At 37.3% G+C, this 72089-nt stretch overlaps 1 protein-coding gene across 1 annotated transcript; it reads left to right on the forward strand.

Moving 5' to 3' along the window:
* The first annotated feature begins 3088 nt into the window (after positions 1–3088).
* NDUFS4 (NADH:ubiquinone oxidoreductase subunit S4) lies at positions 3089–50932 on the forward strand. Its single transcript, XM_066339755.1, has 5 exons — positions 3089–3242; positions 24027–24105; positions 42944–43116; positions 46455–46528; positions 50724–50932. The coding sequence occupies exons 1-5, from the start codon at positions 3157–3159 to the stop codon at positions 50825–50827; spliced, it is 516 nt and encodes a 171-aa protein (XP_066195852.1). The 5' UTR covers positions 3089–3156; the 3' UTR covers positions 50828–50932.
* Positions 50933–72089: the final 21157 nt, after the last annotated feature.

A 72089-nucleotide genomic window follows, 5' to 3' on the forward strand; every position in this document is an offset into this window, starting at 1 on the left:
CTATAGTTACATATAAATCAGTAAATAAATAGTCTAAGGATCCTTTTATACCCCTGATGCAGCTCAGTTTACACGGCACAGCTCACATCCATGGAGATAAACTCTTTCTCCACTTCTCCCCTCCTCAAAAACAACAACCTAAACCCAGAAAGGCCTCATCCACATGGCTTATTAGGAACAGTCCCAGGCCCATGCTCATTCCCAGACTGTGCTCAGACATTGTTTGGGATGGTGCTAATTAGTCAGGGTCAAAATAGTTCCAGGGGCTGTGCAAGCAATTAGCAGCACGTTCACTTGCACACATGCTCAAGCCCATCAGTCCAGATCTAACACAGGACCATCCTGTCCCTGCAGCTGCCAAAGGCAGCTCCTGAATTTGGCACCCTCCTTTGGCCAGTTAATAAGATCCAGTTAATAAGGCAGGAACTTCAAATTCCAGCTGCCATGTGCTACCTCTGTCCTTTCCCTACCCAAAGGAGAGGCAGCAGGGAGAGCAGGAGTTTGAAGAACTGGGTCACATGAAGCACAGGAGCCTTCACATGCTGCTCAAACCACTGGCTTCTTCTCTGGCAGGAAGAGAAGATACAAAGCTGGGTCTGCCCAAAAGATCTTCAGCTGAGCTATTATAATCTGTCAGCTGATAGACAGATTCAGAAAATTTACCTCAGCTCACAATGGAGCCCTCAAAGGCAACCAGCTTCACCAAACCACTGGGGCCTTTGAACAGCTACAGAACAGCAACAATTCCCCAGCTACATAAATGACAGAACACTCCTCTTACCTGAAGCACCACAAAAGAGAAAAGTTTGTATTAGATGAAGTAAATCTGAGTTGGTGTGAATGTTGTCATCACTCATGCACTTGTCAAAGAATTTGGAAGAGAGAAAAACTAATGAATTTTGTGAAATGCAGACATTTCTTGATATGTCTTATGCAGGTGACTGAAGCTTTGATATGAGAGATATGCATTATTAGGCTGATAACTAGTACAGCTGAGAAAAAAAAAAAATCCCCAAAAGATGTCGGAAGCAGTTTTTCAAGACTTTCCCTCAAACTTACTGGACAAAAACTGCTCAGTTCAAAAGTTTGGGGTATTCTCCTACATGCATTTAACAAAAGACACCACTACCCGATATAAATCGTTCCAAATCATCATTGCTACAAAATGACTCTTGTTATCTGTCTTACTACATCTGACTTTGAACATACTCATTAACAATTAAAAAATTAATTTTAAATACTCAGATCTCTAAACCCACTAAATTTGCAAATTGTTGTTGTTTCTGTGTCTCTATTATGCTGCTCAAACTGGTTTTCCTTATCTCCTTTTTCTACAGCATTGTTTCTGTTTTGAAACGGAAAAACAGGATACACTTTCATTTCCCCACAAATCAGAAATATTCAGTGGGAAGAAAGAATAGAAAAATACATATTTTACAGTGGAAAGTTTGGATAGGATGACTTTCAAGTGCCTAATACAAAGACCATGAAATAATGGCTCTAGGTCTGACATTTCATTAGGACGATATAATATATGGCTGTTGCTTTGAAAATTAATGTTCTGTTGATTTGATACTGCAGAATACATTTGTTGAACGTTTGTTTAGCTTTTCATTACAACTATTTTCAGTCTTCCTTCACTTAGGGCAAGAAAATGTTGAATTTACTCACCTCACTCATATAGAATTTTTCTATCTGACCCTGTCAAACTCTGCTGTCAAAATCAAGCACAAAGCTTGCTTCTCTTGGAGCAAAGCAGAAACAGTTTCAAACAAAACCAACATCCCCTCCAGTAAGAATTTATTAGCATTTTTTTAAAATATTCTAAATATTTTCTAATTTTCTAAGTAAAATTAAAGCTAAAACTTCATTTAAGCTTTTTTTTTCCCAAAAAATATATAATCACATTCTTAATGCCAAAAGCATGAGAGTAATTTCAAGAATACCATCTATTTTCACCATCAGAACCAAAAACTTTTCAGTTCTTCACAATGTTGCAGATCCTAATCTAGCACTGCTTTTGTACCATGTGGTTTTGGAAACTTTATGTCACCTGAGCTTTTGGCACTGAACAGAATCATACTTGACTTCTGATTTATAGCAATCCGTCTTTAACCACGTACACAGCACCCTAATTATTGTAGGGTGTGAGTACTGTTATTTACCTTCGGTTTACAGTTCTTGGAGTTACAACTCCAAGAGACTAGGGGTCGTGTTAGTCTTCCTTGCTTGAATATAGGAGGCAAGGCTGAAATTGGTTTAAAAACAGAACAGAATGGAAAGTGCCAAGGTATGATAGACGCTTCCTCATCTCAGCGAGCTAAGAATGTGGATCCATTTCAGACAGCGAAACTAAGACGTATGCTAAAAAACAAGCGCAAGAACATGTACCAACTATTTTATACAGAGTGCACCATTTTGTCTGCGAAACATAATGGGAAACAACGGGGCCAAAAACACGCGTCCCCACAGCTTCTGTGCCCAGGAAAGAGGTCTCCAGCGCACGGGGACCGGCCAGCCCAGACACCTGCCCTCCCTGCTGCTTGTCCCCTGCCATTTGGAGTCACACCATCAGCAAGTGTTAAGGGTTGAAACAGATCTCAAATATCACCTAGTCCCAATACCCCTGACATGGGGCAGGGACACATCCCTGTAGTCCAGGTTTCTCAAAGCTTTATCAAACCCGGCTTTGAACACCGCAACCTGCTTTTGAGCACTGATTGATGAATCCACGACCTTCCAAACTAGGCAAACTGTTCCACTGCCTCACCACCCTCACGGTAAACAATTTCCTTCTCACAGCTAAGCTAAATTTCCTCTCTCTCAGTTCGTGCCCATAAAGAAGATGGCGTCACAACCAACGCTGCCGGAAAACGTTTCTGGACCAAACACGTAACTGGGGAAAAGGAGCGCCTGCACTCCAAACACGGGAATGGCTTCTCTACAGAGCTCCGGGCATCAGATCTGCCTTCCCTCCGAGCAATGCCTTTCGCTCATGTCTTTACGGAGTCCTCTCGCCACCGCTCCCTACCCCCGCGCCCTTCCCCGCCCGTCCTTCCCGCCGCCTCTTCCCGCCCTCGCCTTCGCGTTTCCTGTGCGGGCGGAGGAGGTTTGGCCCCGTGGCGCCGCCGTCTCCCAGCAGCTGCGCTGAGCATCATGGCGGCGTGTCTCTCAATGTCAGCGGCGCTGAGGGGCCTCGTCGCTAGGAGCGGTGCGGCCGCGGTCCGCCCGCCTCCGCCCAGGTAACGGCACCGCGGGCTCTCCGCCGGCCGTCCGGGGGGCACCGCCGCACCCCGGCGCCCGCGGGGGCCCGAGGAGGCTGTCCCGGGCCTGGGCCTCCGCCGAGGCCTCCCCAGGAGCTGGGCCGGGGGAGCCGCGTAGTGCCCCAGCGCGGGTGCGGGGCGGCCAGACTGGCAGCAGGCGCCGGGCCGAGGCTTCCTCCGTTTCGTTCCGTGCGTGTCCTTGCCCGTCCCCGTCTGTCCGTTCGTGTCCTTGTCCGTCGTTGCTGTCTGCCTGGCGGTGACCGCCCGCCCGATGTCCTTGCGGTGCCTGGAGGTCGAGTTCTGGTCGTCATGGCCTCGCTGCCGGAGAGCGTAATCGCGGCAGGAGTCTTCCCAGAGATTTGCACCCCAGTACATTCTTTTGTATCGTGTTGCCTTTCTTTTCCATTCCTTTTTTGAAACACGTTACTTTTTTTCAGAGGATGAATGCTGCTTTTTCGTTGATTTCGTAAAAATAGTGTTGGAAATAGCTTTGTAATGTTTGGTGGCACTTTGTCATTTGCTTCTTTAATACAGAGACCTGTGTTAGGTGTCATGACCCAACCGCGAGTTGAAGATGCGTGCATATGTTTATTTTTGTGCCTCTCACAGGCCTGAAGCTTATGTAAGACCCCACTGTAGTCAGGAGAAATAACGTGGCTAAATACCTTTAGTTGTGATTTGGAGGGTTTGCTATTTGTGTTCCTTAAGTCTTTACTTAATAACAGATATAGGTTAGTTCCAGTAATTTTTTTAAAATATGTGGGGCGTTTTAGATGAGTATGTGTATATAAATACGTGTGCCTGCATCTAGGAAAGAACTATAGCTCTGCTGTTTTTTCACATTTTTATTCTTTGATTGTCACGTTGGCTACTGCTGCCTCCTCCCTCCTGAAATGGCACCTGTTTTATTCTGTTGAAGGTTAATTGTCTGTCTCCTAAAAATGCTTTGAAATATGTGAGTGCGGATTTAGGAGTTCCTCTACACTGATCCAGAAACTCACTCTTCATGTTCGGCTGTGCCTTTCTGCCCTTCTTCTGCTCTTCTGTGGTGCTGACAGAACTGTTGCCTGTCCTGTGTGGTAAATTGGGTCAGTCAAGTGATTCAGGCTAAAAATAATTTTGTTTGTCTTAAATTCTTACCATTCTACATTTCAAGTAATTATTTCAGAATAAACAGTTGGATGTAGCAGGGCTGGGTATGACAAGCATGGAAGTGTGAGGTAGGTACACTTCAGTTGGCATTTCTTCTTTGAAACAGTGCATTAGGTTCCTTGCTTACCACTGAAGGTGAGGAAAAATTAGTGTCCATTAACATTTTCAGTAAGAGGAAGGTTGGGGAGATGTGCTTAAGTGGGACTGAAACTTATATTTCACATTTTGTAGGACAGTGACCTAATCATAGGTCAGCAAGTTTTCTTGGAGAAGAGGGAGAGCATTTTCAGTTTCGCTTAAAGTTCATTCACAGCTTTGTAATCGCTGCTTGTTGTTAGAATGAGAGTAAAATTTTCTATGGATTAAGGAAAAGGTGCTTCAGAATAAGATCGTTTTGGCAGTATTAGGGAATGCATAAGACTCATTCATTGTGTAAGTTTTGCAAAGTAATTATTTCCTGGTTAAGTAGGCAATGAAGCAAATATTTTCTTAAATACTCGTTTATATAAAAATATCTATATATGAAAAATATGTATATGAAGTTTTATTCTTAACCATCCTCTGCAGTCTCCCTACTTGCTAGTGAGAATCAACATACATAATTGCAGAAGAGGATTTAGGGCTCTATGTTTTAAATTCAAGATGTCTTCCTTGCAGCTCACATTGAGGTGATAAATCAGATAGAAGTAGACAGGAAGAAAGTGTATTTGTTGCTTTTTTACTTTGTAATGCTTCTTGTATGCAGCTGTTTCTTTTTCTTTGTTACATACCATATAGTCTTTGTTACAGAGCATGGAATCATTTGTGTTTCATCAGAAACCTAGATAAATTTTACTATATAGATAGATGCCTCAAAGTTGACAGTGTACAAGTCCCATTTTCAGCTTTAGTGTCTCACATCTCCCGACCTCACAGATGAGCAGCTATCCAAAAGACTGCTTCTTTGAGAAGCCAGTAGTTTGCTGCATATCTTGCAATTGGATATAAAAATCCTGCAATACTGGTTTCCTTTCGGAAAAGTATTTTGACAGATACAATTTGATACAAGTAGTCTCTTTGTTTTGAAGCATATTTGATGTATTTGTCTGTCTAATTTATTGGTGGACTAATCTCTGTCATTGTCAAACTGTAGAAAGAATGTTTTATACTAGTATGCTAGATGTGTGTCCTTAAGTAAATACAGGTGATAGAATTACTAACAATAAAAATTATTGGTGTTCTTAGGAGATGACTGAAGAAGATTCTGCAACTGTCAACTGTGAGGGCATTTGAATGACTCATATCGCTCCAGCACTATGCTTTGTTTACTTAGATTCAGAGTCAAGTTTGGTTGTTTGGTAAAACTTAAGGCAAGTTTCATGTTACTTGCCGAAATTTGGTTATGAGAGTAATGTAGCTTATTGTTTAGACACTGTAGGATTAAATTTTAAGCATTCAAAGTGTAGTTTTATTTGCAGTGCATTTTAATGCAGATTTTTGCGTGTGACACTTCTTACAGTGCTCCAGTTTTCAGAACTTCAATTAAATAGTAATATGGTCACTTTCCAAGAGTTACAGGAGAAATTCTGTATGGATTTCTCATAGTGATATTTGGTTCTTAGAAATCTCATTTCATCATCTAGTGCAAATACTGCTTCTATGGGGACACGTTTAGACGCTTTAACATACACATGCCCATGCTGCCAATGATTCTGAACTGGTTATTTCCACAATATGGGCATAAGTGTTCAGTCTGAAATTAAGAGAACGTGCAGCAACATTCATCATATCTTCATGAAATTCTGAGTGCTTGTTTTGAATCACTTAAGCAGTGGTTACTGAGTCCCTCATTATTTTATCTGGTGATGAGCCTAATAGATATCAGCAGGTACTTGAGTTGGTTCAGAAAATAGAAGTGTCTGCTTTGCATAGATCATATTTTGAAGCTTTCATGCTTGTAAGTTCTGTCAAGTTTTCAGGAGGCTTGAAATTATGTTGAACGTCTTCTCCCTAATTTAACCTAAAAGATTGCAGTTTCCTTCCATTAGAAATATGGGCAATTGAAGCTTTCAAAAGAAAGAGAAATATGGGCAATTGAAGCTTTCAAAAGAAAGCTTCAAATTCCTGCTGAATTGAGAATCAGATATTTATTTCAAAACTACTTCAGGGTGTTTCTGAGAAACCCTTTCTATCACAATTTTTTTGAGTCAGAGTTAATTTTTGTTGCTGTAGCAGAATGTTGTATGGCCACACACTATACATTTCATGATAATGAATTTTTCATGTCACTTTTCAGTGATTTTTCAAAATGTGTTACCTTGCTCTTGTAATGCTGTTGTAAAGACTGAATACCACAACAAATGTTTTGCTGGTTCATCGTTGTTGCAGGTTCAGGAGGATGCCCATGCACAGAAAACTCAAGATGCAGTAGGAATTGCAAAGCAAGTCGATTTTAGTGGTCACTTTTGCATAAATACATACCAACCTCTGGATGTTGGAGAAGCCAGTGAGCAGGAGAAGGAGATGGAGCATGGTGCTCAGGTGGGAGGGGTGGGTGGGCTGTGCACTTTCCGGGCACCCCTAGAAGAAAACGGTGTGTATCATGTCCCCCTCTCCCCTCCACCCCAGAACCACACCTTGTATCACCTCCTCAGGAGTGGCCAGTTTCAGCATCACCTCACGCAGGGCTGGCGCATGAGATGAGATTCTAATGGCCAAGATGACAGCTCTGTGCCAGCAAGGGCTTATTCCCCTTTCACAGGATGAATTCCACTCAGTGACTGATAGCTAATTTCATTGCTGAAGGGCAGTCTTACCAGCTAACAACAACGTCTTTTACATTATCCTGTACATGTGTACAACAGCAGGCCAAATATGGCAGGCCTTAGACCTGTCTTCTGTCCCTGACACAGTCATAAATGGATCTGAGGTTATGAAAGTAAAGAATTATGAACACTTGTATAGTACGAATTCACTGATACTCAATTCATACTCAAGAAATTGAGGAAATCTGGGATGTTTCAGTTTTCAGTTACTGTCTTTATAAGCAGGCTTTCCCCTCAGGAAGATAAGAGAGTAGCCATTTTTGTGGCAAAATAAAGGATTTCTTAAAAAAAAAAAAAATAATCCTTCTGTCTTAATTTTTTATCCTGTCCTTGCATGGAAAATACAGAAAATGCTTACTAACTTGAAAAACAAAAATCTGCAAGGTAATTAGCTTACTCTCTTGTGTTATTGTTTTATTGGGTTTGGTTTTTCTTCTTTCATGAAGTAATATTGCTCTTTTTTGCATGTGAATACCAACGCATGTGTTAAAATATGGCTTAGTAGACTTCCCAGAGCTAGGTCTGGGTAAAGCAGAGAGCTATTTAAAGATGCACAAAGCCCTGACTGAATCTGGTTAATAGAAGCACTATTTGGGCATTGTTAGTGCTAGCCAGTGTGAGATTTTTGTCAAGTCTGGAATAGGTGGCATGCTGTGGAAGTTGTATTACTTATTATTTCATCCACCTGTTGTATGTGTCTGCTGTATGCTTTATTCCATACAATATATAAATGTATGTGTGGTGTTGTCAGGCTCAGACACATCAGAGGCTTTGGTTTTCATTAATAAAAAAGATAGTTCTGTAGCATTTATCTTTGTTAAAATTATTTCTGGTGGCTGATATAATCTGCATAGAGAACCTGGAATAAAATTTAAAGATAAGACCAGGAGAAAAAGCAGTCTTTTTGCAGTCTTGCCCTAGCTGCAGAAGAGATGTTTATAGATAGTTTTATTTTGGTTATTCACCAGAAAAAAAGATATATTTGGTTTTTAAAACACCTATTTTTTTTTTTAATTTTACAGTTTTATGTTAAGTATGTATTTTGGTTTTAATATGTATCAGAGTAAGTACAGTGAGTCACAGTATCTTACAACATAATAGCACTAAGGTAAACTTAAATCTGGAATAAAATTCCTGCAGTTTTTTTGCTCGTGAAATTGTGATTACATGGAGTGTTGCAGAAGACTTAAGGTGAAAGGTAAGGAGAGACAAATGGACATTGACAAGGGGAGAAAAAGGTTAAATCCACTACGGTTCATATATGTAATGAGGATGAGTTTAAAAACAAAACTCCAGGCAGCAGTGAGTGTTTGTCTGACCTTGCAGACATCCTGAAGCAGTAGTTTGGGAATAGGTAGGTATTTCGTATGTTTGGAGTGCATAATTAGTTTGAAAACAACTGCTTTTGACTCTGTCCATACTGTTCAGATAGTGATCGTGTTGTTAAGTGAGAGTCTAGGATCCAAATCTTGCCTGTTCACTGTGACTGAATGCAGTATCAGTAGTTATTTGTTGTAGTCACAGGTCCTTTGAAAACAGCCTGTGTCTGGCTCTTTTGAAGGACTGCTCTCTTTCTGCAACAATTTTGCATGCCTTGAGAAAGAGAAGAGGAAATTTCTGAAAAGTAGTATGACTTCATACCCTTTGCAGTATTTTATGTAGTGTCTCAAAACTGCTAATCCATCATTACTTGAGTAGTTGCAGTACGATAACGTACTCATGTCTGTTGTTCATGTTCATGGGTGTGCACCATTATTAAGATATCAAAGTGATTGATGTGAACCATAATTGTATCTTAGATTTCCTGCTTTTTTCCTGCTCTTTTTTGGCATTATTGGAAGTAGGGTGCAGGAGTGCTCCTTGTTTCCTTAGGAGTGGAAAGAGTAAGCTTTTGGAAAGCCCCCATGGGCTAATGGAGGTGTTGGATGTAGTGAAACATGGGAGCAGTAGAATGTTGCTGTCAATGTGAACAATTCCATCATACTGAAAAAGTGAAAAATATTGTGTATCATGTAGTTTAGTGTAAGCTCAGATCAAGCTCAGTTGAGTTCTTAAAGTGTATGGGATTCTTGTAGTGTTTGTGGAAGTTCACATACTTTCATATGAGCTACTAGTACACGCTAGTATACATACTACAGTAGTCCTGTAGAAGAGGAAGAGATGGATAGAAGGATGTGCAAGTAAGAGGGGTAGATAGGAAAAAAAAAGTTCGGGAGAACCAAAGTTTGATAATGGGGCAAGGAAGAGATGTGTTGTTCCGGAAATGGCTGTTTTTATAATGTATTTACAGAGAAGTAAGTAGAGCCAGCATCATGACAGCAAAGTGTTCCTAATAAGGCTTCTTAGATTGCTCTTTCTTGTTGGTCCTATAACTTGGGGTGACTTAATTGAATTACATTCAGTTCTTTCACTTTTGGAATTGGAAACCCAGAGGGGAGGAATGACACTTTTCAGAAAGTAAGGGTTGAACAGAGACAAGTAGGCAGATTTTCAAGATACATTTGTGTTGAAAGCTAACTAGTAAATAAGCAGCGTGCTTTCTTCTCCACTAAAACTGCTGAATGTTCTAACCAATTGTGTGGCAACTAACCATTGTGGGCTCAGAACTGTAGGTTGCTTACATGAAGTTTGGCTTGCTTTTAAAAAAACGTTGTTGCATGTGATAACTTTCTGAAAAAACTTACTGATTTGAGAACCTAATAATCTTCTCTCTACTTAGAAGATTTGAAGAGGAGTGGAGACATGAATAAAACCTCAAAACTACGCCAAAATTGAAAAACCAAACAACCTCTCAAAAAAGCTTTTGAGGGTAGAGGTGAAGTTTGTTGGCAGTAGTATCCTAAAACAGAAGGACATAATACTTTCCTTTAGGGAGTAAAGAATTTAAAACAGAATCCTAAGACTGCATTTGAAAAATTACCCTTTGTTTTCAAAACAATCCCCCAAACATTCTTATGGAAAAGACTTTCATGTTGATATATCCTAATACTGAATATTTTATATCTCAGAGTTTGAGAAATATATTTGTAGAACTTGTTGCACTAAGTCGAAACACTCTTTTTTTCAAATAAATTAGTCAATTGTACAGTTATGAAGTGCCAAATGGATACATGGGGAAGGGGAATAATTATGCCAGCTGTCAATGGACAATGTTTCAAATTTGTGTTAGCAAAATAATAAAATTTGCTTTATTGCTGTAGGTTTAGTATACCATGTTCAACAGATTTAACTCATACTGGAAAAATACTGCTATTTGGATTTTAAAAATGACCTTAATTTTTCCTTAGTGTAAGTTTGAGTGTTTTGACTCAATTTACCTTGTTACTGCCTGTCTTAGATGAGAGAGACTGTTTTAAGGGACTGAAGTGCCAAGAGGCTTCTATAGTTAGCAGGGAAACATGAACCTACTCGCAAATAGTTTTTAAAAACCCCAAGTTTAAAGACTCTTATTTTATACTAATAATTACAGTAAATGTCTATGATCCCTAGTAGCTAAGTGTTGTATATCTTGTGTCCATGTGCAAGTTTTCATTCTTAAAATAATACAGTGGATTTTGCTAAGTTTTTGAAATTCTTTTGTAAGCATTTGATTTTGAGCGTGTTAAAAAATATACCTCCAAACTGTCTTAAGATCTTACCCATTTTTGTTTCTAATAAAAGAAATCTCTAAATTAGCGGGAGGCAAGCTGAACGGTTTATATTACCTTCTTTATAATGGATTAGGAAATATGAAAGCCTTCTTTTTCATATTTTCTAAGAAATTAATAGTGTTATTTCTGTCTGAGTTTCAAAGGGCAGTTGTTCTCTCCTGATGGTGTAATAGTGTATTTAAGTATTATTTAGTTAGCTCTATCTAGCTGCAGTAGTTTCTGTCTGAATCTTCCCTTGACCCATAACTGATGTTGAAGAAGTAAAGTAACTTTTTCCTCAACAAGGCAGACTGTAGGCAGCTCCAGAATGTGTGTGGGCAAACAGTTCTTGCAGCTGCTTATTTCTGGGGTCTTAACATGAAAGAGTTCATAAACAAGTTCTATTCATTTTTTTAAAGGCAGACGTTATGTATTTGATATAAATATTTTCAGACCTTTTATGAATGTATCTTTTATATATGATGCCTCTGACATTGTCATTTGTGATCTGTCAAAGTAATCTTCTGCTAAATGTTAATGAAGTAATCTGCTAAGTGTTAGTGATGCCATTTATTTTGAAGTCCAAACTAAAATTTTGTTACAGATAATGTTGAGTTTTTAATATTTTTTTACAGATTTCAGTACTTTAAGTTAAGATTTTTATGGATATTGCATGTTCAAAAGTTACCATGTATCAATTATCTTTCTACTATATTTTGAATGAAGGAAAAAGGCAGAAAGCTCTTCGTGCAGTAGCTTTGACTATTCTGTCACATATTTGGGGAATATTTGCATCTGCTGCATAAGTTATTGGACAGAAAATTCTGCAAGAGTGATGTTTTGTCATATGCCAGTGTTTTTGACTACCAGAAAAAGAGACAAATAATCCGCATGTTGTCTGAACTGGTATTCAAGAATAAGGTTAGCATTTAAAACAACAGTGTTGCCTTAAGGCTTTAGAAAACCGTGAGTAATATCAATACTTCCAGGCTTCTTTCAAAGGGAGAGCTAACAGCTGCTCGGATAGTATGAGTATAAAAAGCAAGAGAGAATAATACTTGCAGAGGAGGAGAGGATCAGTGTACAAGGAAGAGTAAAAGCGAGCACACAGGGTAGCTGGTGAGGTTATTTTTATTCTCAAAGGTGAGTTCTCAGAAATGCTTTTGAGATGTACGTAAATTCATAAATAATGACAGATGGAAATAAAATTAAAACAGATAATTATGTAAAAACAGAGCACTCAGGCTTTCTTCAAATGTAGGCTTCTTTCATGTAGCTTGGTAGTTTCATAATATTTCTCTTGTAGCAGACAATAAATTGTCCTTCATCAGTTTAAAGAATTGTTCCGAGACTGCTGATTCAGTATGCAAAAAAAGGAAGGGGTATTTTTTTCCTAGCTAGTGCCATGTAATTGTTGCTTGCACTTGTGTGCAGAATAGGTGTTAAAATTTTGGTGTGGTAATTTATTATAAAACTCCCGTGGGAGACACTTACATAGGTTGCTTACATTGCAGCCAAGCATTTGTTTTCATCTCAAGATGGATGTGTATTGTAGAAGGTATTTAATCATGCTGGTACCCACAACTAAAAGCTTGTGTGGTTAGTATCTTTTGAAAACAAGATAAGATTTAAAATCAGTCATTATAGAGAGACTACATAAAAATTAAGTCCTTTGCTTTGGTTGCAATATGAGGCTGAAAACCAAGTGCAGATAAATTGCATTGCACTGGAAAAAAAATCCACGGTGTGTATTTGATAGGAATTAAAGACAAGCAAAGTGTTGGGGAGAATCAAGGGCTGTCTAGTCCAGAAAGTAAGGCAAGCTGGAAAGTAAGGGTGACCCCAGCAGAGGCGGTGCCCTTATGACCAAGACAGAAACCAGAACCAGGGCTGGCGGTGGGTACACCTAATGATTCAAGCAAGGGCTAAAGACCCAGAGTCGAGCTTTTCAATGGAACACAGGGCCACAGGCAGGGGATATTTATGGGGGTCCTGTGTGAGGCTGGTCATGGCCATTAAGACCTGCTAGCACCCTTAAGTGTCCTGATGCATGGTCCAAGAGAGTTTGTCTTTTAGACTGTCATTATTAGAGCACTTGAAAACTCAGACTATATTCTTGCATGTAAGGTGGCAGCATTGGTGTCTCTCCTCTGCGTGTAACTTGTAGTCAAAAATTTATTGAAGTATCATGGAGGTTGTTCTCCTCAGAGGTGTGTAAGAACCATGTGGGCAGACAGATCAAATGGTGCAATTAAGGTGTGTGACATGGAGGGTAGCTAAAGGTACATGATAACTGAGGAGTGGTAACAGTTCAAAGGGGAATTGAGGACAAAATTAGTGTCAGAAAGGAAATTGAAAAGAAAGGTAGCTGAGACGAGGCGTAGTTCACAAAGCAAGTGTGAAATTAAATCATATAAAATAATAATACCTAGATTATCCCATTCTCATCTAGAATAACAGCTAAGCACAGAGTTTTGAAAAGAAACCTGTATGTCATGTTCCATTTGTAAAGCATTTTGCTTTCTCTAAGTGGCTTGTACTACAAACATTAATATATAGCTCTTAAATACAGTTTGTCATAGCTGCCCAACAGCCAAGGCTTACTAGCCGAATAGGTTATGTGACTTCCATGGACTTTCATGTTCCCCCAAATCCTATTTCCCAAAATAGTCACTCAAACCATGACACTAAATTTGGCAAAACAGAAATTCAGCGAACATGAAACCACTACACTATTATAAATCAAGATGTAGTTTTCCAGTAACATTTTAAAGGATTCTTTTTTGTGTTGTAGTTTACAATTCAAGTGTTTGAGAGCATTAAATAAGAAAGAAGTTGTCTTTTACATATATATATTTATATGGATATACACACATATATATACTGTGTTTTACAGGCCTTTGATTATTAGACTAAGAATAAATTAAGCCAGTAAGTGCTGTCAGATTGAAGGACTAAATTAATAGCAGTGGAAAGGGGTGAAATACAAGACCATGTTATACCATAAATCAGTTTGCAAACACAGAGGAATCTTTACTCTTTTTTTTTCTGTTTAATGTTGTATGATTCAAAGGCTCTTTTTAAAAATGCAGAGAATAAGACAGAGGTGGGTTGTGGAACATTAGTTTCATTCCTTACAGTTTTGAAATGAAACCCTTTGACTTTTGTTGTTCTTTCTATAAAGAGAGCACAGTTTTTAGTTTTGTCAAGTTGTATGGATTCCTGAATGTGTATGTGTGGGGAATTTGACATTTAGAAAGCACAAACAAAGCAAATGTGTCACCTGGGTATTTTATCTTTACACCCTACACAACTTTTCTGTCTTCTTTTTTAACTTTACTAGGATTTCTAACTAATGTGAATGTAAATTCTGTTGATAATTGTTATGGGTTGTGCAGCATTTCTAATATTTGTCTTTTAACTAACTTGCCTGTATGAGGTTTCTGGTTCTTGGCAGCCTGCTGCTTTCAGTTTGTCAATTGAGGTTAATTCCGAAGATTAGATGTTCCAGTTTTGAGAGTAGTGTATAATGAAATGGTTTATTAGCAGCTGTACAGGTGGCAGTAATTCAGAGATCCTGTGACCTGATAGCAGTTGGACAAATTACTGTTATAATGTTATAAATGTAGTATACCAAGTCTCCTTTCATAATTAGTTCTTTGATTTCTAGAACAAAAATATTTAAATAATTCTGAGTAATTTTATTTTTAACATGTTAAGCCCCTCTCAGAAGTGTTTCTAATCTGTTTCCTGTAATCTGTCAGAGACCACTGGTATGCCCTGAGTCATGTGCATGTGATGGTCAAGGAACACTGACATGACTTTTTTTAGAAGTTTAATATCAAATAATGACTTGCTTTGAATTCAATCCAAGAACTTGAAGAAATGTTTCGATACCAGCCTGAGATTTGCAAAAAACTGTTTCAGGATGTGCAGCTTGTTGCTTGCCAGTGTGCTGACTTGAACCTCCAGGCTAGCTCAGTGGATTTTTGGCTGAACTCTTCCTTGACTTCCTTGACACAATGCTGTTTGCATTGTGCGTATGCTTATACTCAAAAGTTTAAAAGACACCTGTACAGCTCTGCAGGAGTAGGTTGGGGATGCTGTCTACCTGAGGTGGAGCCTTCTGAAGGACTGGTCTTTGTCATGCACCCAGTCATGTCGTCTCATTTAGGTGGCTGCTCAACTGGGCCCTTGTTTGAGTCAGGGAAAGTGCAAGCTTGGTACTAGGTCAGAGCTGACCTTCTTTGTTATGTCTTGACTGCAAGAAAGCTGATTAAATTAAGAAAACTGGTGGTGGGCAACTCATGTCTTCACAGAACTGACTTGTATCCTGAGGAATGCACTGGGATGCCGGGGTGGATATAGCACTCTGGTCCTGGGGTAGTTATGGGACCATTGTGCAGTGGTTCATCTGATACTTGTTTGAATGTAGTAGGTAAACATCATATTCTCACCTGTGGGATAATTAAAGTGTAATCTAAAATAGCTAAAATTTGATTTTTTCCTACTTAATGAAGTATTCACTACTTGAAAATTTAACTAATTTAAAAGAATAATAGAATATTCTGAGTTGGCAAGGATCCACAAGTAAGCCCAGCTTCTGGCCTTGCACAGGAGGGGTCCCACCAGGTGTCTGAGTGCACTGTGCAAACACTTGTTGAGCTCTGTCTGGCTTGGTTCTGTGACCACTTCTGTGTGGAGCCTATTCCAGTGCCCAGCCACCCTCTGGGTGAAGGTCCTTTTCCTAATATCCAACTTGAACCTCCGCTGACACAGCTTCATGTTGTTCCTTCAAGTACTGTCATCACAGGTAAGACATCAGTGCCTGCCCTCCACATCCCCTCGCAAGGAAGTTGCAGACTGCAATGTCATCTCTCTTCAGTCTTCCCCAGGCTGAACAGACCAAGCTGCTTCTTATGTGGCTTCCCCTCAAACCCACCCTTCAACACCTCCATGGCCCCCCTGTGGGTGTTAGCTAATGGCTTTGTGACCTTCTTGTATGGAAGTGTCCCCAGCCCTGGAGGTGAGGCTGCCCCAGCTCAGAGCAGAGGGGACAATCCCCTCCCTTGCCCAGCTGGCCGTGCTGTCCCTGATGTCCCCAGGACACGCCTGGCCCTCCTGGCTGCCAGGGCACTGCTGGCTCATGTTCAACTTGCCCTGGCCCAGGAGCCCAGGGCCCTTTCCATGGCACTGCTCTCCAGCCTCTCATTCCCCAGTCTGTCTGTACAGCCAGGGCTGCCCCAGCCCAGGGGCAGAATCTGGCACTTGCCCATGTTAAATTTCATCTGGTTGATGATTGTCAGCCCTTCTGATTATTAAGATCTCTCTGTGCAGCTTCTCTGCCTTCAGCAGCTCCTCTGCCTTCAGCAGCTCCTCCCAATTTAGTATCATTGTCAATCTTGCTTAGTATCCTTCCCAGTTCTGCATCCAGGTTGTTAATGAAGATGGTGAAGATCTCAGGGCCTAAGATGAAGTTCTGTGGAACCCTCCTGGTGACAAATCCCCAGTCTGATGTCACCCCATTCACTGTAACCCTTTGTGCCCAAAGCATGAGCCAGTTCTCACCCATCCCATCATGTGTTTGTCCAGTATTCAGCTGGACATTTTGTCCAGGAGAATCCTGTGGGAAAGAGTACTGAAAGCTTTGCTGAAGTCCAGAAAGATCACATCAACTGCCTTCCCTTGAACAACTAGGTGTGTGACCTTGTCATAAAAGGAAATTGACAAGCAGGGCTGTTCCCTCATGAAGCTGTGCTGGCTGTGACTGATGGCTGCATTGTCCTTCAGGTGTTTTTCAGCAATTCTCAGAATGGTTTTCTCCAAAACTTTACCAGGCAGTGAAGTGGGACTAACAGGCTGGTAGTTAAATATTTGTAAAGGCAGGTTAACTTAACATTTAGCTTCAAAGATGCATACTTTAAGTTCCAAACCACAAGTCAAATGCTTATTTCAGTGCTAATTTAATACATTTATATAACCATTGCTTCTTTTCATAAGTTTTGCCTGTCAGAAAAGCATAGTCAGTTCTTGCCCTGTTTTCCAAACATAAAACTGGAAAAAAAGATTTATTACATCTGAATTTATTAGCAAGTAGAAGCAGTGTCTATGTATTTATGTTTTACTTTTGATCACTTCAGCAACTTATTACAGAAATTTCAGTTGTTAGGATAAATAAATCAATACTGCTTTAATCCATTTAGAAACACAGTTTCCTCTGTTTAACATCATTTTGTAGGCAAAGGAAAAACTTCAAAGCCAACTTCATCAGGGTGTGAAAGTATTATGTATTAACGAGGAACTTAGTTTTCCTCCAAACACAAAAGTTAATCCTGCTGTTCATACTACAAAACAGAACTACATGTCACCAAAAGCAGCGTTTGGCACTATATTATGTTTGCTTCTGTTGGAAAGTAGTAAGACTAGTAAGTGAAACTGAGCAAAAATAAGATACCATTGACTCTGTTAAGTCATTATCACTTCAACTACAGTAGTGAGTTTAATACCAGGGAAACATTATCTTCTGTGTTTAAATTAATCTCTCACAAGTTAAACTTTGCAAGCTGTCTTTATTAAAATGCATTATGTTGGGGCTAAATAAAAATACATTATATTGGGCTGAATTCTGATCTGTATTACATTTGACATTATATCGTTATTGCCTGTGTTTGATGTGCGAGAACTTCATGTTGATTTGTGTTTAGTCTGTTTCACAGTGTATGGCTAGGCTTGATGCTGTGGAAGTTGTTAGCTGGTATTGTTTCTTTCTGTTATTTTTGTTTTGTATTTAGTGGTTTTGTGGTGGCTGTACATTTTGAAGCTTATATTATTAGAAATGCAATAATATTAAATGCAACAATATTACAAAGATTGGTTTTCTAAGAATTAACAATATTCAGTGTCTTGAGTGGTTCATCATGGCTTCTGCATATATACGTAAATTTACATCCGCTGGTGCCCTGGTCTTTCAGTTGGAATACTTAAAACATCCTTTCGATTTACTTCTTGATGACTGTCTTCATTTTTCATGTGGCACATGGATCTTTCTTCAGGGCTTGGTTTTACCTGTACATTATGATCGGATTACCTGTTTTGTAAAACCTGTTTTTTTAACCATCTCTCCAACGGTTGACCAAAAGGGGGTGCTAATAGATCAAACAGTCAGGTGTGTTGCCTAAAGAGGTTAAGGAAAAGTTTTTGTGCAATGGTTTAAGTCCCAACTACTGATTTGTGTCAGGTAAATACAAGTTTTCACATCTGGATGTTGTGTAACATTCCGATCACATCACTGCTCTCTGCGGAAGGCAAATTCATGCCATGTAAATATGGCAGCATCTTACAATGTAGCGGTTAAGCATGGGTTACTCAGCAGATATTTACAGTGGTCGAATTTGTTGGGTTTTAGCAGATGAATACAAATACCCAGAACTGACTGCCAAGTAATATGTTTAAGTCAGATGCCTTAATTCAGATACCACAAAAGACATCCACTGGCCGTTTTTTTTGCTGTTTGGTTTCTCCTGTTGAACAAAGGTGATGGCTTCATCAGAGCAGGGGCCTTTAATTTAAAGAGGGAAGTGAAGACCTAAGAATCTTCTCTGCAACAAGGAACTGCTATGCCGTTATCCCATAGTGGGAAAAGGTTGAGAGATGGTTGTGACACCTGATACTGTTATCAATATTGTGGTTTTCCAGTAGACTGAAGAACTTCAGTGTCTTCTCACTGGACTTCTTCATTTATGTAGCAGGGATGTGGAAAGCATTTGTGACTTTGCTGTAACTGCGGATTATGGTGGAAGGGGAAGGGGAATACACATTTATCATAGAAGATGTAGATAGATAATCACAGTATTCATATTTTCAGGACACATGGTACCTACAGAAAGTTTTAAATTCTAAAAACGTGTATTTTTTGCTGGTAGTCCTCGTTAATTCATTCTGTGTTACTGAGCTGATGTAAGAGTTACAAATATTTAATAAAACCATGTAGTTTAGTCTTTGCCAAATACCTATTCATGTCTTTGATATACAGTAAAAGACGTTTTACATAATCTAGATTTATTGTGAGAACCTAAAATAACAAGTAGAAGTTGTAATTATTTCTGGATGCAATGTTCAGTTCTGTAATGCCTCTAAAGAGCTATGCACAGTGGAAGAAAAAGTTACTTTAACCTTTTTTAGAATTCCTAACACTGAAACCCAGAAATATCATTAAAGTATTGTTTTGTAGCATATATATAACAAAGTCTGTGCGGAAGTAATCAGATTGGTGGTAAAGACAAAATTTTAGTATGCAGTGTTACAGTTAAATGAACTGTAGCAATTGGAATAGTGAAATTATCATAAACTATAGAAAATCTTAACTTATAGTAGTGTCAGTTATGGTGTAAGATCATATAAATCAAGATTAAGGAATTGAGATTCTCAACACAATGGCATGGGGCAGGGAGAAAATCCTTCTGCGAATATAAATTATATGGCCTTTAAATGCTGGACTCAGAAGATAAAGGAGCTGCTATGGGAGTGGGAACGTATATGAAAAAATCATAAGGGAGAGACGTGACATCTTTTAGTAAACCCTAATTTTTGTTTTACTGATTTTGAAGAATTTTATTTTAAAAAGTGGGCTTTTACAATAAACCTAGGTTTTTACATTCAAATGCCTGTTCATCACTAATAAGCTCACTGTAAGGAAAACATCTGGGTAGATTCACACAGAGCTGTGGCCAGCTTGGAGCCTTGTCGCACTTTATTAGATAGTAACCACACTTGTTTATTAGATAGTAACCATGAAGGAAGTTCATTTGGTACATGTTTTGAATTGATCATTAATGAGCTTAGAAAATAGCAAGGTTTATTGCTGTTGCTAGGTATGTGTAAATCTTTCTCTACAGTTTCTGAAATTCTGAATTATTTTAACAGTCTATTTGTGATGATTCTAAGTATTCAATTTCTAGTAATACTGAATCAGAGTTAATTACACTTAGAACCGGGTAGAAGTAGAACCTCCTGCTCTTAAGGCCTCATCCCAAGATATTTCAACAGGAAAAAAAAACCAAAAAAGCATAAGCAGTTGAAAAGAAGCAACATGGGGGTAATGTATACCCATATTGCTTACAAAGAGGAAGGAAGGGAGCATATTACCTTTCCAGAGGTTAGTAATAGAAAAAAGCATAGATCTTGTGAGAATGGAACTGTAAAATCCGTGTTCTGCAGTTCTGCAAGATTAACTGTCAGAAAAGCTCCCCAAAAGTCAAGGCAGATATGGGCAAATATTGATGGGGAGTTTCATGAGAATTACTGTGCTGTTGAGAGTGAAATAAAAGGCTTAAATCTAGTTTTCACCCAAGTGATTGAGATTGCAAATTCATTTAACCTGAAGGTAGAACAGATATTATAAAGTTTATACAATTTCTAAGGTAAAGCTCAAATGAGGGAATAAGACTTTCCATTGTAGGAGTTTGAGAAGAGAGGGTTGTGTGAAAGAGGTGCATTTCCTGGTTCTGTCCTCAGATTAGTTCCTGACATTAGCTACAAACTTGCAATGAAGACTGTTGAAAATTAAACAGAAGTTCTAGGAATCAAACTACACTTCCTATTAACTTTCAAATAGAAGTATTTCAGTTCAAATGACATTTCAGAGTTGCTGGTTTTTCCAAACTTCAGATTATTTTCCTATGAGAGATGCAACAAGTGGAAATATCGTCAGCCTGTCATCTTGAAAGCACAGCTGTAGAAAGTATTTTTACATGGAGGTGTCTCCTCCACTGACTTGAGATTCACTTTCCTAGTCTAGTCCAAAAGCCAGTTTTTAACTACTCTTCATTTAGGAAGTTCTTAGAGAAAGTGTGTTCTTTCCAACTCACTGCAGTCCAGGGATGGACAGAAGGCAGCTCGTTTAAGGTTGCAAATTCCAGTTACAGTTGTGTGTTTTCCAGAATCGTGTTGTCAGGGGAAGTGTCTGAAAAATGATGAAGAGGAAAAATTGACTTAGGTTTGTAAGCTGTCCATCCACTTTTGAAGAATAGCTAAAATATCATGGAGAGCTATAAGGTATGATGCCTTGGAAGTTATCCTATTTCTCTGGTGCAAAAAATCCAGCTCTCTCTGTAAAATGTGGAGGCATCTCAGAAGGAGATTCTGCCCACCTTTAGTCTGGTGATGTTTTGCCCGGCTCTTTATCATGGCATTAGTAAAAACAATGTCAAATGATGTAATGCTGAGTGGAAATAATTTTCAAGGGCATGACATTTTTACTTTTCAAAACTGATTAATGCTTTTTCAGTTTAATAGGAAACAACCCACTTTCAACACTATTCAAACTAAATTGTGCTAAATTTTGTTCGTAAGCGAATCTATACTACAAGAAAAAGTATCATCCTGATCAGCCTTTTAAGAGCCCTAGTATACATGAATCTTTACATACCAATCGGACCTCTCCACAGAGCAGGCTTCAGAAAAATTCTTGATTTGTAGTCTAGGTGAATTTTCTTTAGAGAATGAAAGAATTAAATTGCATAATCTACTGTGATTCATTGGACATACGTTAAGTAATGTAGTGAACACTGTTTCTATCACGTGAAGTTGCAGAATGCCTGCAGAATATCACTTTTGATATTAAAGTTACTGTAGTGGGGGAGAAACCTAATTTTCCTGTTTCAATGCTTTTTTCCATATTTAAGGTTGGATATTTTGTGGCTTTAGGTACTTAGGACTGAACACAAATGTAATGCTGCTGTTCAGGACTCTCTTGGGATAACTTCTCTCTTGGTGTGTAATTGAATAAGGACCAAGTATCTCTCTATTCTGTTTTTATGATGTATTATTTTACATGTACAAATTAAAAAATAGCAGCTGTGTTGAGCCAGAAACACTCTGTCTGGTACAGAGATTTTGAGCTAACAAAGTAGCTACCTTGAATTTTTCTGGAATTACTGTGCTTTCTTGTGCTTGAAAACTTTGGAGTTTTGGAACAAAGTAACTTTCCTGACAGATTTTGTCACTTTAAATAGGAATAGATCTGTCCATGCCATTCTATAAACTTTGTGCTTTGGAGATGTTTTGAAGTTGTTAATGGCAGAGGGAAGATAATTAAGTAGAATGTAATCTGTGTTGAAAGTATGGATTTATATTAAATATTTCTGAACTGAACCTTGTTGCAGTTGCTTAGTTTCAGAAGTATGTTGTAGAGAAAACTGAATTCCTGCATTTTTGTTCCTCATTTCTTTAAAATGGCCTTAATTAAATATGTAGCACACTATTGTCTACCTGGATTTCTCCAAGGGTTTTTATATGCTTTGTCAAAGCCTCTTTCCAGAAGAACTGGTGTGTTACAGTCTAGTGAATGGTCCATGCAGTGGGTGGGGAACTGGCTGACAGGCAGCACTCAGAGGGGGTGGTGGTGCCTCAATCCTTTTCACAGTTGCAACCTGTCACAAGTGGGGGTTCCCAGGGGTCAGCTTTGGGCCCAGCACTGTTTGGTTTCTTCGTAAGTGATCTGTGGTGGGATCCTAATGAACCCTGATAAAAGTTTGCTGATGATACCAGGCTGAGTGGGGAAGTGGACACTTTGGAAAGGAAAATCACCCTGCCAGGATGATGTAGACAAGCTGGAAGAGTGGGCTAACAAGATCCTTATGACATTCAACAAGAACAAGTTGCTGTTGTTCAACCAGGGAAATCATAATCCTGAACTGCAGTTTGGTCTGGGATTTACCTCACTGGGGACTAGCTCTGGGGTAAGAGACTGGAGGTCTTGGAGGAAGACAGTCTCAGTCTGTGTGGACTGTTGCTTCTGAGCAAAGACGGGCAGCAGATTACTGGGTTGCATCAACAAAAGCATAATCAGTATAGGTGAAGAAGTTGTGGTCCCACTGTTCTCAACATTTCTCAGGCTGTACCTGTAATAGTACATGGACAGTAGACTACATAGACTGGAGAGGGTTGAAAGGCCACAAATATTGTCAAAGGACAGGGAAGCCTGCCATGGGAGAACAGGCTGAAAGAACTGGGTTGGTTTAGTCTTGAGAAGACTTCGAGGAGACTTATCACCGTGTTCCAGTATTTTAAAAGGTGGTTACACAGAAGGTGGACACTCCTTTTTTACAGTGAGGAGAGTTTTACAGGTTTACTCCTGTGGAGATTTTGGTTAGACACAAGGAAAATTTTTCACAATGTAATTAAGTCAGTCAGCTATTGGAACAGTCCCCCGGGAAGTGTGGTGGGTTCCTCAGTGTTGGACAATTCAGAGATTCAGCTGGACAGGGTGCTGGGCCATCTTGTCTAGACCGTGCTTTTGCCAAGAAAGGTTGGAACAGATGGTCTTTGAGGTTCTCTTCCAACCTGGTATTCTATCATGAGGTCAGAGAATTAGGTTTCTTGGCTTGTTTCACCTGCTGCTGCATTATTTTGCCAAAAGATGATTTGCACTCAAAGGGCCGAATCCTGTCATTAGTGACATAATGTAAGCTACGGGCAAATTTAATTTGTTAATTCAGTGATGTGCAGTTGGATTCTCTGTTTCAATATGTATCTTACAGATTTAGCAATTATGCAAGAGGATGAATTGTGTTTCTTGAAAATGAATGGGCTGGCCCAGAATTATTAAGAATTGAAGCTAAATAGTTGTGAGTTTTGCCCACTCACAACCAGAAAAAACTGTGTTTGCAGTATCAGCTTAGAGTTTGTTTAGTCATTTTTTTGGCTTTGGTTTGGGTTTTTTTGAATTTGTTAATGTCCTGTTAGTGAAGTGTAGAACTGGAGCTTTACCATTACAAATAGATTTTGGATTTTTTTTTTTCCTCTGATGCCATCAGTTTAAGGATCAGAATTCCAGAATGCTTCTAGCAGCCTTGTATTTTTCTGTCTGTTCGTGACAAACTAGCTACTGTACATTCATATAGAGCAGTACAGTCCTTGCCACTGGCAGTCTCTCTGTGACAGAGAGCCTGTAGGCTGACATAAAGTGCAGCCTGTTGTGAACTGCTAAGTGGGAGTCTGCCAAAAACTCAGCAGACAGAACTAATTGGGGAGAAAAAGGATTTTTGTGCCCTCATCTCTCCCTCTTCATTTTTTTTTACAAGACGGATATTGTTAAAGTAACTTGTTTATGTAAGATTTGTCTGCCTCTATTTTCTCATTGCATGAATCATTTTTTAACTTCAAGTCTTGCACTGCAGGTCACTGAGCACTTCCACATGGCGGCTGGCGCGGGACCAAACTCGAGACACGCAACTCATCACAGTTGATGAAAAATTGGTAAGGGTTTTTTACTGAATACTATGATACAGCCTTCAGGGTTATTTCTACACAATAGGCATTCAGTATGGTATTCTGCCTTCTTCTAGGAAAGCCACATAAATGTGAACTACAAAGCAACAGTCCTTTATACACTTTTATAAGTGGAACATCAGTAAAACATAAGTATGTGAATGAATATGGCATTCTAAGTGTTAAGCAATGTATAATGATGAGTGCCTTATTTATTATTGTTGTTTTAGTCCAAGACCAGTGTGAGCTGTAATTAATAACAAGTTTGTTCTTTTTGAAATTTATGTGTATTTTTCTGTGTGGTGAAATGATACGGAATTTGCCAGCTTCCTGAAATTTTCTTCATTGGTACCCATATTACTAAAGATACCATGTAAAAAAATATCATGGAAGATTATTTGTTTCTATCCACATACACTCTAGCTTTTGAATATGCATGAAGGTTAGATTACAACTGGAAACAAATGCATAACATTCTTCTGCTAATCAGCAGCAGATCAGAAATTTGGCAATCTTTTCTTGTAACTTTTTCCATAATGTGTGGTCTGTTACTCTAGATGCAACCTGACACTTATGTTTACATTATTCAATAGTATCATTTTTGTAAGACTTCTGGGGGGGAATGCATCACAGCAGGAGCACGCCTTTCATTGGTTTTCATATCACTTTCGAATCTCCAGGAAAACAATGTTCCTATCATATGTACCAGACAGTTCACATTGTATGTGTCCTTTTTATATCCCTGAAGCTATACTAACTACCTAAGTAGTATTTGGAATTTATATTTATAAATTGTACATTTGTAATGATATGTGCAAGTTGAGACAGCTGAGGTTTAACAGGCTTTTGGAAAAAAAATGCTCTTAGTTTAACAGCTCTTTAGGGCTTTTTTCTCTGATGATTTGTATATAGATGTAACAATGATAATCTACATACGAGTGAAAAAAATAATCAGTTACTTCATAAACTTCTTTCTGAATTTAAGAAATAACAGTATAATCTTAGATTTAAAAATTAAGGGAAGAAATAGTACTTTATTCTCACAAATATGATTATCCCCCTAGTCTAGTTGCATAACTTGGTAGAGATAGTGAGTAACTATATAAATAAGATTGAACAAGGCAGTCGCAGACCTACATTTTCCTAAATGAATTCTAGATGCACCGTTCTTTAATGTTAAAATACACATATGCATATATATTTAAATACAGCTTTTATAATGCCTGAAAAGTATCAGGTTTCCCTGTTATGGCTTTAGGTGATGGATACATATGTTTGAAAAGACTACAATGTGAAGACAGCCACAAAAAATACTCTCTGTCTTCCATATTGAATTTAAATGTTCGTTATCCAAAGTTACTGTTGTACATTACCCTGTCTATATATGAGAGTTTATACTTCCAGTTGAGTTAAAGTGAAACTAGTTTTAAATACAGCTATTCAGTTCCCTTAGTGTTATTGTAAATACACTGTACATGGAGTGCATGTTTCTAATGTCATAGTATGTTGGTCATCAAGTTGAAAACTCCCATGTCATATTTGCTGAGGTTTTTTGAGTTCTTGTATTAGCAACTGTTAAGTATCTTTATTTTGTCACATATAATGTATCAAAAAATGTGTTTTATCTTTATTTCTTGAAGTATTGGGTTGAATGTCAGACTGAATAGTGTTTTCTTACAATGTTGTGCATGTAGGCCCACATTCTATATGCAAAGATCTTTTTTTTTTCTTTTTTTTTAGGTTATTATGGGATAGGAAACAAAATGACAGAAAATTAGAAACTTCATTTGTACATTTCATTAAATTTTTGGGAATAGTTTCCATAATGTTGTAAATTCATGTTCTTTTAATGGGCAAGAATTATATCTTATTAGCAAGGAAAATTGTCACAGGGTTTGATGTGGTTTTCAACTCTTTCAGCATTAGGAGAAGTTATCTAGACACCTCTTAAATCTCATGTTAAAGTACTATCTTATCCTTTTTAGACTGATGCAATATGTTCCCTAATTTTATAATTTATTCTCCCAATTGAGATCAATTTAACATATTACAGGAGTTTTCTGCTAAGTTACAAAGCATAAAACCATTATTTCCTATTGTTGTATTTAAACTATATTCTGGAAATAGATGCGTAACATTTAATTGACAAAGATCTTTTCAACTAGTTTGTTAGGAGTCATTAAATCATGTTTTGATGGATCTATCATCTTTGTCATATTTATAATTTTTTTAAAGCTACACATTATCATATAGGTGCTTTTACTTGCATTTCAGAAGGAGCAAGAACAGGTGGAGGAGGGGATATGGTTATCCTTGTTTGCCACGCTCATCTTGTAACTTATTTTGGAACTGAACTCTTCTGACTTGATGTTTACAAGGCTGGTAGAGTAATGCTAAGGTTGTTGAAAACTTTGTACTGCATATTGTAGTGGAATTAATCTGTATTTCCAGTGTTCTTGAAAAGCTTGTATTCCTATGTGTACATGCCTATACTAGAACTTGTTCAACAGAATGATTTGGTTCTAGCAGTGATAAATATTCCTTGTGTTTGGAAATACTAATTAAATAGAAGGGGCATGAGCATCTTGACATTGAATAATTATGCAGTAATTGGCCACTTCCTTACTGCAGCCTAGACTCTACTCTGTTGAATACAACAGGAAAATGAGTTCTAATGAAATAGTAGGAAAACCAGTAGTTTAAACCACTTTCGTCACACTAAGAAAAAATTGTATCTCTTTAATGTAAAAGGAGTTAAATGCTTAGCTTGTATAGAACATATCCAAGAAATTATATCTTTGTCTCAGTTATTAGCTGTTGTCAGTGAATACCAAATAAAATAACTTCTAATGAACAGTAAGACCTGAAGAAAACAACGTACATGATGAACAAAACTCAAGAGAAATCTGGTTCTTGCATCACATTTTGGTTCTCTGGCCACCAGTTAGGTCATATTCCAAGAGTCTGGACTGTGTGAAATAGCAATCTCTCAAGACTCTGCTGGCATTAGGAAGTTCGGGCTATAGAGGGCAAAGGCTGTCAGCAGCACATCTCACTTAGGTAATGTTCCAAATTATTTAACTGTTTGTGTGTATGGTGTAACATACATCACATAATTGTCATTATAAAAAGTTGAAGTGGTTTTGCCTGAAATGGGGATTTAAGCTGTTCTATTTCCTGCAGTTTGTTTCAGTTGTTGTGCGTAGGGTGCACCAATACTGTATGTAGCCAGAAGTCATCCAGTTCGGTATGTGTGCTTTAAGCAGGCTTCCCAGTCAGGAGGCTGCATTGTGGATGTTTAGCCTGAAGTTAGGCACTTTGGTGGAGGTTGCTATTTGCAGCTGAAAGGTTCCCACAAATATTTATCAATAAAAGGACTTTTTTATCGATTAAATGGTGATACTTCAAGAATGTTTCAAAATTAGAGCTAATGTCAGAAATTATCCATTGCAGTGCAAAAGCCGAATATTCAAGTAATAATATATATTCTGTAGCTCAATGCAAAAATTATTGCAAAATCAGTTACACGACTTGGTCACTGGGCAGTTGTAGTTACCTCACAGATGTTTTTATTTTATATCACGCCAAGATAAAATGAGTTGATGCAAAGGGTTAAGCATTCCAGGCCAGTGCTACACAGTGAAGCTTAAATGGTAATAAAATAGTTTTTTCGGCATGGTGAGAACATCTAGGGGCAGACTATTACAAGCATGAAAGGTTAAACAAAATGATGCCATTAACATTTCATCACATATCCTGAAGTTGTTTTGTCCACACTGCTAGTTATCCTCTTCTAAGTAATAGTTCAGAAGTCTGAGTACTGAACCTTAGTAAAGGACCATTTTCTGTAAGACTGTAGACAATCTCTGTAATTCACTGAAAAAAAGTTGTATAAATGAAACTAGGCACAGAAAACCTGAACTTATATTTGGGGGTCAGTAGTTCATACTTTTGAAAGGAAACTCGAGATGAAAATGTCATATACTGCAGCAGCCTAGGCTGGTGATGCAAGTCAATGTGGATGAAGGAAAGGCTATGATGTTGTCTATCTGAATTTTAATAAATCCTTTCCCTCATCTTCCTCCTGAAAAAAAATACCTGCTCATGGCCTAGATGGGCATACTTTTCACTGAGGGGAAGCCTGGATGGCCGAGAATAAATGCCGAAAGGCCAGAGAGGGATGGTGGATGAAGTTAAATCTATAAATAGTTTAAATAGTTAACTCTATAAATAGTTGGTACTGATCATAAATGGTATTCCCCAGGGCTCAGTATCAGAGGAAGTCTTTTTGATATTTGTATTGATGACCTGGTCAAGGGGATCATGTGCACCCTCAGTCAGTTTGTAGACACCACCAGCTTGGACAGGAGTATTGACCTGCTGGAAGGCAGGAGAATTCTGTAGTGGCATCTATAGTGGAGAGGCTGATTGGTGCGTTGAGGCCAGTGGTCTGAAGTTCAACAAGACCTTAGTTCTGCTCTTGGTTCACAACCTCAGGCAGTGCCACAAGCTGAGGAAGAGTGACTGAAAAAGGACCTGGGGGTGCTGGTGACAGTGACTGAACATGAGCCAGGCTGTGCCCAGGGGGCCAAGAAGGCCAATGGCATCCTGGCCTGGGTCAGCAATGGTGTGGGCAGCAGGAGCAGGGCAGGGATTGTCCCCCTGTGCTGGGCACTGCTGAGGCCACACCTCGAGTGCTGTGTCCAGTTCTGGGCCCTCACTGCAAGACAGACACTGAGGGGCTGGAGAGAGTCCAGAGAAGGGCAATGGAGCTGGGGAAAGGTGAGGAGCAGCTGAAGGAGCTGGGGGGTACTTGGCTTGGAGAAAAGGAAGCTCAGGGCATACATCATTGTTCTCTACAACTACTTAAAAGGACGACATAGCCAAGTTGGCCTCCTCTCCTGATAGGAGAAGAGGAAATGGGTTGGATATTAGGGAAAATTTCTTCTCAGGAAAGGGTATAAAGCATTGGAACAGGCTGCCTCAGGATGTGGTTGAGTCACCATTCCTGGATATGTATAAAAGATGTGTAGATGTGGCACTTAAGGACATAGTTTAGTGATGGACTTAGCTGTGCTGAGTTAACAATTGGATTCAATTATCTTATGGGCCTTTGCAGTGATTTCTGTGATCCGTATAACTATTGTGAAATCTGTGTCAAGGGTCTTACCAGCTTCCTTTTGGCTTTGTAGGGGTATAAATTAGTGTCTGTTTTAAATCTTTTAAATCTAGATAATCCAGGAATAACAGTGTATTAATGGGATTCTGAAAATATGAACCTTTCCTGCAAAAGTTTGTGGAAACACTCCAGTCCATTTTTTCGAGAAGACTGTGTTATTAGCAACCATCACACGGTGTTTTCAGGATTGAGTCATAGTTTGTTCACCATCCAAATCCCAATTTTGGCTAGGATTAAAAATTAGTGAAATCGTATAATCTTTGTTTGATTTAAAGAACCGTAGACTTTACTATAATAAACAGTGATAATACTGCAGCTCAAAGTAAAATATACAAACAAGTGAAAAATAGTCTGGAATGATGAAACTTCTTCAAAACTCAATCTCATAGTCTACAGTGCTATGAAACAAAGGACATAGCAGATCACACTTTAACATGCATTATAAAGTGTAATCATTGCCTTCCCAAGAACTGAGAGTATGTAATACACTTACTCTGAAAACCAAAGTAGTAATGTGTCATAAAGTCATGTGTGAGACAGTGCGACATTGCACTGAGGACTGTGTAGGAGCTGTTTTTGCAGTGCTGTGAAAAGAAACACTTGGCAAAGTATGCATTTAGTAAGGACAAGCTTACTAGATTTTCTTTTATTGAAACTACTATTTCAGCCAAGAATTCTCCAAGCACTGTGTTAAATAATAAGGATATAGTGGATGTTCTGTGTTTTGGTTTTCAAAATGGTATTAACCCGTTGTGGGTTAATTCCTTAAGGGTGAGTTGAAACTGTTCCTGAATTACCTTAATGGGATAAAAGATTTTTCAATAATCTTTCATTTAATCCACTCTAGCTGCAGTATTTATTCAAGTGGCTATCATAAAGGATTCAGTTCAGGACAGTGTTCCTCTGTAGATGAGGAATCTGATTTACAAGTTTTTCTTTACTTTTCATGTATACTTCTGATAAGGACTCATCACATTCAAAGCATAAGCAGGACTAGGATGTTAATTTCTCTGGGTGGGGGTATAGAGTTACTGATTCCTAGCCTCAAATTTTCCTCTTGAGGCTTGTCTTCCTTCTATATTTTTTTTCTCTAAAACTAGATCAGAAGCTTGTATTTTGCTTCAGAATAGTGAAAAATGAATAAAAAGTAAAAAAGCTGTTATGTTAAGTTGGCTAATAAAGATTTTTTTCCCATCCTTTACTTTGCAGATGTTTTGAGAAACAGTTTCTAGTTTTGCACAAAGGGGCTTTGCTTATGAAGCCTGTGATTTGGATTACTTTCTTCGATCGTGGTTTTGTCGAGTAAGCAGGTGATTAGCTTATTTGAACTGTGTTGTATTTGAGAGTCAAGATTTTAAAAAGCATTTTGTTTGCCTTTGGTCGTCTGCAGTTCTGTGTTTAACTGCTCTGATGTTTGAATGATGGTAGAGGCTGATTAAGATATAAAACTACATTCTAGAATTACTTCAAAATTAATTTAATTATTTCAATAAAAGAAAAATGTTCAAAAGAGAAGACCATTAGAAAGTAAAAACACATTCACATCTGCTTTAATAAAACTGTCTAATCTGAGAGCAGACTTGCATAGGGTTAAATGCTTAAAGGCCTTTACTCTGAGGTCTCTAATCGTTTATGTGTGAAACTGAATTTTTGCTGCAAAACATAATCTGTTAAGAAGTTGTTTTTCTGTTTCTCTGTTTTACCCTGCCCACACTCCCTCATTTCCCTCCCCCCTGTTTCCCCCCAGTAAAGACTAAGAAATACTACTTTGCAGGAAAAAAACCCTTGTTTAACTTAAAAAGCAGATTAAGTGAAATGTAATATTTCAAGGGTTTAATGACTCTGGAGATGGTAATAACCTTTCTTGCTTCATGTACACCATTCTAGTCTGCCAGAGTATGTATTTTTTTCTAAGCATTAGGTTTTTTGTGTTTCTAATTGAAATAATTTAACATATTCTTCTTTATAGTTATGGTTGGTAGTTGCATTTGGGCTTAATTACAGTACAAGCTCAGGTGTATCTAGTATCAGTTACGTACATTCTTTTGGTCCTGCATATTTACTATATTTTGCTGTTTGGCAATTAATTCCCTCCTCAGTTGGAATATCTTAGCTGAATTCAGTCTATAGTATTTGCCACAACTTGTTTTCATAAGCAGCTGTGGTTCAATGAAGCGTGCAGTAGTTTAGAAAGCTCAGTTTGGCTGATAAAATAAAAAATTTTGTAGGCAAAAGTTCTGTAAGAATGTCTGTAGGCAATAAGTTACTCCCTTTGATAAAGAAGCTTTCTATAACTCCGACAGTCCAAGTAACAAAATTGGCATTACCTTTATCTGTCTTCTAAGACAAATAAATACTGCTATATTACTGAAGTTCTGTTGAAAATACTTCTGGTCTTCATTTTAGAAAACTGTACATTTTGCAGGTAGCTCAAAACCCTGTATAAAGTGATACATCATTGTATCCATGAGGACATTTTTCTTCTCATCCCTGTGTAGGTTTATTTTGGGTTTAGGCTGGGGTAAAGGGTTTGGATTTCTTTGGTCTGAGGGTCTTTTCTTTTGGTGCATAGTAGTGCTCTCTCTGCTGGCTATTAGAAGGAGGAGTGTCTGCGATTGAGATTACACAACCCTTCTGAGTGTCTGTTTTGTCTGGGCTTCCTTCATACAGCATTATTGTGCAAAAACTTGAAGGCTTCAATCTAGACCACTTGATCAAAATATGTCTTTTTGAAAAGTATGTAGGTGTGGGGTTTTTTGGGGGTTTTTTGGAGTTTTTTGGGGGTGTTTTTTTTATTTCATTGCCTAGTATTTAATTTCATTTTGTAGTATTTAATTTACATAAAGAATAATGCTTTTGAAGTGCCTGCTGTGAAGGCTGCTCAAAACAAATTAAAAGGGTGTCATTGTGCTGTGTTTAGTTTGGATTCCAAAGGGTTACTCAACCTGCAAATACTTACTTGATTTTGGAAGACTAGATATGCAAACCATGTTTATAATCTGCTAGAAAGAATAAAAGTAAGTAATTGATACAACTAAGTAATCAACAGGAGTAAGAAGTAACTTCAGTTTTTGGAGCTGTTTTGTTCAATAGTTCTTCTTTTAAAAGGATAGTATTTCTATGTTCTCATAAAATAGTTCTATTATCTGAGATAATAGATACTAAAACACCCAAGTTAGTATCCCATGTTATGAAATACTTCTGTAGATGGTATGAATTCTTTTTGCCTTATCAGGAATAGTGAATAAATTCCCTGAACAGTGCTCGTTTTTCTGTGCATTCAGGTGTGTCTTTCTGCTTTTCTAAGTTGTAGACTTAAACCACAAATCCTAGCCTAAGAAAGGCTAGAAAACCATAAATCCTAAGGAAGTTCCTTGTACTTGAGAGCTGTTTCTAATCATGAAGTTCTAGCTGAATCATTTTATCAAGTCAGAAAAGAAAAGCTTACCTTGTCTGAAAAGCCTGGTAATTTCATAGGAATCCTTGAACATCTTGGTCATGCTGCAAGACAGCTTGGGGCTTCTTCAGTGCTGTCTGACTACTCAGATCATCAACGTGGAATCAGATGCTTTTCTAATTCTTCATGACATGTTTGTGAGGTATCTTCGAAGAATTTTCATGTCTTTTTTCTCAAACTGGCAAAGTTAACCTGTGGTAAGTGGAGACATGGACCATGGAGAGAATATCTGATGTTCATATCTAGAATTTTAGTATGCATTATTGTGTTGTGAAGCACGCGCTGTAGGGAAATTGCTTAGTGTCTTACATATCTTTTATGGTATACTCAGTTCTACTCACTCCAAGTTTAAAGCAAAAGAAAGTCTTTCCTAGTCGGAAATAACTTTCACTCTATTATTCGTTACCCTGAAAACTTGGTTAACAAGTGAGAAGAAGCTGAGCTGTAAGGAATTTCCAGAAAATGCTGGTAAGACATACCAAAGATAGTATTTTTTAAAAGATGTTTAAATTATGTTGCAAATGTTTCTGAAAAATTATGACTGGTAATTAGTAATCAGGATTAAAATTTCTGCAGAAGCTGCTGGTTTTACTTGTCAGTTCATTTTCTGGATATGCACATAAATCCACATATAAAAATAAATAACTGTTTTCATATGTAGGCCAACATCACCTGTATAAATCATGTATTTGAAGTTTTTACTGAGTATCATATTAACCAGGCAGAAGCTGTTTTAAGGTAAATACTGTAGCTTGCACTAGTATTTTTTTTTTATTCTTCTGGTTTGTATTTTTTCTTAGGACCGCATTTTTGTTCTTGCATTGACTCTATTTGAAAGCATTCTTGAGTCAACTTATTCTGCATCTGTTGAGTCAGAAATTGAATATCTTCTCTCTAATGTCTGGTTCCAATACAAATTCTTACTTTTTTATCACCATTTAGTAAACAAAATTGTACGTTGTACTGTCCTTTGATTTTTTTCCTCCACAGCAGTAGAAAACCTGAGAGGAAACGTGTATCAAGTCGAATTTGTTTGATGATGGATTTCTATTTATTAGAAAGTATAAGACCATGATTTCTGTCCAGCAGGTAAAGGCCAAGCATATAAAGGCCAAAGCACTAATTACAGGAATGGACTTCTAAAGATAAGCTGAAATCAGTTGTGAAGTAATACTAATATGTTCTAGTTATGATTCAGCTTTTTTAGAGAGAGATTTTTGAGAGATTTTAGAGAGAGATTTTTAATTTTAACCAGCTACATGGATAAACGTAAAGAAACCCATTTTGTCCCATGTATTTTATTGATAACATAGAAATAGTTGAAGCCTTCCTCAGCTCTTTCCATCCTCACCAGGAAGTAATGACTGTGCTACTGTTAGGAAAGAACCTCCTAAAAGAGAGTTAAGGTTTAAAAGCTATATGCCCTAATTAACAAAATACAGTGAACATTTAAGCTGTTAATAGCCGCAACATCCCTGATGCAGACCTTCAATATGCTAACACTGCATAACAGTTCTCTATTGTGCATCTCTTTAATGAGGGTAACTGTGTCAGTTCTTTTCTTGCTTCACTACCTGCTGTGTATGGAAATTATGTACACTATTTAGCACTTTCTTTCAGCTTCTAAAGTGCATGCATATTACGTAGAAGCATTACATCCTGCATTAGGGTAAGGGCCAGCTTTTAACAGGTCTGATTTCCTTGTAGTTTCTTAAGTGCAACTTTTCTTCTTCTAAAAAGCATGCACTAGCAGGGATTTTGCTCTAAATTTGCATTTCTTGATTAGGGATTTGCTTCTGTTTCTCTCCTGTGTCTCACACCACTTGTAACTGTATGGGCAAAGATCTGTTACAGAAATCATTTTCTCTGTAAAGGAGATGTGAAGAATAGAGAACATGCATCACAATGAAGGCAGGCATTGGTGGAATTTCTTGGTACTGTTTTTAGTAGCAGACCATACAGCAGTGTGACAGAACTGTCAAGCTAAACTTTAAAACCCTACTTTTTGCCTTTTTTTTCACCCTCACTTTGATGACTACCTTTTTTTTAATAGAATAGTTTGCTAAATTTTAAACCTTAAAGTTAAATGCTGCTGCATAGCTACCATTCAACAAGGAATTAATTAATTGGTAGTTGTGAGGTGAAAGGAAAAGAACACTGGAAAATGCATGATAATGGGATTTAAATTTTAGTATTCTTTGCTCTAGCTTCCAGCCCTGGGACATTGTTAGTTAGTTAAAACTGAATTCACAGTTAATGTTTCATATACTGTAGTGATAGTCTTCATTATGATTTCATCATAGAAAATCTTACCAGAGTTATCAGTTGCGGTGCATCCAAATGGGTACTCAACAGCTCACACCTTAGAATATTTGCTGTCCAGGTTAGATTAGGAATTTACCAAGATGCTCCTGCCTCACTAAGTAGTTTCCTAGTTCCCGGCAGATTCTGAATGTTTTGCTCCCTTTGGTCTTTTGCAGCTTCAATGGATAAGGGAGCTTTGAGAAAAAGCCACATATTTAACATCAATTGAAACCCTTTCCATAAGATGAAGAGTATGAAACAAGCGGTACCTGAATTTGGGAACTCTACTGGAGCCTTATTTGGAAATGTTCATAATTGATACTTAAAAGGAAGCTTTGTAAGGTTTTCAGATGGGCATAAAATACATAATAATTTTTAATTTTCTTATTATTGAAAAACACTAACCTTAAAAAAATTCATTTAAGTCATATGCTTACGTTTTATTTTGTAAATACACATAATTTTTAGTGGATGTTAAAAATAAGTACTTTATTGAAATGGCATCAGAAACACAGAAAAATACAGAAATTGCTTCCAGTGCATGAGAGTAGCCTGAATTTTGGCTTTCACTTCAGATATAAAAACCTCATCCTGAACTGCTGGTTAACACTCTTGGTGTCCATGATCAAAACTGCATTTTGTAGACTATAAATCATCACTAATGAATAATTCACCAAGATATTATTGATATACTGTGTTTAGCTTTGCAACACAATCTGCTTTACTGTGACTTATGCTAGGATTGTATTATAAATAATCAGAACTGCAAACTGAATAAATTATGTTTGAAAAACATGCCATTACTGAACTACAAGTAAACTACAATATGCTATTTATTTAATACCATATACAAAATTGAACTAACTAGGGAAATAGTTACAAAGTTCTTTATCCTAGGTAGTCTCTCTCTGCTAGTACTTCCATCTGCTTTCTTTCAAAGCTTTTTCCTGCCTGTTCTCTTGTTTTCCATTGAAAAATAGTGTCTGTAAGAGCAGTTGCTTATGGTAGTACAGCAGGGAAGTGTTGCCATAATGTAGATTACTCTTAAGATAAATCAGATTTTTTCAATTGTGTGGTTACCTCTTTCATTTTATAAATGCAAGTAAACTGAGACTGCCTCTTCTTTGATTTGAAAGTCTGTCATGTAAAACTGTGGCTATAGTCTTATTCTTCACTAATTGATTTTCTTGCATGTTTTTTTAGTCAGAGCATTGTGGATTTCTAATAGAGTGCTTGAAATATATGTTCTCTAGTAAACTGTTTTTAAAAGGCCTCACAAAAAGACACACTTGCCTGTGTGTGCAGGCAAAAGATCTGCATACATATGTTTTGGATGAGTTCTTGAAAGTATACTTTCTCTAAATATTGTTGGGTTAGAAGAAAAAGTAATTTGCAAGATCTTCTGTAATTCAGACATTTTTTCCAGCTTGTTCATGATAATCATGCTGTTTGTCATTTTGTCAGTTTGAAGAACGTCCCATCTACACTGAAGTCTTTTATGAGTACTAGCAACAACATCAGTTCTTACGAAATACACTCTTTGTCCCTGACTGCCCCAGCTTTCCTCTATTTAATAATGATTTTCTTAATATAGATCTATGGAGAAACCAAAGTGTAAGCCCAGCTATTTTATTTCCTTTCTTTTTAACATCTTTTTATTTGCATAGATGACATCTACATAGCTAAGACATACAGTTACAGGAAAAAAAATACAATATTAATAAATAATACCTTTTTGTTTCTTGCAGTTGTTTCTTGGGAGAAAAATGATACTGAACAAGAAATAGTCTATCTGTGCTGCAAGTGGGACTTAGGTGTTTCAACTGTTTCATTTTTAAGTTTGTAAAATGTTGCACCAGAATGCAGGCTAAGTGGTTGATATGTTTGCAAGTTTGTCAAGAAAAATGCCTCTCAGTTTTGATACTTGTCAGGGTACTGAGAAGTGCAAATCATAGATTTTTGTTTTTCTTTTCAGTGTTGTAGTTTAAACTAACAAAAGCACAGCTTAGGAGCTTTTCCTCTAACTTGCCAGTAATCACTTTTATAAATACCAATTTTCTGTGACTTTTGGAAGAGATATGACTAGAAAATTTGGGGATGTATTGCAGACTTCAAGCGAAGTGTTCTAAAGACATGAAAGAAGGCTGTGAGAAAGATGTTACTTCACTCACTACTGTGAAGTCATGTTTCAGTCATTATTCCTGTTTTGCTCTTTCTTAACGTTTTTTCCAAATCACAGATTCAAAGAGATGCTGGTTTAATGGTGCGTGGAATGTGTTATGCCATTTTATTTGTAGTATCTCTTACTCTGTAAGCAAATATAGAGTAATATTAAGCATGTAAAATATTGGGAAAGTGTAGTGAGCCTTTGAAGGAGGACAACAGGGAAGTTCTCGAGTTTTTGCAACTGCAGTGAATGCTCAGACAACGTGGTTGCTTTAGTGTTGCCTCAGCTGTGAAATACAAACTGTTGAATAGAAATGCTGAAGCTACCAATGCTTGTTTTGGATGCTGACACTTCCTTTGCATAGTGGCAGTCCGCAATCTGAAAAAAAAATTAGAATGAACGTAGCGCAATTCCAGTAATGTGATGGTTTCTGCTTCTGTTATACCTGCTTTTCTCCATTTTCAGTTTATCTTTAGTTTTTTACAAAGCTGCTTGTGAAGAGAGATTTTCTTTAAAATGGAGGCTTTCATGAAATCTTTGTTATTACCAAATCCTATTTCCTGTTTACAATGTTTGGTTTTCTTTTAGAAAATGCAGGGTTTTAGGTGCTTTTTTCAGCTTCTTTATTAATCATTCTGCAGGATGGCTACATGGGAGAATATGAGTAATACCACGTTGTTCACCGTTTACTGTGATAATGCAAAATAATTGTGAAGCCTGAAAGAAAACTGTATCCTGTGTGATACATAGTTTCCTAAGGGCAAATATGCTTTTTCCCCTTGTTTTGTCTCTAGCTGTTAGATAAATGTTGTCTGACCATGTTTAGTTCATTCTACTCCATTTTTCCATTTGCAGTTTACATAGCAGATTCTGTTCTCTTGCATTTCCTTTAAAAATGCTATATTGAAATGTAGAAACATAAATGTTCTAATCCTGACTTACAGTTAACAGCTGAGCACATACAATAAAAAGTTTTTGCGCAGCGCTACTTTGTGGGTATTATGCAAGATGTTCAGTGCTTTGATATAACAACTTCTAAATAAAGTGAATTGCAACATGAATTTATAGCAAAACTTTACGTAGTTAGTCTGGGAAAACATGCTGGAGGTGGAGAAGAGAGCAAGCTGTTGTAAACTCTTATAAAGTACAGAAAACTTCTACTTTCTCTCCATTCTAACAAGTGTAAAACTATTGAGGTTAAGTAGGTGGGGCAACCGGAAGTAATTGCTAAGGCCAGTGGCATTTTTGTGGTTTAATAAAGGCAGAAGCTAATTATTCAGTTTTTATTTAAGTGAAATGATGCCAAAAAGGAGGTTCCTGCAGAGCAGCTGCACTCCTTCAGTGTTACCCTAATTTACCACAGACACAACTGTCACAAATAGAACTTTTAAACTTGATATATAGCCACGAAAGTAAGGAGCCCTTTGTCTGGAATGCATGCAGAAGAACTCCTTTATACAAATCAACCGGCAGATGACGGACAATGATGAAAATTTGATTCTTTGAAGTCATAATGGTCATTGAAATGTGTGAAATTCTGGTATTGAAAAGAGAGCGGCTAGCAAGACTCTAAATCCTGGGTGGTTGCTGGAAGCTTGCTGGGAGGTTTTTCTGTGTTTTGACATCAACTTCCCATTGCTTGTTCCCTGTTTCCTTTATTAAAAAAAAAAAAAAAGGGGGAGTGCTAAACTGTAGGTACTTAATAGTGGTTATGTACAGTTTCTGTCTTCATGGTGAAAGAAATGCCATAGAAGAAACATGACACCTTTATGGACACCTGACCCATCTATTCAAAACCATTTGTTTTCAGAGCTACTTTCAATCATTTTGTCTCTCTCCTTTAATTAGAGAGTTCCATTTTTTGTCCCCTTTGGAATTTCTGCTATTAGTGGAGTACTTAAAAGAAGGAAATTCTCGTTTCCTTTTAAAGTCATCTTCATTACTGAATAGTGCTTTCATTGACATTGCCTCTGTGAATCAGTTTTTCTTATTGCTGCATAGCACATTTCGGTTTTTACTACCCTTTCCAGAACAGCTTCCGCAGGCTTCCACCATGACAAACATTCTTAAATAATATAAGTTGTAATAAAGAAAAAACCCTATGTTTGCTTGAAATTTTATGTGGTTTCTGCTGGTTAAAAAAGAAGTGTTTTGTCCCTTTGAGCTTATTCCAAGATGAAACAAAATGCCTCAAAATTAGTATTAAAGTTTTCTTGAGTTACAAAAAAAAAATCACAGTTTACAATTCAAATAATATATGTGTTAAGAAAAACAGGATGTCAGAGTGCACCTTTTAGGTGGCAGTCTGTTTTAAAAATGTGAAATGGGTATTAATTTTTAGTAAACCTATACAGTTCAAATCTCAAGTCTTTTGTATTGTCATCTATTATCTTTAAGATTTTGAATGCTGAACACCTCACTAGTATCTTAATATGCTAATACAGCAAAATTCATTAAGGAGCACTTAAAAAAAAAGATAGTCATGTGAAACCAGCTGTCAAAAACATCTTTGTTTTGGAAAGTTGGTTCACAGGTAGTTTCAATGAGAACTTAAACTCAGAACAAAGCACTGAAGACCCAGTAAAGAGTTCAACCCAATGCAGCATAGTTCTTTTCAAGTATTATATTGTTTTAATGGCATCTTGGAGCGGGAGCTTTAGCCCATTGAAATGTCGCTTAAAGGACAGGTTCTTCTGTCACTAGCTGGAGCTGTGTGGATGAAATGATCACAATAGAGTGTTGTAATGCATTTTAAAAGTGTGAGAAATCAGTTTGTCTAGACTAAGAGTGCGCCTACAGGGAATAGGAATCTTAGAGCTTCTGTGCTCTTTAGGTGTCAAGTATGTGATAGATGCCAAGCCTTTTTATTCCATATCTTTGGCAACAGCTCAGCTATGCTACAGTACCTTACATGTCTACAGCAAGCAAAACCAGTGATTTTATGTCAGGACAACTTGAGCTTCAGCAACCAGAAACTCATTGTCCTAACAACTGTCTGTTCAATTGCCAGCTTTTAAAATGGGGAAGATATCAATAAATGATTGCTAGATTCCCAGAAGGCATGGAAACTCTAGCTATAACAAATGTAAGTATAGAGAGTTAGCAACACCATGTAGATATTTCAGATTTGGAAAGCAGGCAGGTTTTAATTTTCAGTTTGAAAATATTTTTAAGGGATTAATCCTTTATTACTAGTGAAATAACCTTGATTTAGAGCCAACTGAGTGCCCAAAAAAACATGGCTTGAAGGGTTTGTCTGGGGTTTTGGTTTTACTTTCATCCAGATAAACAAGTCTAGGCATTTTTTTACTATGGTTATCTCATAAATGTAGCATTTGCTGATTTTAACGCTCTGTTTAAATTGCATTCTGTATGCACTGTGTAATGTTTTTATGATTTTTCTGGTGTTAAGTCTTCAAAAGAGAAAATAGTATACATCCATAATGTTATTTAACATAATGTCTTTATTTTAGTAATGCCAGATGATTCTGGAAGAATTCAAAAACTTCTAAATCTGAAGCAAAAAATTCATCATGGACTTATGAGTTGCTGAGAGTAATAATAGTAAAAAAAAAAAAATTGAGCTATTTTGAAGTTTACATGTCTGAAAGTATTTGATGATAACAACCTCAGCATTTTTGCACATACTATATTTTAAAAACTGAAAAAGAATTTTTTTTGTGAATGTTACTACATTTTCTCATGTTTGTTTAATACAGAAAGGCTGATATTTCAGCCTATTTGTATAAATAAGCAAACTGAAACATTGAATCCCCACCAAAGTTAAATGCATGTAAAAACTCCTTTTTGTTAAACAAAGCACTTTGCCAATTCAAATCAGACAAATTTAAGCAAATTCCTTCCTAAACTGTAGTTTAAGCTTGAGAAGTGAGAAATGCCACTCTCTCAGTAGGTATTTTTATGTAGGTGTTGCAAAATTGCAGTAGCTGGTACTGCTTCTCTTTCATATCGCTGCTAGACTCATATTAAAAATAAGCATGCTTCGGTCCTAATGAAAGCATCTATAATGGAATTGTTAAGGTACTTTCTTGTGGTAGTTTGGGTAGAAATGTCAGAATCTGGAAAGCTAGTGTGGATGCTTGTTTGTTGCCCCTGCTGTCCTAATTGCAAATACAAGTCAAATGCTTTAAACTTATTCCTTTTATAGTTTTAAGGGATTGATCTCCCAAATTTTCTGAAGTAAAATTGAAAATGAGAACTACTGCTTTTCAAAGGATGATCTGGTGACTGCATCAGGAAGTTTCAAGTTTGCCACAAAGCAAAATCCCATAAAGTTTGTAGGTATTTATGTAAAACAACGGTGTTCTATTTAAACTTCTTTTTTCATTCGAGTTGTGGTAATACTGTCAAGGTGAGTTCAGTGTGCCCAAAGTTTTGCTGCAGTTTTCTGGACTCTTACTGGTTTACTGCTTGTTCCTGGAGAGAGAGAAGGGGAGGGCAGGGGAAGGCAGGGAGGGAGACTGAGGAGCTCCCACTGGCCTTTTAAGTATGTAAGGAACAGGAGTAGTTCAATATATCCTCCTTAGAGATGGATTTGATGTTTGATTTCAGTCTTTACTAGGGTGAACTGACAGGTTAATTTTGCATAATTACTGTTTAGTTTTTAGCAAGAATGTTCACTTTAATTATATCAGATGCTGCTGAGGGTAATTTTTCACAGCAATTCTTTTCAGTTTTTTCCCTATCTTATGCTTTGTTAAAGTCAGTTAATATTTTTAGGCTGGTTTGAACGATTTATCTTTGTCAGGTTTATTTGGAAGACTCATCCCTCCCTAGCAAGGAGGGCATCCTACTATTGATTATATTCAGTATTACAAAATCTTCTTCTTTTCTCTGAAGGTTGGAATCTCTTAAATCATTTTGTCCTTCACAAATACACCGAAGAATGTTACCAGTATCAAGTGTCCCTTTCTTGATCTTGAACATCAACAGAAGAACTGATTGTCAAATGCTGAGTCATTACTTGAAATATGAAGAGGGAGTCAGCTTTATTTGATAACTAATTGTTATTAATTAACAGTAATTATGAAGATAAGAGAAGAATTCTAGTACCTCCTCTGCAGTTTCAAACCATGAGTAGCATATTATGCAAAAGATACTACTGCCTTTTCCTTCATGCTGAGGATAGCTTCTTGAGTCAGCACAGGTGTTGGTGTCTCTTAACAATATACAGAGTTAAGCCCAAGGGAAAGCACTTACACTGCTGCACATACTTGGCTGGCAAGTATTTTGGTGAATAGTCCTGTTCATATGAGGTTCAGCCTTCTAATGCTAATATAAGATTTTGGAATTTGTCAGTGTTTCAGTCTGCACCCTAATACTTTCCTGAAGGAAGATAGTGTTTACACTTTTCTACATTGGCTTTAGCTGGTGCAAGTTGAAGCAGTCCTGACTTAGCAGCTGTGGAGAGAAGGATGGAGGGAAATATCCTGTCCCTCCTTTGGCTCTAGGGAGATGAGCAAGTTCAGGTAACTGTTCTAATCAAAACCTAACAGCCAGATGAAGTAGAATGGTAGCAGCCCTAACATGTATAACCTTCCGTTGTGGTCAGCTGAAATCATATTTTTCTAAATTTTTTTCAGCTTTTGTAACTTCAAAAATGAGGCAGGGAATTATGTAAAAAGCATAAGCAGTATTATTTTACAAGTCTCTTATGAACCCTTTTTTAACAAGGTACATTACGTTTTTTTTTTTTAAGGATATCACTACTTTAACTGGTGTTCCAGAAGAGCACATCAAAACCAGAAAAGTTCACATTTTCGTTCCAGCACGTAATGCAATGCAGTCAGGAGCTAACAATACAAAGAAATGGAAGATGGAGTTTGATAACAGGGAGCGCTGGGAGAATCCTTTAATGGGCTGGGCATCTACGTGAGTACTTACTGAATTTGAAAATACTTTTCTTCTATATTTGGCTCTCAGTAATAATCTGAATTTGAAGTATCCTTTCTACCTCTAAATCTGATTGTGTTACAACAGTACTTACAGTAAGTGGTTGGATTTGTTTGTTGTATGATTTATGATCTGTTAAGTTTAAAAGCAGATTTTTAAAGCTCACAACATCATCTGGAAGAGTTTGAAAGAGATACTAACAACCAGACATTTTGACGATTACACTGTGGTGATGTTACTGTATGGCAGCATCAGGGCCGGAAGGTCATTAGTTACATAAAGTAGTAAATCATTCTCAGCTCTCAGCTGCAACTTTTAAACAAAAACAACAATACTTCGAATTCTTTTTATCCTGAAAATTTTAAATGAGTAGTCATAACTATTAAAAAACCCACAACAAGCCAAACTATTTAAAATTTTTTACTCTGTTTGTTAAAAAAATAGCATTGAAACCTTAAATACATTAAAATGCATTAAAAATACATTAAAAAATACATGAAAAGTCCAGAAAGGTACTATTAGCTAATTATACTGTAATTTGGAGATGTAATTACAACCTCTATGCATCTGATTTTTAATTCTTTTTTTTTTTCCTTATATGCATACCGTACCTGCATTTCACAGTGTGGTTAGAATTCCTGTAGGCTCTGAGAACTATGTCAACAATTTCTCTGACAATATTGTAATTTTGATTTGAAACTGTCTCCTTTGAGGCATATTCATAAGAGTTAATTGCTAGACATAAACCGAAATCAAACACCAGAGGTGATTTTTCAGACTTCGGAAGTAATACAATGTGTACTGAAAATATCTGGCGACAATCATATTAGCACTTATCATCAAAGAATACAAAGTTCTATGAAAAAAGACTTTAAAACCTTAAGCACAAAATAATTTGAGAATGCATTTTTGAGGTGTATTCTAAATCCAGGCAAAGAATTTACTTATATGTATATATATATATATAACATTAAAGTATCCAGAAATTTAGTTCAAGGTGACTCTGTGAAATCAAGTCTTCCTGTTGCATTGATTTCTCATAAAATTTTGAGAAGGCTCTACATAGCATTCATATTTTAGGATTGGGAAAGGAATTTCTCTTGCTAAGCAAACTCCAGGTAAAATAAAAAATTGAACTGTGGAGAATCGATGCTGCTAGGTTAAAGGTTTTGTAAATTAGTTTGTATCCATTAATTTTTAAAGCATTCTTGTAAAAACTGTTAGTATACGCTCTGATGTTGCCATTCAACACCCAAAAATACCTAAGAAGAATTTCTTCTCTTGAGATTTAATTTCTGCAAAGAACATTTCTTGGACAGTTTTCCATTTACTCTTTGAATGGTATAATGGGATTAGTGGGTTAGAGCTCTTCAGGGTCTACATATTAAAGCCCTTTTTTTTCTGAACTCAATATACTTACTTACCTGTAAATCTTTCCTATATTTCTGTCATTTTGCAGTCTTATTTGGGGCTGGAGGTTTTTTGTATTTGTTATTTCTTGGCTATTTGGGCTTTTTTTCAGTGAAAATTATCAGTTACAGATCAGTGACTGATAGAATAATGGGAGTAGGCATAGGAAATTCTGCAGCAGTGTACTGCTGACACTATCAGGACATCATGTTGGACATCCTGAAATCCAGTTTTCTCACATGGATAACTCATTTATGGAGACATATCAGAAATGTATTTAGATGGAATGAAAGATGACTTCACGTAAAACAGAACTAATAATTGCTGCAGAATTCTCATTTCCCAGCTGCCTCTGTCCTGGAAGGCTTTTGCCATATTTGGGGTGCTGAACACCAGTCCCTCACTACACTTCAGACCTAAAGATTCTTTGTTCCTTTTTAGAATGTTAAATGAAAAGATTTTTCCAATTCCAGTCATGAAAGAGAATAAGGATAAGTAAAATCTGTCACAATATTGCAATACACTGGGCTACTTGATTCCCCACTGGTCATGTCATCAACTAACTCTTCATTCCTAATTTGCTTAACTGCTGTTGTAAGAGAAATCTTTAAATGTCTTTGAGAGAGCCTATCACAGTGACTTGCAACAGTGTAATTGCTGTCTTTACCTTGGATTTTTTTTTGTTTGTTTGTTTGTTGGTTAGTTGTGTGGTTTTTGTTTGTTTGTTTCTGATTTTTTTATTGGGGAATATATTGGATATATAGTGAACTCCATTTTTCCATGTGTACATCAGATAAAATTACACTGTTGTCTTTGCTGGAAGCAAGATTCCCCCTTTTCCCCTCCCCCTTCACCAGTCGCAGGCTTTGTCCTTTATTGTAGAGAGTTCAGTGTATCTTCAGTCTTTTCATTTATCCTTTTAGGTTCAAAGAGAGAACTGTTGAGAGGCAGCTCCTTCAATAGTTTGTTGCAATTTGGTCTTGTCTTTCCAGTTGTCTCCCAGGCTTATAGGCGGTGTTGTCTCAGGGAGGTTTTATCTATCTTTGTGTTGCTACAACCAGTATCTTATTTCTTTAAGAGTTAGAACTCCTCTTGTTTTGTTTTTTGTTTTGTTTTGATTTTTTTCCATCCTTTGTCACTGTTCTTAAATTGAGCTTTTATAGCAAGAAATAAGGCAATTTTGTGTTTTAACTGATAATTTAATTTGTTTCAAAAATGTTTGTGGTATTTCATTTATGCAGTTGAGGAATGGCTGGTCATCTAAAACTAACCACTATGTAATTAGTTAGCTAGCAGATTGCATTTTGGAGCTTCATTTTCAGTTGTGGTCTGTGATCTGCTTGCTGTGTTGGAATAAATTACGGGGGTCATGTGACCTCAGCCAAGGGAGAATTCTCAATGTTTTGTATGTACTTTTCAGTTTCTGGTTAATTCCTTCTCTGCTCACTTCAGTATTCTGCTCTTTTCTGTCTGAGACTTTTATTCTCGTAGCTGCTCTACAGACTCTTGATCTCCTTGAAATGTTCAGAATTACCTGAAACCTCCTGATCTTACAAAAAGAGAGATTTTACAGATTTAAATTAAAGAGTCATGCAGGTCACTTACTATAACCTCAGCGAGTGGTTAGACGTGTTTGTCTAACAACCCAATTAAATTTTTGCAAGTAGTTGTGAGGGAAGTTTAACACACCAAAGGAGTAAAACAAGACTTTGCAGAAAGTAAGTGTTGACCTTGAAAATAATTTTTACAAGTCTTTTAAATAGTTTGTGAGTTGGTGATTACACAATGAGTTGGTATTACACACAGTGAGCTATGTGTAATACATCATTTAGTTTGAGATTTGGGACAGAGTTATAATATTTTTCTATTTCCAGGATGTCTGAAAATTGTCCTCTGATTACTTACAGAGCTGATCCTTTATCCAACATGGTTCTTACTTTCTCTACTAAAGAAGATGCCATTGCTTTTGCTGAAAAAAATGGTACGTATTGTATGTATGGGCTGTGAGGGATTCATGTCTCCATAGGCAATCTTGATCTCAAAGTACTAACAACACAATCAGTATTTTATCAGAGGATAAAGTACCTTCCCTCTGTTCTGCAGAATTGGTAGACCACTAGTGTTCTGCTTGAGGAGGAGCTAAATGGGAAGGGGGGATATTTCCAGGGGTACTGAAGACATTGAATCTAGACTTTCCACTCTCCAGTTTAGAAAGGTGTTTCAGCCATTAATATTATTATTAAAATGTAATATTAATACTTTTGCAAGTATCTCTGTTTTGAATGAGAGCTGAATGAGACCTTGCTCAGGTCCTGGAGGAAAGTTAGTACTTCAGGTGTGTCCCAGGCTTGGTGTTCCTAGTTGCATGGCAGTGTGATCTTTGTGATCTTTAAAGGCTTAACATGAGCATCTCAGTTCTTACTAAGGGAAACTGTCACAGTTCTTGTGAATATTTGATAATCAGAAAAACTAAAATTAAAATACTACTATGCTTTCAGCATAGATTTATTACAGAGGGGACCCAAAAGAATCATCAAGTCCAACTTACAGGTCCTGGCAGGACTACCTAAAAGCAAACTGTGTGACTAAAAATTTCACCCAGATGCTCACTGAACTCTTGAGAGACTTGATGTCCTGGTCATTTCCCTGGGGAGCCTGTTCCCATGACCACACTCTCTCAGTGAATAAGCTTTTCCTATTGTTGAGTCTGGATTTCCCCAGATGCAGTTTTATTCCATTCTTTGTGTCCTGTCACTGGTCACCAGAGAGGAGATCAGCACATACCCTCACTGCTCCCCATGAGGAGTATACTTAGGATGTTGTGCCTAACTCTGCCCAGCCTAAACACATAGGCTTGATGATTATTCTTACTTAAGAAAAAGACAGTAGAAAGGCCAGTATCATCACTTGGTAATATTTAAGCCAGTGTTATATCAAAGGGAATATATCTGTAAACTTAGTTAGGCTTGTATTTGCTGACAGAATATGGTACCACAAACAGTACCCATAATCTCAGCCTTTAGAGTATTCAGCAGTGGTGTTTTTTTTTTTTTTTTTTTTTCCTCCTTTTTCCTTTTAAATCAACTCCATTTTCCTTAAAAAGTTAAGCTTGATTCTTAGTCCTTATGGATGAGAAGAAGATTAATTACATTGAAATAAAGCCAGGAATAACACACATGAGGCATAAGATTCTTCAGAAGTCTTCCTTGTGGTCTGCCGCTTTCAACTGTATTTAGTCTGGGGTGAATAGTCAAGTCTCTTGGTCAGACCAAATCATGCAAAGTTGTTAGACAGTTGATACTGTGCACCACAAACGTGGTAAGTCTATTAACCTATACATGTAAGAAATTAAACCATTTAATGTGCAATTTATTCATACTTCTTAATGGTAAAGACTGGAATCTAATTTGTCTGTTCTTCTTTGAATGGAAATTTTTCTGGCTTAGTGGTAGTTTTATTGAAATATAAGTCTGTTATCTAAGAAATTATTAGTGTCATATTTGCATTGGATAAGCTGTGCAATTTTATTACTGTATTTACTGTTTTATGAACAAATATGAAATTTGGGAGAATTTGGTATAGTTGCATTTAGGTTTCTGTATTGTTCGCGTTATTTCTTGTACAATTCAGCATACAAGAGAAAAAAATTAATGTAATGACCTGTTTATGTCATCTCTTTGTAGATGTTACATTTTGTCTTTTCAAAATGCAGATTCAAGTAAAATGCATTTGTCAGTGTAGAAAGTTAATGTCTTCACTGAGTTAGAAATTACTCCATTGTGCATGAAATCAACTAAACTAAGGCTATGACTTGGTATTAATATTAGTAGTTCAATATTCACTTAACTTGAACTCATAATTTTACCATAACTGAGATGCACCAAACTTGCCTAAATTGTGATTTCATTTTCATTTTTATTTGTGCATATGGTATATGCATAATATTTTCTGTAGTGATAGCTTCAATATCATGTGTAGCTAGAAATACAAATTTTACATTATTTAATTCTGCTTTTTAAAAGGTATTAGAAATTTAGGCACACATTAATACTGGAGTTAGCTTCTTAACCAAGATAGTATTGATATATATCTGAGTCTAGGAACACAAATACTTACCTCTCTCTGTTCCATCTGTATGAACCACATAAATATTCCACGACAGAATTCCTTAAGAATCTGGAGTGTGATTTCTGAAAATTGGAGATATTGCAGGTTATTTTGGTACAGTTGGTAAACTCAAAGGGTTCTTTCTCTCCTAAGAACTTAGGGAGATAAGGCAAGCTGTCTTTCTGCCTCCCCCCTCTGATGTGTTTTCTAATGTCAGAGTAGCAGGACTGGATACAGTAATAGGAGACTTTGCTGTGCAAAATATTACAGCTGAAGATGATCTGAGTTCTAGGCAAGGAGGAAACATTTTAAATTGGAAGAAATTAAAATTGACCTAATTTTTCTGTCCTGTCTGACATCAGTGAAGCAGTTGTTTAAAAACATACAACTTAAGTAACAAGGGTGGAGAGTTTTTCTACTCCACAATAACCTTTAGTCAGGTGGTGAGGGTGTTCTTCCAGAGGCAGTGAAATCTGCTTTCCGTCTACTTGGCTTGTATGGCAGGGCTCTGGGCAAGGCTAACTTCCCCAGCATTCTGATATTTTTATGAAAGTGACTTCTGCTCTCTGTCGTGAGCACCTCGAAGTGCTGGTCTGAAGGAGTCTGTTCCAAAGCGTGGAACCTAATCACGTATGGTGACCTCTTGCAATCATTAGTTAGATGTAACTAACCTTATGCATTTTGGATATCTGTGGCAGTGCAAGTCATTGTGCTGGCAGCTGCAAGTCTCTTTTAGAGGCACTCGGCCCCTCTCCATCTAGTGTACAAAAAGATGAAGCAATACCTTGGGGCTGTAGATTCCATTCCAGCAGCCAAGTGTCTCAATGTTAGGTGTTACAATGCTGAATGTTGCAATACTCAAGTCTGTCTCTGGATCTAGTTCTGGCTGTTTACTAAAGCTTGTATTTTTAATCAGAACAGGAGGCAAAAGCCAGTGTTCTCACAGATGGAAAGATTATGTTTTTTAAATCTCTGTTCAGTGTTTCTTTTAGAGAATAGTTAACTTGGAAATTAACACTGGTTGAGACTAATAAACATGAAGAAAATGTTTGTGTGACATTTGTGAATACGCAAAATTGAGGCAGTGACATGACAACTTGTGTATCTTACAGAACATTTTGATGTGTAGGTGTATCTTGGCTGTTTACTGTGAGCACCTTAAGTATAAAAATTCAGATATATGTTAAGCATTTTGGGGCTTGCAACTTTCAGTTTTAAAACTAAGGAAGAAAAGTACTGTCTTATGAGTATCACTTAAAACTGCATATTTAACGACTTCTGGCTTCAACTGAAGTATCTCAACTTTGAGTGAAATATTGCAGCTAAAGAGACCAAACTTTGGAATACTGAGTGCTGCCCTGGCAACTTTCCAGGCACCTGGAGGCTGCAGTCGATTTGCATTTTGATTTACATAAACACTAATGTCTCCACCTCCTCTTTTCTGACATTTTTAAGCATTTCTCTTGCTTAACTATCACATAATTTACTTGTCTTCTATCACTTCATTCCCTTTTCTTTTTACTCCTAATTTTTTATGTTCTTACAAAAAATGTTAAGTATTAAACTCCTTTCTAATGTAGAAGTTTTTTTCTTTGCTTTTCTTTTTGGTTTTTTTGGTTCTCTCACCCTTCTTTTTTTTTGTATAGCTTTCTAAGGTCTACATTGTCTTCCAGCCTTTGAGATTGATCTTTTGTGTGTTATTTGTTCCATGGTTTTTTCTTACCTTCTTCATTTCCTGTACCAACATACACAGAGCCTCAGTGCTTCTGTATGCTGTGGAATTGTGGAGCCATGAACTTTCAGGACAGTCAGTCTTCACTGTTGAGCTTTTCATTGATGACTGTCAAGTTTTTTGCATGGAGGTCTGTCATATGGTGAAGTCTTGCCATGTCACAGAATGGTCATTTGCTACATTTATGACATTTCATTATTCTTCATTGCCAACTAGAACAGATTAGTGGGTGCCAATAAAGTTAAACCCTTTAAGTTGCATTTGCTGTATATTGAATGCTGAGAATATAATTCTCCTTGTTTCTTGTCTCACCCTGCCATTACCCCATAACCTCTAGGCTGGAGTTACGATGTTGAAGAGAAGAAGATCCCAAAACCTAAATCCAAGTCTTATGGTGCAAATTTTTCTTGGAACAAAAGAACAAGAGTGTCTACAAAATAAGTTGGCATTGGCTGTGTGACTGTGAATAAAGTCAGCTGTGCTGTATTTATAGTCCATGTATAATACATCTCTTAATCTCCTAATAAATTTGACCTTTAAACTACAGATGCATCTTGTGATGTCTATTTAAAATGGTTTTCATGTCTCCAGTTGAACCTGTTACAAACTTCCCTATAAATAGAGGAGATTTGAAGTGTTCATACTTCTGAAAACTTGCTGTACTAGGAATCTATCAAAAGGAATGTTTGAAATCAGCTGCAGCTTTAGAGGTTATGATTGATCTTTGATGGTAATTTTATATCTACTATCCAGTTTAAACTTCTGACGTTTAATAAGTTCAGTAAGCTTTGCACATACAAAGTCTTTGAATAAATGCTGAGGTTTTTTCTTTCTATACAAGACAGTGTTGGCAGTTGAAGAGCAAAGGGTGGGTATAACTCAAGACTGTTCTGTATAAATGTGTATTATATAACCCCTTTCGAAATTAATACTGTCATTATTCCAGAAGCATTCATGACTGGAATCGAAAGCACTGGGTTTTGTTTTGGTTATGGAGCAAGTTTAGTCCAGAAGATTGAGACTGTGATTGTTTCTCTGTGACATTCTTGAAAAGTGAAACTAGACCAGTTAAACATTCACAAATGAGGTCAGGATACTTGGGTTCCTCACACAGCATCAGCATATACTAATTACGTAATTACAGTTCTGGGACATTTATTGCTGGTTACATATTTATCTGAATTGAGGTTGCTTGTTGCTTAACAGGAGATGTGCTGATAGCATCTCAGCCTTAACAGCAAATACATATTCTAAGCTCAATTTGGTATTAAAAGGTATTAAATTATTCATTTAAAAAATGCATAATGTTATATTTGAAATCTTTGTTTATGTATCTTTGGCTGTTGCTTTATTTGCTTTTACTTAACAAGTTACAATGTTGACACATGATCAGTAAAATGTATTACAAATCGGGGGGATTGTGCACGTTTTCCTGTGCAACTGAAAGTTTTATCCCAGCTGTCATAAAAGATGTGGTTGAAACAGCTCTCTCCACATAGACCTAAGTAATAGTGTAAGTACTGTGTTAGATTTTAACTAAAAAAGGCATAAAGCTATCTTGTATTGCCCAGGTTTTATTATTATATAGCATGCATTCTTGTTTCAGTTTTTACCAGCTCCCTATATACTGTCTAGCATTCACATAAGGCATTGGTTCTGACCCAGTTTAGGCATAATCAACCAGTTGGATGAAGTTTGTTTTCCTATCACAAATAAAAACTGTTATTCCAATTCATCTTGTTGAATTTTGAAGACGGCATTTCACAGTGGATCCTGAAGTCTTCCAGGAATGCCAAAGTGCACCAAACTAGAATCTTAACTGCCAGAACACTGCATTTCCTTTTTATTCCAGTTCAGCTTAATATGCTTATCTTACAAAGAATACAGTAAAAAGAAAAACTGTTTGTTGGAGTTTTTTCCTTCTGCTTTTTGTAAGTAAAGAGCAGCAAGTTCTTAATTTAATGATCTTCAAGCTTTATCAGGTTATCAGAATGAGAAATCCACAGGTATCTAATGCAGCAGAGACACTGCTTGGTTTTTGAAATTACATGGTCCATGGAATTGACTGATTAGTGTTAGATATCTAACAATATCTTTGGACACCTGATTCCTGAAACTGCTCTGTTAATTTATACTTCTCATAACTACAACCAATTTCACATAAAGCGCAGTTTCTTGTTTCTTTGTTTCTCCTGGAAAGATAATGGAAATACTTAAAAGGAGAATTTTATATATCCCCTTCTGTTTCTAAGGAAGAAATCTTTTTTGTTGTTTCTTTGTTAATGATTTTGTGTTATTCATACCAACTTGAAGTCTTTAAGTTGTGTTTGAGCCCTGATCTTCTTTTCCTTTGATCATTTTCCTAGAATTTGAATTTTTTTGATCCTGTTGCATGTGTAAGAATGACCATAGTGATAATGGGAATAGAATTGATTGTAGTCACTATGGTCTTCAAACCTTAGAAGTAGTACTGAGGGCATGAGCTTGGAAAGGATCAGTTGCAGCAGGAATATATTTTAGAGATTGGAAGTTGTAACAGGAATATATTGTAGAGATTGGAAGTTGTATTTGATACTAAACTTTTTTACCCTTTCATTAATTTACCAAATTATTACAACTCTAGGCTGGAACTGTAATTGTACAAGATGATCTGACTACCTTTAGTTAAGTACCCTCAGAAGTGAATGTTTCATAGGTGAACACCAGCTTATATCTGCTCCAGAGTGTGTTGCGATAAGTAAAATTGCTCCTGAACCTTAAATATGTCAAAATGCACAAGTAAACTACCATAGTAGGTCATTTATGATTAATGAGATTAGCAATCCATCTGCAGGAGAATTAGAATGCTGAATAAGATTACAAATTCATTTTGGTGGTAAATTTAGCTGTGCTGCAACCAACTAATCAGAGCTTTTAATGGGAGGAATATTTGAAACCCATGAAATTGACAAAATCATTACTGCATGAAGAAAAAATGTAAGCTCACAAGTAAACTGAATATATTCTTTACCCAGTTAGATTTGTTTGTATCTCGTGTCTTGCCACCATACATGGCAATAGCAAAAGAGTGTTAAAGAATTACTGGACAGTCACATATTGCAGAGTAATATACCACATATGTTATATTTGCATTCTTTCACTGAGCCGTTTTGGAGTTGTTCTCTTTCCTTCCCAGTTTTGTAGCTTCCATTATTGTGGAAAGCCCTGTGCAAAGAATGGGCTGATCTGAAGTACTTTTATGCTTTGGCTTCAGTAGTTGTGTTGTGTGAAGTACTGGAGGCAGCATGCTGCTGTTAGGGACTAAGTCCTTTCGCATTTCTAGCAAATTTTTCCACAGAACCGCCAGTTTTCTGAAAAAAGCTTTCGTTTGTCATTGCTGTCTCAGCCAGCATATCATAATGAGTTTTGGATTATTCCTGTCAAGTCTTGATAAAAGTTTCTTCTTCAAAGAAACAAGCAGCATCATAGTATCTTTTCTCCCATATGCTATTATTTTTTATTCCAGTCAACCTTACAAGGTATGTGGTATATGGGTTTGGGGAATTTTTAGTGTCTCTTGTCCATTTGAAATTTTCATACATGGGTTTTGAAAGGTAGGCCACTCCTGTACTATAATTACTGTGTAAAACCAAGAATGCTTTGGTGAAATTCAAGCTTCACTAATAAACTACAGTTTCTTTATTTTGCCACATATTTGCATTTTCACCTTCCTGACAACTGATACTAAGTGTGCATCCTGCAGGTACCAGGAATATTGGCATGATTCATAATTCCAATTAACTTTTTTTTAAAAATTAAAGGCCTTGCAATTCTTCAAATCATTATGTTATAATGGAATGTAGAGAATGTCAGGAAACTAAAAGCACAGTTTCAGGTTTCTAGCAGAGTATTCCTTAATTGTGTGGTTTGATGGGTCATTTAAAACAAATCAGACTATTAGCAGGTACTGTGAAATGGAAAAACTATTTATCCATATATGCAAAGTTTCGTCATGTGATAGAAAAAGAGAAGCTAATTTGGACAATTACCAGCTTTTGCCTGTATTTTCACAATTGTGTAGTTTGGGTTTTGTGGCAGATACAGTTGTCTGACTGACTGTGTCTAGTTACTGGGGAGATCAACGAATTTTGTTATTTCAAAAAGAAACGTGCAAATAAACCTGAAGTAACCTAAGAAAATAATTTTAGACAGTTGTATTGTAAGTTACAGCATCTCTGGTAAGGCAGCTTGCTTTGATAATTCCTTTTTCTCAGTCCTGTATTCTGAGAAGGTTTTACATTTAGTTGGTACTTGATTAATGCTGGGGTATATCACCAACTTCACAAGATAGTGCTTACAGCAACTTCTAAAAAGGGTGCAAAATAATTTTGAATTAGTATTAAAACATTGATTTCAGTGGATATAAAATACTGATTTTTCATATCCAGGTTCATCATGAGGGAAAGTAGAGAGGTTCCTGTCATGAATGCCTCCCACACAGAAAGAGTGAATTTAAAACCTTTTAGGAGAAGTTGATTGGAGTAAGTACAAATTAGTTGATGAGAATAAGACCATAGTCTTGAAGTAACTGAAATTTGAAACTATGTAACTATTACTTGTGGTTTAAACATTTTTCTTAAAAGTCTCTCATCTGAATAACAGGTGACAGGTTTGGGGATTTTTGTTTATTGGCATTTCTTTCATTCCTCACTCCACCTCAAAAATCTCTATAAATAAGGCTGTGAACAGATAATGATATGAAAATGATGTGACAATTTGGCTATTTTAGATATTACTTACTTTCACATTCTTCATTGTGGTTGGTGATTATGGGGACAGGGTTATTCGAGTAGTTCATTTGGATTTACGGATCATTTTCGAAAAGGTCTCTTACCAAGTTACTGAGAAAGGCAACAGCACACCTGAAGATGTAAGTATCTTCTGTTTGAGGAGCAAATCTCAAACACAGAGGAGAGGGAATTGAGGATTCGTTTGGGTGGCCTCTAAAATCACAAGTAATCCAGGGAAAACTCTTAATTCACTGGCTTTTAAACAGGCACCGTCTCACTCACGAGAATAAATACATTTTCACATAGCAGATTTTTAAATTCTTTGGCAATTATTTGACTACCAAAACTAGCTTTAGACTGGATTTAATACATGAAATGCATGTAACAAAAATCTGCATTAAATATGAAATAGGATCCTGTTTAGTAAAGTACCTGAGCGAAATGCTGCTGACGGATAGGAAAGGTATCCTTGGACTATCCCTGTTTTTATCAGCCACTGCCAAAGCTGGGTTTGTTCAGGTCTCTATCCTGATCTGGCTCAGAATGGCTGTTCTTTGTACTATTTGCCAGTATGGTGTTCCAACATTGTCTGCTGGGGTTTTTTAATCAGCGTTTTGTGATAATTAAATACTTCCTTTATAGTGAAGAAGTGGAAACAAACGGTTTCCACTTTGAAGCTGAAGGACATTCACTGTCCGTTAGGTTTCTTATCATTCGGTTTCTTAGAACAGGTTATCATACTCAGATACCTACATGTGACCATTTTCCACCCTTTCAAGAGTATTCTCTAGGACTTCAGAAATATTTAAATAAAGGTACATTTACAGTTTTTCTCCTAAAACACTCTGGTAAAGCAATGGCTAGTCTTTATACATAACTACAATTATTCTTAAAAATATATCACGAAGAAGAAGTGAAGGAAACTTTATTCTGGTACTGTGCCTATAAATACTGGAAGATATTTTAATTTCTCTGTTATTAGGTAGAGCAAATGAAAAAATTCTTATCATGTCTATCAAGTAAAGCAGTTGTCTTCTTGGCAGGCCTTGGTTGTCTGTTACAGGAATATGTATGCAAAGTTGTAGTCAGTCTACTGAGACGATTTCTATAATTGAATGCAAGCTTGTCATTGCTGCCTTCTTCCTTAACTAGCTAGGGGAAGTCAAACATCAAACTGAGAAGTCCTGTAAATTTAAAACCAGGATATACTGCTTATTACAAACACTCCCTAATAAATTCTGTGCTTATTCCAGCACGTTTTTTGGTAAGTTCTTGGAGGCTTCACTATTTTTGTTTACATGATCCAGTGCTGCTGCCAAATAGTTTTGTCAAAATTGCAGTCTGCTTATAAATGAGATTTATTTTTGCTTTCTTACCCTTTCCCCCCACCTGACCACTTTTATTGCTTCACTTGGGATGTCTGCACAGTGCTTGAGAAAATACTTTTGAGTATGACTGGGGAAATGCTGGAGTTACAGTGCCCTTTACATTTCAGGGTGTCTTACTCATTACTCTGTTGCACAGAACATTCAGGTTTTAGCTTTTTGATGGTGCATTTTCTGTCTTTCCAGTTTATTATTGGGATATGATAGCAAAGTTCCTTTACCAGTCAACACGCCAGAGTATAGCCTTCAGACATGTAAAATACCAGACTTCTAGAACAGACATTAAATCTCTTCACTATTGAAGGAGCTTCACAGAGACATTACAAAATAAAGCTCCTGAATGAGGGTAGGGGGGGCAGGGGGTGTAATTTCCATTTTCTACTTAGCCTTAGTTTGCAACTGCTGTTTGCAGTTAAGTATAAAACAGAACTTTGGAGCTAAACATATGTTTGCCTCAACCCAGAATACTGAGCCACAGCACTGAGAATGCACAGTAAGTGAATTCCACAGGCTGCACTTGCACAGGTGTAATAACTACCTAAGTAAAACAATTTTTTAAAAACTGCTTAAAATAACGGCTATAAAAAAGTAAAACTTGCCACTGTTAATATGATCCAAATTTTAAAAATTACAGTAAATTGTAAACAGCTTTGCTACAGCTCATCATTGTAACTTGGATTAAAATTGCAAATCCAGAATCTAACAGTCAGTATCTGTTTTAAAATGAGGTGAAGTGAGAATTGCCCACCTATTCACAGTATGTGGATATTTGCACTTAAACTGGGTTCCTTTAGTAGATTCGTGGATTTAGATTAATTTAGGTAATGCACAGATCGGAAGAGATGAGATGCAGAGAGCTTTAGAAATACTTTCTTGTCTATTGCCATGTGTGTGATGTGAATAGACGTTTAAAGTGCATGTCTCAAAAGAGAGACTAAACAAGTTACTTGGAGTTGGGGGGGGGGGGGGGGGGGGGGGCGGGGAGAACCCCTGAAGGGTTTTTAAACACATAGCAGCTACCTTCAGCTTAGAATTCCCTAAAGCACAAATGGCTGAAGGCTGTCAGAATAAGCAAAGGAACACAACTCAGCAGGCATCCCTGCAAAGCTAGACGGCTGTCTACATTTGCTCCCCTTCAGAAACAGGACCTGGGCTAGACGGAGTCACCATAATCACCTTTTGTTCTTACAACCACTTACACAACTGTAAACAGAGACCAGTTACATGACTGCCATCTCAGGTGTAAACACCTGAAGTTCAGTCATCAATACCACTCTTCATGTCTGAGAGATAATTAATGTCTGTTGAATTAATATTGTCTGAGTGATGATGAAACTGTTAGATTTATATCTCTATATCTGAAACTTCTTCCTTTGCACAGCTTAGTGTTGAATTACATACATATTTTTGTTTTGTTGTATTATCTTAAGTTCCTTCAGGTTTTTATCCTACCTGCTTTAAATATGATGGCTGAAGCATCCTCTATTGTAACTAAGAATGGGTAAGAAATTCTTTTTTGCCTTTTTTTTTCTTCCAGACTAATAGTTTAGTCAGTCCTGCCTATGTCTTGAAATTCCGTATGCTTTCTGAATGAGGCATAGATGCTACCAGTCAGTGCAGCATGGAAGAAGTTGGGTATTCTCAGTTCTCTTGATGTGCCCTCAATAATAGCATCCTCATTTCACATCAGTGCCTATCTTCAAATTTCAGGCTGATTAAGAAGCACAGGGGAGAGAAATAGCAAGCCTGATGTTTGAAATTAAGCCTGTATTTTCCTAGAGAAAGCCAGAAGACCAAAATAAAGATAATACAGGAATTTAATTTCAGGATGGGCAGAATATTTACTTTACAACTTGAAATTATTTGAAAGAAAGAGCCAAGATAATTTTTAGATCCACCCGTGTCTGCTTTCTATACACTGGAAAGCAGGTTATGAGGAAAAGCGGGAAAGAAATACAATTACCGCTTCTTTAGCTGATTTTTACAAGTTAGAACAGGGTAGAAAATAATCAGCACCTGGCTCCACCACCCACCAATCACAGAATGCACCTTAGGAAATTGTCTCAATACCAGGTTTAACTTCTTGCCTCCTTTTCCCACACTACATGATGGCTTATCTTCAAAGCATTCCCATTTCACTATCTTCAGACAATTCTGTTTTGCAGGTGGAAAGCAGCTTTTTGTTTTTCCTCAGCTTTGATCATTACCATATGGTCTTTCATACGTGCTCAGGGTCTCTTTCCAGGATCACAATTTATTTTTCTTTCTCTGGACCATTTTTCTAACCAGTTCTCTATACAAAGAACTACTCAAAATGATTTGGTTCTTGGAAGTATTGTGGGCACCAGACAGAAACAGTTGTATTGTGCCAAGGACATAGATCCGTGGCCTGGCCTGGGGATGAATGTTATCAGGTAGGAGGCCTTGTCTCAGAGGAATGTTAGCCTAAGATGCAAATACCCGTAACAGAAAACAAATGGTGTCACGGAAACAAAAATCCACTTCTTACTGGCGCCTCCTGCACCTTTTATTCTTTTCCATAGGCATTGCCTTAGAGATTCACACTCCATCTTTGAGTGATGTGGTTGTATGTGCTCTGTTCTACTGCTGTGTTTTCTGGAGTTTGGAATTTCTTTTTTGGCCAGTAGGCTCAGCATCTCATATTAGTGCACTTAAATGACCTTCACCATCTCCTGAGGGCTTAAAATGGCAGAGTGTAGCCAACTGTCTCATCTGTGATTAGAGTTGCTAGTTGTGTCCAGGTGCTTAATTCTTTTTTCTGTAGCATATCACTAATCCAGTGGCAGTCTAAATCAAAAAAAGTCTTATTTTTAAGCTTGTTTTTTTTCTTACCTATTTCAGCCCTGCTGTTTTGAGTTGTCAGCAATGTAAAAAGTTCTGTGAGTCTTGGCAGCTTGGAAATATTCTGTAAAAAATTAGGTAATACTGGGAAATGTTGAGTTGTTGAAATTATTGTGATTTGTGGAAAAATTTTGGTAAGTAATATTAGTTTTGAAATATTTTGCAGCCTGGGAATGATTTCAGGTCAAAAGCACTAAACTAGCATGAGATTAGCCAGTAGCAGGGAAGTACAGCATCTGGGAAGGTACAGTTAAGGGTGTGGCACATGCTGCTGCTACAGCCCAGGTGAATTCCCAAACTCTTAGGAATTCCGCTTTTTTGCTGACGCAACTAATACCCAGTTATTTACAGGAAATAGGACTGTTCTAGAGAAGTGGCTGAAGCAAGGACAATAGAGACTGATAGGATACTCATCTTGTATAGAAATGACCCAAGTCTGATTTGAAGCCAGAACCTCAGTTCTGGATCTGTCTCCTGGAAAGCTGCTGTGACTGTTACTTGCTGTAGTTTATTTCTCTCTCACTATTTTTCTGTTTTTCTTTGCAAGGAACTTCAAAAGGTCCAGGTTTTATATCCAGGCAAGGTCCTCAGGGATAATATTTCCCCACCCACTTCTAATTAATTTAGAGTATCTTTGCCAGATCACAGACAGAATATGCTGCCTCACAATTCTCTGCCAAATCTCGGCTTAGAAAAAGAAAGCCAATTTCTAATGCCATCTTACTGAAGGGAATTTGCAAACTTTGGCTTTCAGAGCATCAATAGGAATCAGTTGCTTGAAATTTGCTTCAATATTAAAGAAGTCCCTGGGCAATAATAACCTGAATCTGAGAATACTTAGTCATGTGACATGGGGTGCATCCCCTTCTCTTGAAGCCAAATTTTGTCTTTGTTATGTGCAACTGTTTCTAGCCTGGCATCCTAGTTCAGTGACTAAATCATTTTAACATATCAGGTGGAACAGTCCTCTTGCAGTATATATAAGGTTGTTCTCACAACCTTCACTTGCTGTGATGCTGATAAAAAGATTTGCAATCTTATGTTCATCCAAATAAGCTCTCCTCCTGTTTTGCCTTAGACCTGGGTAGTCTGGGCAAGTTTCAGGGTTTCTGTGTACTTAATTTAGCAGCAATTAGTTTAGCTTCTTGCAGTCTCAGAAGCATTACTGTGTGTACCCTCTGCAGTTACTGAGCCCTTCATTCTTAGCATTATGGGTAAAATGTACAAGGACTGATTTTTAACTTTTTGTTTCTTTGTGTGAATATAGAATTCTTTATGAGTATTTTGATTCTGCTTCTTGTAAACCAATAGAAGTCAACCTTGCCTTAATTCCAAAGCAAAATTTCTCCTTAAAGTAGTTGTAGCTTTTCATGTCAATACCTTCATTACTATTAAGAAAATCTCTCCTCTGAAGACAAGCTGAGTCAGGGCTGCACAGACTGGAGAAGAGACGACTTTGGGAGACCTTAGAACAGCCTTCCAGTACCTAAAGGGGGCCTGCGGGAAAGCTGGTGTGGGACTTTTCACATGGGTGTGCAGTGATAGGACAAAGGGAAATGACTTCAAACAGACAAAGAGTAGGCTTAGACTGAATATTAGGAAGAAATTCTTTACTGTGAGGGTTGCCCAGAGAGGTTGTGGATGCCCCATTAATGAAGGTGGCAAATAACAGACTACATGGGACTTCAAGCAACCCAGTCTAGTGAAAGGTATACTGACAGAGTTGGAACTACATGATCTTTAAAGTCCTTTCCAACCCAAACCATTCTATGGTTAAAACACTTAACAATTATTTGGATCTTATTAAAACATTCCCAGCCCTTATTGAAGTGACTGGCTTTATTGAAAGAAAGAAAGAACAATTTTGCAAGCAGTACTGCAGATTCTCTCCCAAAATGAACCCATATGTGATTGCTAACTCAAATACTCTTACGTTAACAGATAGCTAAATGAGAACCTTCTCCCCAGTCAGATAAAGATTTACTTCATAAAAGCTTCTGCAACTTCTTTTGGAAATACTCCCATCTTTGGAGTATGCGCTATGCCACCTGTTTATGTATTTATGAAACGCTGCTCCCTGCGGGACAAGTCTGGGTTGTATGCTTATTTTGATAAAGTGCTACTTTAATCTTCAGACGCTAAGTAATTACCTCCTGCCAATGAAGTTATGTCCAGAAGTAAAATATATTATACCTTTTCTCTCTCATTTCAATTTCCCCAAATGAACTGCTCATTTTATTGTAAGTGTAGGCTGTACTCTGCTATTTCAAAGCTTTTAACAGGTTTATAAATAAAGGAGATACCTGGGTCTCTGTTGAAGACCATCTAACAACTCAGGATGAAGTATTCTGACAGTGCATTTATGGTATATGTGCTGCAAGTGAAGAGTCACTGCACAAATTGGTGTTATAAAACAGTGATCATCCAAGGAGCAACAGTGGAGTCTCTTTTGAGTATTTGTGTTTCACTGTTGGTACGTTGCAGATGCTAATCCAGTGATAGGAAGTGATACTTACCATCCAGCTAAATAAAAGATTGAAATGCTGTTTAATCAAATAAGCTTATGTTCAAATGTTTTCCCAAGGGTGCCCAACTGGTTTGATGTCTGTGTACTGTTAGACAGCTCTTGGTATTCTCTCTACATCCCATCTCATTTTATCCACTGCTCAGCTGTAATTCCAAGTTAGATGCTATTCCATCAATAAGTAAGGGTACATAAATTAGTCTTCCTTTCTGGGATCTTCACAATTCTGTTCAGGAAATGGGCATCATAGTGGGGTGGATTTCAGAGTGATTTCCCAAGACTGATCCTTTCTTTGTAACTGTTCTGGTTCTGGTTAAGTCAGTATGTTTAACAGAAAATAACAGAAAATTCATAATACATTACAAAGCATTTTTAGCTCTGGAATTTCTTATGTTCAAGGAAAAATAGGGTTTCCCATTACTGTGTGTGTGGCAGCATCATTAAGGTGCTGATGAACACATAGAATGAGCTGGGTTAGTAGAAGTGACTGTTCTTCATCCAAAAGATGTCTCACTTATAAATCTAATTTTAGAACTAAAGATTGACTTCATACATCTGGAACCAATAAAAGAAGTGGCCTATACTCTCCAAGTGTCAAGACAGAGGATAGGTGGTGGTGAATGACATCCTAGAAAGCTGGACAGAGTCCCTACTGCACATTATCCAATCTCTTACATTGCTTTCGGAATAGTACCAAAAATATCAATGATAAGTAAGTTGCTGAGATGTTTTTTATGCCATCTGGCATAGAAGGCTATGACTCTGACCTCACATCTTCAGAATCATTATCCAAAGACCATCTGGATGTATTGCCAACATGCTTGCATGCTGGAGTTAGAATGGAAACCTGGTTGAAGCAATTATTACAAACCTACATCCCCAGAAGCTAGAACTTACTCTTCTAGCTGATGAACTGGTGAAATAGAGTTTAGGAGATTTTAGTACAAGAGAATGAGGAGTGCCTACTCCTACAGCCTACCTTACTAAAAACCAAAACATACCTCCTCTGTAAACTCCACATTTGCAGAATGTTCAGGCAAAGGACATATGGAGCAGTTCACTATGCTTAATGTTCCTTGGGGCATCAAACATTTTCCAACTTGTCACAGTCACAGAGGTTCAACAGCTCTTTGGTGAACTTAAATGATAAGAAGCACAGGTCTTGAGGAACCTGGAAATAATCATAGCCAACCATGCTGTGTATACTCCTGCTGTAAAGGCAGATTCAGTATGAAAGAGAAAAAAAAATCAAACAGAAAACCACACTAACCACCCTGGATGATAAGATGTGGGAGTAAAACTGGAAAAATTAAACATACCACGAGTGTCCCAACCATGGTCCTAGCAACAGGACATTTTTGAAGAGAAACTCCCTAGTGGATCCTAGAGAGTAAGCACTGCCTAACCCTATGTATAAAGGCAGAAGACTGTTAACTCCATTATGAAAACAGGACAGGAACCTCTGTGACTACAGATCTGACTATCAAGGTCCTCTTTGGACCTCTTTGAGCAGAAGCAGGCAAGAGATTTTTTCAATATAATGAAAATACTAATGAATCCTGTCCCAATATTCCATCACTTTCTGTGGCCATTTTATGATGCTTCAAAAGAAAGTAACCCTGTCTACCTTCATTCTCCAAAAGCTAAATTATACACTGAAGGCAAATGTAAATCTGGACCCTGCAGGTAAACAGCTGGCAGCATTAAAGTATTTAAAACATGGTGCAAAAAAAATATATGGAAATGCAGTCTCCTTTCAAGGCTCTGTTACAGATACAAGAAGTTAACCACTCAAAGATACAAATCACAAGTTTTAACTTTGAACAACAGGATCATTTCTATCCTGTCATCAAGTCCCACTTACACACTTTTGAGTTGCTAACATTCCATTCCTTGTAGACATTATTTCAAATACTGCTCCAGAACAGCCTATCTTCAATACTGTATTCTTATTTTCAGACTAGTTTTATGTATAACTGTTCATACACCTTTCCAGTTAGGCACTCTAACCAATTCCCTCTCTTGTAAGGGCTTTCTGAATTAAAATCAGATTCCTTTCTAGGCTTTGATTACAAACTAAGCACATCAAACTCTTTCTTAATCTCTTCTCAGGCCAATGGCTTGTCATTTGCCAAATTATTTTGGTAGCCATTGCTGTAATTTCTTTTATCCATAAATCATGCCCAGTGTAAAGCCAAAACGTTACTCAGAATGGGAATTGTAATTGGTTGTTGCCCTTGAGCTGATAAAATGTGTTTCTGCCACAAAGTGCAGTTAACCATAACCAGCATTTGATTAAGTATGAAAGATCACTTCTAAGAATTTTCTTAGAAGTAGAAAATGTCATAAATTTTGTAGTGACTTGCAAATCAGATTCTGAAGTGAGGAGTCCGGAATACCAATCTTGTCAGTCTATCAAATGGAGACACAGAAAATTTTCAGCTAAAAACTGGGAAAAATTAAGTGCTGCTCTGATTTTTATTGTTGCTTTCAATGAAGTAATTTCTAACTCATTAACAAGTTGCAGTCAAACATGGAATTGATTGAGTAGTTTTTAACTGCCTTCTGATGGCACTGAAATACTTTGGGTTTAGCAATTTTATTTCAATGTGTGAGACATGTCCAAAGACTTAGGTTAGAACAAATAAACACATACATAAATAAATCTTAAAACAGATAGCCATTTGGAGCATTGAAAGTTCTGAGGGTTGGTCTGCATTTTCACTTTCTTTAGAGTTGGTATTTTTTTCCAATAAAATTCTATCATCAATTGGCCTGAAAATGTTGTCACCTCTCTCTACAAACTTTGTCTTATAAACTTCAAAACAACACGAGTCAACTGAATATAGTCAATAAATAACAAATGGGAGTTGTTTTCTTACTAGAATAATGGTGCCAGTGCTGTTGATTGGTCTACTAGTATTTACCTTCCATTTGCAACACAGTTTGCCAATCTGATGATTATTTATGTGTAGTCACAAATAAGATAGATGAAGGAGAAAGGGAAGTTATTCATCAAGACTGCAAACTGCAATGTGACAGTGGTCAATGTATATTAGGATTGCAACTGTTGAAACAAATGCTAATTTGCTAAGCCCAAATTGTTTAGGAAAGGCAAAGTGTTAAGATATTCCTTTGAAAGCTTTACTGTTCTGGTCCTTATTTTAGGGCTGAAGAAAGAAGTGTTCATTATAAAAAGAGTAAACTTTACTTGAAATGATACTTCCTTAATCACATAACTGCAGTTTAACCTGGGAGCTAAGAACACCACCATAACTGAATATGTAGGTTTAAATGAAATTAATATTAACAACTCAGTTTAAGCATCAAGCTGCCTGTTCCCAGTGGATAAAAGGCTTTACTTTGCTCTACAACAGTAGCAACAATACTTTCTTCTAAAAGAAGCCAAGTATATAAGCAAAGTAAATTGTCATCAAATTTTCATCCAAATCCAGGCAAACTTCAGTTTTTGTCAGACTGCCAATCAGTATGTGAGCTTTAGCTTGAAATTCCAAAGTTCTGTGACAGAATTTATTCTTTGAACTTGCTATTTCTCAAAAACTGACAACTGTAATATACTGAACAGGTTACTATGTAGTACATAGCTATTTTAATTAGACAGCTGCTTTACTTTGCAGTTTCTAGGAACTTTAAGTGCACTGCCATATAGTTTCCTGAGGTAGCTTTTTTTACAGGAGATGCCAGGTGAGATACACATAGGTATATATTCTAGTTTGGATAAGAGAAGGGAAGAGGAACATGGGTAAATGAGCAGACTCAATAACCTTGAAAGTGTTTTCCAATGATTCTATGAGTTGTTGAGACTTGGCCGTGTCCACAAGACATTCCGTTCTGTTCTGGCAATGAAGTGGGTTTGGAAACTACCTACCAATGAGATGGTATTTGCAACACTTCTGTTTTGTGTGTCCATGTTTTCAGAATTGTATCAAGAAATAAAATGGTTGCTTATCACTGATGTAAGGTATTAAACCTGCATGTTTCAAAGTTTCGTGATACTGACACTGGCCACTTTCGAAGACAATGAGAAAGAAATGCATGATGAAGTAGGAATAAACAGAAAACCAATTTATTGTATTTAGAAATGCAGGGGCTATTTTTTGCCACAGAACGCTGGGTTACAGTGTTTCAGTGAAGAGGAAACTATTGCTCCTTGCACAGGAAGATCTGTTGGAGGGAGATTAATTATCTGAGTCATCAGAAATAACAACCCTTGACTATCATATGAAATAGCAGCATACAAACAATGGAAATAAAAAGATAAGAATAAAATTCAGTGTGTTAGCTAATGAATCCTCAGTGCTTTGCCAAAGTCCCCTTGTCATTAAGGGCAAGCTGAAGGATTCCAGAAGTGAGACAAAGCTGTGCAGATGAAACTCCAAAAGAGGCCATGACTGGCTTTTCATTACTGAATGATGAAATTGCTGCTGTGTTTTTGAACATGGTATCCTAAAGAGCATTCATAGCTGGTAAACCAGAAGGCGAAAGTGATTTCATCTTGTTGCCTTTGCACCATCAGCCAAGAAAGCATCTGGCCTAAGCCATCAAGACAGCCTTGCATTTCAAACCACCAGCAAGCATTCTTTTCTTTATGCATTTCATGTGTGATTAAAACTGAGTTGTTAGTACTCTGGGCCATGATAACTTCTCAGTAAGCCCCATACCAGAAAAAGATAGAATGACATGTAATGGAAAACAGACCCTGTGAGTGCCTTCTCCATGGCAGGGAGCAAGACTCATCCTTTCAATCCAGCATGGTAAACCAGTTAATACAAAATGCAGTGTTAGCTCAGCCAAGCGCTGCCTGTCACTTTTGTTCTTTTCCACCTGGTGTTTTTTATTGTTGGATTTATCTGATGCCTTTGTCGTGAGGCATGGCAGAATCTTATGGCAAGATAAAGTGACTTAAATTAACCAGGCAAGGATCGGTCTAAACGCATTTGATTCTTAATGTGAAAGAGTCTACAGGCCAGTCAGCAGTATTGTTGTAAAATGCCTGTCAGGTGCACAAGATTAAGAGAAGGTCCATGCCAAAGGTAATTTCCATAAAAGGAAGAATTCATCAATAGCCATAGGCTGAGCAAAATTCCTGGAAGTTGAGCACACTCAGAACGTAGGGTACCTCTTATCCAGGTGCCTGTTTCACCAGAGTTGTATATGCCTTGCTCAGTCATTGTTGTTGTGCCTCAAACAGGGGCTGTAACTTGATAGACATCTGCAAGAACTAAGGCAACGTATAACACATTTCCACAGACTTGGGGTCTTTTAAGGCATAAGTGTTTCAGCCAGTTGCTGTGCATTGGTGTCCGTGGGCAATGGCCATTTATGAGGATTTCAGTGGCTGCCCCAGAGCTTGCAGAGAGGAGCTTTAAGCAACATGCACTTCACATTAGAGACTCACAAGGTAGTGGGTATTTTCTACATTCCAGTGTATAACAACAACTTATCCTCATCCTGATAGTATTATCTGTATAATGAATAGTCTGTTCTCTCAGTAGGGTTTTTTAAAGTCTCAATTGCGTGACATACTTACACTCACAAGTCTACTACAAAACTTTCTGTTTAATGCCCTGCCACTGTACAGCATCATTACAAGGAGGAGCTTGTCACAGTTTCTGGTATTCAAATCCACTTCCTCAGACACATAAAGAGCTGCTAACGAAGTCTCAACAAATACTCGTAGTCTTTGGATTGGAAATATGTGAGTAACAAAGCAGGCACGAGTACTCAGAAGGAAGATGTACAAAATAAAATACCTTTAGGCAGGGAGAGGCATATTTCTTTGACATACTCTGAAAAAAAGGTGACATGTAGTTCAGGTATATCATTTTAGCTGTTATGCTACTGTATTACTACATTATTGCTGTAGAGCTGATAAGTTGTGATTTCTAAATAAGTCAGTAATTGAAAATTTTGTGTAGAGTGTGGATTCTTGAACACATCACATGTCTCCACTACAGAGAACAGAGAATTCCACTTTACCAAGAGAATAATGTCAATTTACTCTTCTATTAGAAAATGCGTCCAATGTGAAAATTGAAGGTTTGTTGTAGCTCCTGGCTCCTGTAATGCAATATATGGCAGTTGCTCTGAAACCCCAGTGGTTGTATTTGTGAGTTGTCTTTCTTTTATTACTTTGCACAAGCTCTCTTCTAGAACTCTAAGGAGAGGAGGGATTAGAAATGTAAACAAAAAAAAAAAAAAGAAGTAGTCAAGGATACCTATACAGATACATTCATTTTCAGCAAGTGTTAGACAGCTGCCAGACTCTGCTGGGTTTTGTGCATTCTGTGGTCCACAGCTGCTGTTTGTATCACTGTTGCAGTGGAATAACAGAAAGTGTAACTATTTCTATATTAGCTAGGAAAGATTATTTAAGACTTCTAAATTAGAATTTACAAAACATGTAAATAAAAAGTATTACCAGCAAAATTAGATTGGAGCTAAGAATTCCAAAGAGCCCATAACGTAAAAACAGTTAATGAAAAATCACAAATAATTTTTTTAAATCTAATAGTAAAAGGATGTTAAAGTCCAGATGAGTAAATGATTGCAGAAATTTAGAACTGTATTAGATATTCTATGTAATGCCTTCTTACCTCTTCTGGGTGCTTGTCTTGCTGGCTTTGAAACAAGTCTTATTTGACTATATACACATCTCTGTGAATCACAGGAAGCCCATAAGGTTCATAAAGACAAACCACCCCACTCTATTCCACACTCCCTAGAATGCTTCACAGCAGACCAAAATGGTCTAGTACTATATTTCAAAATGCTACATCTGTTTGTAAGTCAATCTAGATTTTTACAGCAAAATAACATTCACAGAGTTCTTTTATACCCAAGCAGAGGTAAGAGCTCCTCTAGATCAGTTATTCATTATGTAACCTCATACAACATAGATTAATAGGTATCCTAATTTTTTTCAACCTTCAAATATTACAAGCAAGCCGTTCAGAGAAACAGGCAGGACATGAATAATTTTATTCTTTCCATTGGCAGACTCATGACCTTAATTTTTCTGTTGGACTCTGAGGTTGTATGGAAAATTCAGTTTTCCTTACTTTATACCATGTGTACATTAATGCCAGGGATCAAACTTCCTTTGAGCTTTTCAACAAAGAATAAAATATTGGAACATATTGCCCTAAGAATCATTGCAAGGAGATGGTGATCCACAACAGAAATTAGTATTAATGGTCCTGCAGTGTTTCTAAATAATTACTTTTGCCAATAGTTTACTTATGTTTTTCTGATACTGACACAGAAAACAGTGCTGAATTTAATGAATACCTAGATTAGGTGTTAAACTTACCATCATTTTCACTTACTCATCTGTGAGTTGGTCCCTGTCCCAGGGAATGACTGCTGGCAGTTGTTTAATACATCTGTTATTCTAGTGTACATTGGATACTAACTTCACCTTATCAGGAAAACACCTTGTGAATCTCTTGATCCACTGAAGGGCAATAACTGATTTTTATTTTTGTGCTTCTGGAAAAATATTGTGCGTTTCAACAGACCATTTTGGTTAAAGAAGATCCTTTTAGTCACAGATTGCAGGTTTAGATTAAATAATTTTATTTTTTTTAAGACACATGTTTGAACTCTGCATATGTAGGAATATTAAATAAAAAGGAATCAAAGAAAGACAGAGGCAGGAATGTAATGAACTTATTATCCTCAACCTTTGGAATTGCTAGTTGTTTTTTTATTAATGGAACACAGGGAGGATAAACTGCTAGAAGTTGATCATAATGGTCACAACAACCCCAGAATACTGCTGATGAGGGGAAGAGTGACTGGAAAATTGCCCAGTGAAAAAGGACTTGGGGGTGCTGGCGACAGTGACTGAACATGAGCCAGGCTGTGCCCAGGGGGCCAAGAAGGCCAATGGCATCCTGGCCTGGGTCAGCAATGGTGTGGGCAGCAGGAGCAGGGCAGGGATTGTCCCCCTGTGCTGGGCACTGCTGAGGCCACACCTCGAGTGCTGTGTCCAGTTCTGGGCCCTCACTGCAAGACAGGCACTGAGGGGCTGGAGAGAGTCCAGAGAAGGGCAGTGGAGCTGGGGAAGGGTCTGGAGCAGCAGTGCTGTGAGGAGCAGCTGAGGGAGCTGGGGGTGTTTTTCCTGCAGAAAGGGAGGCTCAGAGGTGATCTTAACTCCAGCCTTTCAGAGTTACTTACCTCTGAAAACCGCACTCTCCCCAGTATGATCTTCAGGATGCGACCTCCAGAACTGCCTGAAAGGCAGTTGTGGTTGGGTTGGAGCCATCCTCCTCTCACAAACCAGGTGATGAGAAGAAGTGATCTCAAGCTGTGCAAGGGGCATTTAAAATAAGAATTTAGGAAAAAACTCCATATATAGAGAATTTTCAAGCATTGTACCAAGTTACTTAGGGAAGTGGCGGAATTGACCTACCTGGAGGTACTTAAAAGGCATGTAGAGGTGGCCCTTGGGAGCATGGTTTGGTGGTAGACTTGGCATTGTTGGGTTAACAGTGGACTCGCAACCACTATGTGAAGATGATGTTGGGGGGGAGCAGGGGGGGTCCTGACTTTTTTTTAAGGCAAGAATTTGCACAGAAATTTAGAAAGAGTTTTGGTTCTAAAATTAGTTATATATTGCAATCGCATAGGATTTCACAGAAGTACCACTTAAGGCTGTGTGTCAGGAAGGTCTTGTGACCTTAATTAGCATAGCCTAGCAGGCACAAACAACATGTTCCAAACCTCATGTTTGACTTATGCCTATAAAAAAACATTAAGCTGTGAAGAAATACAACTCAAATAACTGAAAGGAAAAGCACTGGAGCTTAAAGCCATTGGTAGATGATGAAAGGCTTGAATGGAAATGTGGATGAGAGAAGACCAGAACAATTAGCAGTACTAAAGTAGTTACAGCTATGGAAAGGTGTGACATAATGTGAGTATAGATGCCATAAGGGCTATAAACAGATCAGTTATCCTTAACTGGGAACACAAACCAGACAGGAAAACAAACAAAAAATTAGAGCAACAGGCAGGAAAAAAGAGTAGGAAAAGGACATAGGTGATAAAGGTAGAAAATGAAGAGAAAAGGAAAGGTAGGAGAGAAATCTTATTTTACAATGAGGCAACTGATAACAGTTTATTTTTCAGTCTGGGGTGGGGGGGCAGTTGAAAGGTGGGGAGTACAGCAAAAGGTGTGAATGAGAAAAGAAACTATAGAGAGATATTTAGGGGAGCCATTTTAAGGTCATTCATTTCTGTATATTGGCAGTAATCCATTGTGGAGAAGAGACAGCTACTGTACTTGTTAGTAAAGATAAATGTCATCAAATTATAGATGAACATAATGGAAAAACTTCATGTCTAGCCATTGTGTAAAATTAGGAGTGGGACATACTGGCTGTGTGGGCTTGGTGAATGCCAGGTGCGTGGGTGAGTCGTGAGCATTGGGAAAGAGTGTCTTATTCAAGTGGTCTGTTCAGTTCTTACAACAGCACTGTAATGTCATTATCTTTTTCCTGCTCTGTCTGCTGAGTACAAACCAAAGAATAGTAAACACTAAGTACCTTAGTGACTCTCTCAGCACGTCCATATGTTTCTGCTTGCATGTTCAGTGCAATGGCAGAGGGGAAATGACTCACCTTTCATGTGGTGATTGTTCATAAAGGCCTGTGTAATCACACCTGTTAACAACTTGACATGACACTGCAACTGGGTCACAATGCACAACATGCTAGCCGGCCTCAACCAGTCATCCCTAGATTACAACTCATTAACTAATAAAGTCTTTATCTCTTCTGACATACAAAATTTTCTTTACCTAAAATGCATTATTTTTGCATATATGAACATTTACTTGCCAGTAATCTGAACAAAATCATAGTGGAGGTGTTTCTCCCTCTATGGCTGTGCCATTCACCTGTTACTTTCCAAGTACCATTTTCAGCCTGTTCTGAACTTTGGCTGTTTCTCTGTCACACTATTCTTTATATCACATGCTATTTGCCCTTTTGCATGTATGTTTGAGAATGATACAACTTTTCCAGGGACCTGATTCTTCTGTCACATATAACCATTAAATGTGTTAAACCCCATCTGCTGCAAATTGCACTGCCTTAATACAGAATTCAGTTTACAAAGGCTACCATGAGTTATGC

This window comes from Sylvia atricapilla, chromosome Z (assembly GCF_009819655.1).
Source record: "Sylvia atricapilla isolate bSylAtr1 chromosome Z, bSylAtr1.pri, whole genome shotgun sequence".
NCBI classification, from domain to species: Eukaryota; Metazoa; Chordata; class Aves; order Passeriformes; family Sylviidae; genus Sylvia; species Sylvia atricapilla.

Bases quoted from the DNA above. Each gene is read 5' to 3' on its own strand.
- NDUFS4 (XM_066339755.1), top strand. From the start codon at position 3,157: ATGGCGGCGTGTCTCTCAATGTCAGCGGCGCTGAGGGGCCTCGTCGCT. The intron at 24,106-42,943 runs GTAAGGGTTTTT...TTTTTTTTTAAG, and splicing joins TCACAGTTGATGAAAAATTG to GATATCACTACTTTAACTGG. The intron at 43,117-46,454 runs GTGAGTACTTAC...GATTACTTACAG, and splicing joins TTAATGGGCTGGGCATCTAC to AGCTGATCCTTTATCCAACA.